General features: G+C 31.1%; 2 protein-coding genes and 1 long non-coding RNA gene across 5 annotated transcripts; all 3 read left to right on the top strand.

The window, feature by feature from the left end:
• The first annotated feature begins 18,338 nt into the window (after positions 1 to 18,338).
• Positions 18,339 to 33,620, top strand: LOC124847734 (transcription factor bHLH48-like). Its single transcript, XM_047325288.2, has 7 exons — positions 18,339 to 19,442; positions 19,556 to 19,684; positions 19,819 to 19,884; positions 25,884 to 25,952; positions 26,332 to 26,403; positions 32,208 to 32,415; positions 33,203 to 33,620. Exons 1-7 carry the CDS (start codon positions 18,918 to 18,920, stop codon positions 33,238 to 33,240), a joined length of 1,107 nt encoding a protein of 368 aa, XP_047181244.1. The 5' UTR covers positions 18,339 to 18,917; the 3' UTR covers positions 33,241 to 33,620.
• A 6,004-nt stretch (positions 33,621 to 39,624) lies between these two features.
• On the top strand, positions 39,625 to 44,706 carry LOC124823876 (Pectin lyase-like superfamily protein). 3 transcript variants are annotated; one of them, XR_015786975.1, is made up of 4 exons: positions 39,625 to 40,433; positions 41,634 to 41,965; positions 42,422 to 43,437; positions 43,820 to 44,706. XR_015786975.1 is itself a non-coding variant. In XM_047296182.2 (3 exons), exons 1-3 carry the CDS (start codon positions 39,871 to 39,873, stop codon positions 42,922 to 42,924), a joined length of 1,398 nt encoding a protein of 465 aa, XP_047152138.1. In that variant the 5' UTR covers positions 39,625 to 39,870; the 3' UTR covers positions 42,925 to 44,706. The 3 variants fall into 3 exon arrangements, 1 of the variants encoding a protein (XP_047152138.1); XR_015786974.1 differs by having other exon boundaries at positions 42,422 to 43,758; XM_047296182.2 differs by having other exon boundaries at positions 42,422 to 44,706.
• Positions 44,707 to 46,709: 2,003 nt separating this feature from the next.
• LOC148197959 (uncharacterized) lies at positions 46,710 to 47,917 on the top strand. The gene is made up of 2 exons (XR_015786497.1): positions 46,710 to 47,536; positions 47,621 to 47,917. It is a non-coding gene; the product is annotated as an uncharacterized LOC148197959 (long non-coding RNA).
• Positions 47,918 to 66,744: the final 18,827 nt, after the last annotated feature.

The following is a 66,744-nucleotide window of genomic DNA, read 5'->3' as shown; positions in this document are numbered from 1 at the left end:
ATATTTATATTTTTTATTTTTTACAAATAAAATATTTGTCACGTGTCAAGCTGACATTGTGTTACGTGGTAATGATCGTGTGACGTGGTACCGAGAGTGTCAAGTGTCACTGTCAGGCCACGTGTCATTTCATTTGTCTCAATTTGGTTCCTATATTTTTATTTTGTCTCAAGTTAGTTTTTGTATTTTTATTTTGTCTCAATTTGGTCTTAAGGTTTTTCAAAATTAAACAACTTTGTTCTTCTTCAAATTCAAACAAAATTTAATTTGTATATAAATCTTTATAAAAATTTTAAAATTTAATTTCTATATAAATCTTTACAATTTTTTTTATACAATTTGATATTTTTTTATTAGAAAAATAAAAAATATGAACAACATATGACACATTTTTATTCATGTAGACTGTTAAAAGCAACTTAATTGTATTAAAGTTTCCAAAACAAAAATTAAATTGAGACAAATAAAAATAAAGAAACTCATTTGAAAACTTTCTACAAAATTAAACAACAAATGAAATCATTTAATCATGATAATACAAATGACCAAACTATACAAGTTAACATTTTAATAATAAATATTTTTTGAAGGTGATCCACACAAATAATATTTCAATAATAAATGAAGAAGTCCTGGAATAAATTGGTTTATGTGGGTATTCTTTTTGTTAATTTTATTATATATTAAGAAATTTATATTTATAAAACTAACTAAAAAATAATAATTTTGTTAAAAAAATTGTAATAATATTTGGTTGTCGAAAATGGCCTTTGTTAAGATGGTCCTCCCGGAGTAAAGTGTAACGGTTCACATCAATAAATTAGCGAAGAAAGAAACGACAACCTGAACCTGACATTGGAGAACAACAGTTGCTGAGAAAGCTCCGCGTTGAGGATATAATTGTCGTGTCACATCAACTTGTTAAAAAAACACATCAAAAGAAGTGATAGAATAATGGTTTAATAATATTATGGAACCAAATAATTACTTACCTTATTTACATTTTGAAAACATTGTGAGTTTCACTCCTCATATCTTTGGTCCACATCTTACATGCTATTAGGTTTGCTCATAAAGTTTCAAATTCAATAATTGTTTGACATCTAAAAAGAAAGAATAATAATACCCTTCGCTTGGTCAATTGTGAATTCATGACTATGACCTCCTTTTTATTGCCAGAACACACTGCCAAATCTCAATAAATTATAATATATATATATATATATATATATATATATATATATATATATATATTATATATTCGTGTGTGGTGAGTTTGGCTTTCAACATTAGAAAAGTGCCTTTTAAGGAGATGCTAATTTAATAAAATGAAAGTTTGATTAAGTTTTAAGTTTATTTTTAACATAATTTTTATTATTCATCTTGGTAAGAAACTTAACTTTTCTTCCTCCATATTATTTGGGATTTCTTCTCATAGAGATACTTAAAAACTAACATGAGAAAAAATAACATTTAACCTAACTTTAATTTGCATATATATTAAAAAAATAACATTGATAAGTTCAATAAGCAAAAACTTGTTAATAATTTAAATTTATTAATACTAAAAAAATTATCAGTAAATTATTCATCCACATGATAAAATCCATTCGTAATTATTAATGACTACAATTTTTTTAATAATTACTAATAATTTTTGGCTGTCGTTAAAATTCATTAATAAAAACATGTAATTGGATTTTTTTTATATCTTCTTTCTTCTCTCTTGCTCTTTATTGGATTATCGTTCTCGCTCTTCTTGTTTCTTTTTTTTTTTCTCTTCTTCCATCTTCTTTTTAAATTCTAACAACCACCATCACGTTACTCACGCGCCTCCACATCGCTGTCAAGTAGTCGCTACATCCAATATCGCGTTACTTTCTAGTCATAACTCACCATATAACCTCCATAGAATTTTTCATTTTTTTTTTCTGTTCTAAGTTGTGTATGACCTAATTTCAACTTCTATACATATTATTTTTAGTTTATATTCAATGATTCAGTTTTATTATTACATGGTATTAAAATAACGGTAATTTATTTTATATACTAATTTTGATATTATATTATTAAATGATTATATAAATTGTTTTCAAGAACATAATTCAACTAAGTAAAATATTTAATATCTATATTATAATTATATATAAAGAAGATATATCTTTTTGTTCTTTTCCTTATTTTTTCTTTTCAATTTTATCATTTTAATTACTATTTTTAAATTTAAACAATTATTCGTAAAAGAACTATTTTTTAGTTTTATAGTTTTAGTAACTACTTTTTTTACTTCAATAATTACTTACATTTTTAATCATTTTAGTAACTAATCTTTTAAATTTAAATGATTATTTATAATAAAAAATTATTTACGCAACATTACTTATTATATTTTTTATTTCAATAACTAAAATTTATTTTATTTATAACTATATACACATGTTGTTTTTTATTTTTTTTAATTATTATTTTTAAAATATAAATAATTTATAAATATTTAAAAAATACACTAATTTTAATAATTAAAATAATCACATACAATTTATAATTGCTTTTAATTTATTATGAACAATAATTTTTTTAAATAGTAATGTTTTTATTTATAATAAGAACTTAGAAAATATAGTATTATAGTAGATAAGTGTACTAAAATAATGAGACGAACAAGTTACTTTAAAATAATCTTATAATATAAATAGAGCTTTCTAAAGCTCGGTTCATTATCTAAAACACTTCTATCTCTATAGATCTTCTCTCATTTGGAGTGTCGGTTTGACAATCAGGAGGTGCCTATACGATACTGGCGTCAATAGCTGCCTATTTCACCGATAAATTTTTAGATTTGGTCAAGTAAGTGAAAAACCCTCTTTCTTGGCCTTTAGGGTTCTTAACTTTTGTAGATGATTATGCTCTTGCATGAACTGGGTGTTCATCTTCTTGAATTTCTAAATTTTTAGTTATTCTAAGGTTGGGTTCCAACTGTTAATCGGTGAATTGTAGGTTTTCTGAGAGTTCCTTGTACCACAAGTAATCCGCTGAGCGTTTAGAGGGTGTGAGCTATTGAGTCAAGGTAAGGGAAGCTGGATTTTTGTTTTAATTAGTAGTATGACATGTGTGTGTGATAAATTCTGTGTTATGGTGCTGTTTGAGTTGAATCTTAGGTTTTGAGTAGATTAAATTATCTATAGTTTGAATGCCAAATCATGAAACTGTGAAATGATGATTGTGAACTGAATTGAATGGTGTGTGCAGCTGTAATTGAACATATTAAAGGTGAGTAATCTGTTATAGTAGTGATTAGATAGAAAGTAAAGTGAATTGTGCTTGTTTAGAGTCATTTTAGAGGAAGTGAGGTAGTGGAAACAAGAAATAGAGGTCAAGGGCTCAATTGGTCTGTTGGGACAGTTTAGGTAAGTTACTTGTGACTTGTTTGAGTCATCAAAATGGTCAAAAACATGTTCAAAGTGATAGATTGTGATTTGGGTCCTTAAGTTGATGAATTTGATGTTTTAGATTAGGAAACTATCCAAAAACACTTTAGATGAAAGTTAGGAAGGTTTAGAATCACTTAGTCAAGTTTAATTAGGTATGTAAAATCATTTAGGAGTGTTAGAAGTTGAGAAAAACAGATAGAATTGGTAATTGGGGTTTGAGTTGCATAATTATGCAGATTTTCGTTTTGCAGATTATGCAGACTCGCTGAGCGAATGGATTTGCACAGCGAGTCACCCTGGCGAGATGCTTTTTGTCAAGGCATTCACACAACTAACTGGTGCGCTGTGCTAATGGTTTGAGAGGTTTTCTCTCTGTTTGATGATTCACATGGCGAATCTGGGCGTTGTGCTACTGGTTGTGGTCTGGGAGCACTGTCAAGTTTATTCGAATGGCGAAAAGGGGACGCACAACGAGTGTTTGTTGAGTTTGGTCTATGTGGGCATCGCATAGCGACCTATGCGAGGGGTTGACGTCTGGTACCTCTGCGAGTTAATTCGCACAACGAAATAGGTCGCTGTGCGAGAAACTTCTGGTTTCGCATTGCGAATAGGGTGCGCTGAGCGAAAGGTCTGAGTTAGTCTACTCTTTATTTCTTTGTCTTGAGTTGAATTAAGTCAAGTGTTGCTTGTATTGTGAAAGTGTGTTTGAGGGTGTATGATAATATATAATTGGGTATTATTATGAGTGAATTTACAAGTGAAAGTATGTATGTGATTTCAAAGTATGGTTGATGGACGTAATTCCATGATCCTCACGGAGAGGTTAAATGGTGGTGCCCTGTGTAAGTTTAGAATGATTGCAAGAAGCTCAGTCTTGAGGGTTATCCTGAAACTCCAATGGTCTTTCATTCTCAAGTAGAGAGGATTGAACCATGTCGTGAGGAGTAGCAGGAGGTCTTAGTCTTGGGGGCTTTCAGTATGCCTCAAGGCCCGGAACAGACTAACCTCGTGAGTGTGGTAGGGTGAAACCCATTGGCAATGGCTTTGCAAAGCAGTAGAGGCCACCACGAGTGCATGATCTGCTATAGCTCGACAATCATTCTAAGTCCGGACGGTCAAAGTCAGTGTAGTGTCTCGCATCAAGTATTTCATGTTAGAAATGACTATGTATAATTATATGAAATATAGTTGATAAATATAATCGTTTTCTTTTATTTAAACTAGCTTACTCTTGCTTTTCTGTTGTCTGTTTTTGTATGTTTTCTCTTTTGCAATAATCACCTGATTGGTGTGAGCTTAGGGAGACATTTGTTTCAGTTACTTCAACGATAGGTGATCAAGGGGATTCAGTATAGAAGTCGGACGAATCTACAAGTGTAGATATTGTCTTTCGTAAGTTTGTTTCTTATAATAGTTAATTTATCATATATGTAATATTCATTTTAGTAGTATTTTATTATTAAAAATAGGATGTTACAAAATAATTTAAATACATTTTACCCATATATACTAAATAATAAATACATTAGTTTATTAAATTATGTATTTAAATCCTTTTAACTATTGTCTTAATTTAAAAGATTATTTATTTTCTTCGTGGAATTGATATTTATACCAACTAATTTAAGTTTATAAAAAAGTAACTACAATTCACCTATTTGTAAACAGTCACAGTATTTTATATTAAATAAACTACGGTTAATTTCTTTTTTTCATTTGATATGATCCAAGTAATGCTGTGAATTATGAATGGGCCTTTACTACTGTATGAAGTCTTCAATTAAAAATATTAAATATCACTGGGCCTATGGGTCACGTGACACGTGGACTGCACTCTTAATATTTTACGTTCATGGGAACATTTGTTGATTTTACTGGAAAAGTGTACTATAGTGTTCACTGAAGTTTTTTTATTATAGGAAAACTATAATAAGCTTACTTGGGGTTTAGAATGATATTACAATTAAATTATTAAAAAAATAGTATACTATCTCACTCTGTGTTTCCTATTAAAGGTGTCACAAAGATTGGGAAAGGAAAAATCAACCTTAGTTGGTGAAAATCAATTATGAATTTTTAAGGTGTAACTTTCTCTTGTAATCAAATATGCATTAGGAAAGAATAAAAATTGAAAGTATAATTTTAAATAACTTATTATAATTTCATATGGTTAAAATAGCAATATTTAAAATTTATTAATTATTATTTTTATTTATCATGTTAATTAAATTTTTCACAATTTTTTATTTTTATTTTTATTTTTTAATTTTCTCTTGCCTCAAACAGTTTCATATAATATATATGATTGAATTTTTGAGATGTAGATTGCGTTTAAGAAATTCTAACCTTCAATTTTTAATTTTATGAATAATGATAAATTATAATATTTTAATTGACTTTTATTTGGATACATATATGTATTTATTAAAAGTGAAGGTTAAGGAGTGAAATTTAAATTTAATTTAATCATATAAAGTTAATTTTTAAAACATTAATTTATATATTCTAAACTTTTTTTATTTATTATTTAAAGTCGGTCTTTGAACATATTCTTTCATCATATGCCATATACATCTTTAATCTAAAGATTAGATATTAATGAATCATTTAATAATAACCCGATAATGGAAGAAAAGATAATAAGTTCAATCAATAACAAATCTCCTTAGAATAAACTCTAACTCATAACTTTGATATTATAATAAGATGTGGACTATAAATTTGCTTTATCTTTAATTAATGTAGGCTCTTCAATTCATCCTCTTATGTTGAGACATATAAATCTCGAATGTGAAATTAAACATTAATGAATAATCTAATAACGAGTGACACTATGAATTTAACAAATAACAAATTTTGTTAAGATAAATTCTAATTCATGACTCTAATACTACGTTAGTAAGTAAATTTTATATCTAATTCAATTATATAAAACAAACTTATAAGACAAGATTTATATATTCAAAGTTAACATTATCACTAATTAACTTTAATACTTTCATAATTGGATGAAATTGTGTGTAATTCGGTTATGAAAAGAAAATGTTGAAGAAAGGCTAAAAGGAAGTTGCAGTGTTTGGTACAAGTAACGTCATTTGCCCCCGGGTTTCTTGCCGAGCCATCTTCCAGAAATCATCTTACCGAGCAGAAGCTATCTGGATTATCGCACGGAAAAAGAAAAGAAAAGCAAATGAATAAAATGAATAAAATGAATAGCATGAATGTGCATTATTGCATTGCATCTACTACTACTACTACATTCTGTGAAAGGCTGAAAATTAAGAAGGGGAAATTGTCAGCATGTGTATAAAAAGGAGCGAAAGAAACTTAAAAAATGGATTGACAGAGGGTGAATTTGAAGTTATGCATGAAACAGAAATATGTTGAGAATGAGAAATATTGGAGGTGTGAGTATAGCAGTGGCGTTATTACTGAAAAGTGGAAACTGGGAATAGTCTGAATGCCCTTACGTCGCTTTACACAGTTGGAAAGTTCATAAATTGAGGTACCCTTCTGCTTGTCATTTCACTGTTGATTCCAACCACAGCACCAAGTACAAACGCCACTGTCAAGCTGCCAACTTTTGTCTCTCTCTTTGTTTTCTTCTTCTCTCCCACCCATGGGGCCAATAATCCTTACAATTACCATTCATTCATTCATTCATTCATTCATGGGAATGGGAACATTTTTTAAGAACCACAGTCAGAGGAATCTCCTTCACAAAACACACACATCCCTCATTCACATACTTCTAGGTCCACACTTTAGCTTCTGCCTTTTTTTTAACCTACCATACTTTTCAAAATTAACATCATCATTATAAAAAATCTTAAATTTTTAAACTCAACAATATTATGATTAACATGTTAGATGGTTGGCTTAGACCCTTGATTAACCCTAAAGACAAAAGAGGTTGATGGGTTTCTTCTTCTTCTTCTTCTTCTTGTGGTTCTACTCTCTCCATGGAACAAACCCAACTGGTGTTGTCAGCACATGTCTGGTTGCTGTCTGTCTTGCATCAATCTTCTACACACACAATACAGCTACCTAACCAAACCAGCTCATGTTTTTGTTATCCACCAAACCTCGTTTACATTTCATGCTCACATTAAGGAACCCAGCTTTTTCCGTGTCTCATAGTCATCCTTACCGTCACCGTATGATTTCTTTTTATTTATTTAAATTAAAAAAGAAACCCTCTTGCTTCCTACAAAAAATGTTGATGTTCTACCTAAATACATTTATGTCATATGTAAGATGTAACGTGTTGTTTTCTTGCCCTGAAATAAGAATATATAATCTAATTGTTTCATTTGCTTAAATTATTTGATTGGATTACAGAATAAAATAAAGATATTTTGTAAAATGAAATTAAGTCCACATAGAGAAACAGAAGTTGGATTAAGTTTAATTCTACGTCAATTATCTCTTTTTATCAGCAACGTATATTATCACATATATATTATATATTATATATTTATACGAATTGTAAGTTTAAATATAATATTTAAATATCATTAAAGTCAGGTTTTATAAGAGTACTGATAACATAAATTGCTTTCTACTGTAATATTAATTATTATATATTGATTTATTACCTTTATTAGAATTTTTTGAGTTACATATAATAGTATCATATCGTTTTTGAGTTACAGTTAAAAATAATTTAAATATATTTTCTTCTTCCAATCTTCTTTCATGTTTTTTAAAAATAAAATCACGACAAAGACTTCAAACTTCAAAATAAATAATATTTCAAATATAATGATTGATAATGGCAATGTTACTTGAAAATAAACCATTTGACTTTTGCTTCCCGTTTGAAAAAAAATATATTGTAAATTGTGTTATTATCATTTTTATATTTAATTTATGTGAATTGTGTTACGTAGAACGTGATGAAATAACGAGGCTCTAATATGTAAATTAAAATTCTGAGTTTTTAAATTATCGTGAATGAGGGAATTTTATTGAATTGAAATAAAGTTAAATTAATTGTGAATAATTCTATAAGTATGTCATAGAAAAGTGTAAGTACTTCGACCTATGTGAGAAGTATACAGGAAAAGAAGTTTACAGATACAACAAAAAGGGTGTAAGGCACATCACAAAATTTATTTCATCGTTAAATGTCGTTTCCCCTATTAATACAAAATTAAGAAAAGTGGTTTTCATTTAGTTGTAGATCTAGATGTCACCTAATGGTGTTAGTTTCATTCAAGAAGAACATTTATACACAATAAACTACTGAATTAAATCTTCAAATTTGTGGATAATTATATATTTCAAAACACGACAACGTTAACATAACTATTTCTATTTTGAAAAAAATATATGATAAAAGTTTAAAAGAAAATAAGTGGGACAAAACCTAAAACTTAAAAGATCTACTTGTGATTTTAATTGTGTAAATCATATGTGTGTATATGTACATCTACTGAATTAAATCTTGTATAAAAGGATTGATATATGTGAAGATGAATGATAAATTCTGTGATGATAATGTTTGTTATGAGATATTAATGAACTTAAATGTGTCACGAGTTATAAGATTATGTTATATGTGTGTTGTGATTTGTTTTGAGGTGCATGTATAAAAATGTAAATTCTCATAATCTATGTATTATTAGAAGTTTAAGTAATAATTTAGCAAAGTGAAATCCAAATTAAAATTTTAATCATTTGAGAAATCTATGCTGTGAGTCACTGCCAATGACTAATATTACAAAAACAAGTAATGTTGGGATAATAAATAATATTTTGTGCGAGTATGTGTTTTATTCATGTATATGTACTTTTGTGAAAAGTACAATTATATGAAAGTCTCAATACTATTTTAACTTAATTTTTAAAATAAAAATTCAAAACAAAACTAAAATAAATTAAATTTCAAAACCATAAAATGCATTATTTTGGTATACTTATTATTTATTCAGCTTAGTATTGTCTTACCTCTAGCTAATAAAGTCCACTTAACATTAATAAGCTTAACTTAATCGTTGTTAATAGAATTCGCTAATATGTTAGACATTAACAAAGTAAGTTAGGACGACTTTAACATGAAGCAAGCGGTTTATTTAAAAAATTTAAAAAACTTCAAGTAATTTTTATTTTTTTAATAAATAAATATTTGTATTAGTATAAATTAAGTCGAATTTAACTAAATTAAATATTAAAAATAAGTACAATTCATGTTGATTGAATTGATACTAAGTTAAATAAATATAAAAAAATAAATAAGATTAGTATTAATTTATCTAATATTAAATCAAATAGAAATTAAATATAAATAAAATTATTGTCCATTTAGTCGATATTTTTTAAATAAATATTAAAAATAAATAAAATAAGTTTATGGATTCATGGACATTTAAATTATTTTTAATTTAAAGGTGTAAATTTAAAAGTATATATATATATATATATATATATATATATATATATATATATATATATATATATATATATATATATATCATCACACTAACTTTTTTTGTTTATATTTATAAATCTTGTCACACTCATTTCTTTTATCCATATTTTTCTCTTTTATTAACATTCATTTCTTTCACCAACTCATATATTTTATTCACACACGTCTACTTTGTGTACATTCTTCTTTTCATTTCCTTATCACATTATTCGTCTTATTTTTTTATTCATACTCACCTCTTTTATTTATATTTATATTTTTCATCTATTACAATTTTCTTATTTATTTTTTGTTTATATTTGTTGATCATTAAACATAATACAATAATTTTTTGTTAAGTAATTGTTATTAGTATTGGTCAAACTAATGTAAAAATTAAATGAATATTAAAATAAATTTGATTTAATATCAATTTTAAAAAAAAGCATTAGAATAGATTTGGCCAATGTTAAACTATTTTATTTAAAAAAATAATTTAAAAATTAGTAATGAATTAGTATTGGGTGATGAGTTAGTGTTAGTTGATGTTAATAAATTAGCATTTATAATTTTAAAGTAACACTGTATACCATGCAGATATAATGTTAAAACCAGTTTATCGTCAATTTTACTTTTTAAAGTGAGGATAATTATAATTCAAGAACATTTGGCTATATTGAATATATAATGTTTTTGTTTTAAATCCATCCATCCATTATTAATGGTTTAAAGTAAATAATTGTTTAATAAATACACTACATAACAAAGTTATTGTAAAATCAATATAAATTATAAAAAAATAGTTTAGTTTAATTTTCATTAAATAGTTAATTTAAATAAAATAAAATCACATGCAGATAAAATTTCTTTAAAGGTTATTTTGAATTTTTATTGGGTTAAAAGTATTGAATATAATATGGTATAGTTTCTGAGCAACTTCTAGAGAACTGGAAACTGTGCATTTGTGTGTTGGCTACATTTGAATCAAGAGTTGAGGTAGTATTTAATGGTCATGGACAATAAATATATATATACAGGTACATGTAAGGATCATGGTTAAGTCGTAATCAGAGCTCTAAAAGAATTAGTTACTATTGAAACTGAGCAGTAAGAGTGAATGAGTAAGTCTACTTTTTTTCATCAATAATGAATAACATTTAATAAAAGTGGTCACCTTTTTCAATATATTTGAAGGTTTAGGACCACCATTCTATATCAATATCATTTAGCTATTTGCACTTTTGCTTCTGCACCCACACAACACTGATTCATTGCCAATTACTTCAACCAGATCATACATATGTGAGACTACCAACAAAGTTTAACTCTGCCCAGTCAAAATCTCTCCATATATTTTTGTCATTAATATCAAAACCTATCACCACTGTCACCCTATTGCCATGAACAGATTTTACTGCTTCTTAGATCTTCCAAACACTCTCAACAACTTACACTTTCATCCTTCAATATTAATGTTTTCTTACTCTTTCTATATTATAATCTTCTTGGTTGCTGCAATTAATACCATTACAGAATTCTTATACTATAATTTCTAAATAACAATTTATAAACTCTACTGCCATTCATTTATTTTCACTTTTCTTCACCTAACTTTTATTTAATTTCTGAAAAATATCTTTCTTCCACTGCATTCATTGTCAATCAAATTAAATAGTTAATAATTTTAACTATTCATGCTCACAATTAAGGCAATTTTATTGAAGTTCTATAACTAATAATAATTAATCAGTAGGATTGTATTGCTTTTTTTAATATATTTGTGAATTTTGTTTGTATTTGTAACTTACCCTCATTGAATATTAATGCAAACATTTTAAGCTTTTAAGGATGAGGTTGTTTGTTCTCTTAAAATCGGAAATTTATGTTATAGAGCATGATTTATTTTATATATAATTCTTTATTTTTTTACGAGCAGATTTCATATATAAATTGATATCATTAAGATTTGAATATTGTAGAACTTATTAGAAACACACATATCAAAAAATAAAGTTATGAACTGTTTAATTAAAAAATATAACATTCTATAAATATAAACTAAAAAAGTGGTTGGACACCCACAACCAACATTTCTAATGTCAAACACAATATTCACTAAAGAAAATGGTGAACCAGTTCTTTAACATATTTTCTAACACGTTCGTTATTAATTTCATCTCTCTAGATAATACTAAGAAACAAAATAATCTTATTAATTGTGGTGAACATTAGTAAGAAAATATATAATTGACACTAGTAAGAGAAAATAGTAATACCTTTTGTTCCTCAATTTTATTGTAAGAAAACCCTTTGTATTTTTTTCTTAAATGAATAATATTTTTTCCACAAATATATATATATATATATAACAATCTTATCTATGAAACAAATATATCACCATTTCATCTCTTCAATTCGGCCTAACTTCCTTGCTCATATGCGACCATATATACCTTAATGACCAGCTGCAACTGTATAATAAAAGCTTCTTTTATATGGTTTTATATTTCCCATATTAAATGGTCTAAACAACCCTGTTTTAAAATTTGAGGGGACCATTTCCTTTCTTTTCATTCATAATTATCAAATTAGTTTTTAAAATTTTTAATTTGAGTTATTTTAATTTAACAACGAAAACTAATATATATATATATATATATATATATATATATATATATCGTTTTTATTTCTAAAGATCACAAATAATAATAGTTTAATTAGTTCTTATATTTATAAATTTTTGCAATCCAACAAATATTGTTTATTACAATAGTAAATACTACAATGTTGTTATGTATCGTTGAACACTTTAACATATGGTTAAGTAATACATCGATGTGAAGATTGATGTTTTTCCGTTATAAATACTTTTCATTAAAAAAACACTTACTTGCTTGTTTTTTTTGTTATTATTTCAGAGTGTGGGGTTGGAGATAACCGTCCAACACTTTTTTACACTTTGTTTTTAGTTACTTAACATCATCTTGAGTATCTTGAATCAAATTATCTTATGTTTTCGATGCATGAACTTCAAATAATGCGGATGAGTACCTATCAAAGACACTTCGACGTTTAAGTCAGTACTTTAGTCGATGGATTATCACAGTAATGTTTTATATTCACAATAAATATAATCACCTAACTCATTAATTCAGACTTGTATTTATAAATTTTGAGATGAATTTATAATTAACAGTATTGTAATCACGACCCAATACCTGATAAATAAGACTTACTTATAAGTTTGATTAGTGGTTGTACTTAAGATTCTTTAAGATTTGTGATTGTTTGGTCGTAGCATTTTCTTGAACGACGGGTTGTAATATGACCGTTCAGATATACAATAATTTTCTTCTTCAAGCAATGATGATGAATCAAACTAATTATAAGTAACTTGTAATATAGTTTAGATCACCTCCATTATTGTGTAAACATTAATCCTATATAGACTTCAAGCTTAGTAAAATTACAGAGGATAAAATAATAAATAAAAATAAAATAGAAAGTAGAGAGACTTTGGTTATCACGTGTCACATGATATTTAAGGAATACCTAATACATTAACTTATGAATAAAACATCATTACCAAAATGAAAGGAAAATATGTTGTGGCCACCATTGGATGTGGGAGCTAAAGGAGTACATAGTACAATTTGAACAACCAAACCTTGAGTGCTAATTATAAGTTCTGGTTTGGTTTCCTTTCATGTGTGAGTGACTCTTTAGTAGCATTACTTGAGAATGGGAGAATTAATGGTACATTGTCCATTGTCGATTGTCCTTTCCGAAAGCCTCAGAATTAACAGGTCCAGTGTTGTCTCTTACAATATCAAATATCACTTTTATAATTGTTGAAATGAATCATGCTGGCTAAAGTGTCCTATAAAGTTGAACCTATTTTCACTTTGATGATGCCACTGTTAGGTTTATGTGAGGTCAGGGTCCTCCCTCAGGATAAACCAACCTCCAATGCAAGTTTGTTAAATGAAAATAACTTGTTCCAGTGATGTGCCCAAGTAGCATAGGGATACCAATGTGTCCCATCCAAATAAACTAAAACATCTTTGCCAACCCTAGCTAATTAAACAATACTCTTACATTCTTTTCCAAATTCTCAAAACAAATATTTGCAATACTCATTCAATATTTCCATATCCTATTTTATATTTGGTGAAACTTTTTATCTTATAACAGTTTATATTATTAGGGTGTTAGACTGTAAAGACGTACAAAAACAAGCAATCATTTCAGTTTATAAATGATTATTTTTGTGGTCCTGATTTAAATATAGTATGAGAGTATAACATCATTATAACTGACCAAGGACAAGAAAACAAAAACAAATAAAATTTAAAAAATAAATAAAAAATAGAACAAATATTTTACAGAAATATAAAATATGTTTAATTTTAAAGATTTTTAACTTTTATCATGAAAGGCAGAATCCTTTCAAAACTACTTTTGCAAGTTTTTTCTATCCTTATCTTAATTAAGAAACAAAAGTAATAATCCTATTCTAAGGCCTTTTTGTAGAAGTTATCAACAACTTATTCTAACTTATCTAATATTGTAATAACTTATGTGAGTGTTTTAAATATTTTGTAAGAATATCATATTATTCAGAATATATTTTGAGTTAAAAAATGAAACGGTATTTTAAGTAGTTTTTTAATAAGTGATCTTAGGCCTTATCTTAGAGGTGTGTCAAAGTTTATATAGAAATGTATTTTCTTTTTATTACGTGTTATAAAACAAAATCATTTTTGACTTTTTGTTTTTTCATCTCTCAAAAGTATGATATACACTTTTTCTCCTTTCATTATATTTTTCTTTTACTCCCTAACATTTCTATGGGCTACACTTCCTTCCTACTTTGTTCATGTTAGCCATCATAACTTTATAGGTCAATTAGGATTCTCAAGGACCACCCGATATCATTTACCCTTTTTTTATTTGTTAAGAGGTAGAGAAAAAAAGAAGAAGAAATGTTGAATTATATTTTTTCTAATCTTTGTAATACAATTAAACGATCATTTAGGTTAAGTAGATAATATTGGATATTATAATTAGTATAAAAATATCGTATAACGTCGTTGTTTTTTTGTCTTTCACGTCGAATTCGAGATCGATGTCATATCGGAAGATGTTAAATTGACGTCGAATTTAAAAAATTTGACGTTAATCAAATTGACATCGAATTTTTTTGATATTCAACGTTAATTGTAATGCTTTCTTACAACTCAACGAGACCTGAAAAATAGAAAACAAAAAATTTCGTGTAATATAGTATCAACAACAAACAACAATAACAAACAACAAACAAGTTCAATCAAACAACAACAACAAACAAGTTCAACCAAATAACAACAACAAACAAGTTCAACAAAAAACAACAACAAACAAGTTCAACAAATAAGTTCTTCAAAACGAAAACGAAAACTAACCTTCAAAAGTTGGGTTCGTCGAAATAAAGTGTTTCCACTAGTGAGAAAGAAAGCAGAATGCGCCTGTGAAGGACAAAAACATGAAAATAATCGGTCAAAACAAACAAAAATTATACATAAAGTAGTTAATTAACATGCATTTGTATCAAATGAAAGAAAGATTACATGTGATGGACATAAAACTTCGTTCGAGAAAACTTTGAGAAGTGAAGAGGGTCTCGCGCGCTAAGATAAAGTGAATGAATTTTCAATCTCCCGCTCAAATTAAAAAGGGGAAACTTTTGGCTGACAAATAATACGTCGAAGCTCCTACAAAATTCGACGTATTATATGTGGTTTAGAAGAAAAAGAAAAAAAGAATTAAAAAGGGGTTACTTTTTGGCTTCTGACTGACAAATAATACGTCGAAGCTCTTACAGAATTCGACGTATTATTTGTTGTTTAGAAGAAAAAAGAAAAAAAAATTTATGACTGACAAATTTCACGTCGAACCCCTGCAGGATTCTGAAGTACTATTGGTGGTTTAAAAGAAGAAAAGAAAGAGAAAGTTTAAATAATTACCATAGAACTTCAAATTGGATGGGGCTTCGATGTTATACAATTGCATTTATTTACAAAAATATTAATAATCATTTTTAACGTTGGCTATTTAGTGGTTAGACGTTAAACATGTGACGTTATACGCTATTTTTGCATGCACTAGTGTATGTCACAATTTCAATTAAAGGCTACTACTGTTCATGTAGCTATTATTTATACGACTTCTTATAATTTTATTTTAGGGAATGACAAGAGCAATGAAATGAAGAGTTGGTTTAAAAGGATAATGTTCATTTAAGTTAATTGAATTTGATAAATTGGTACAACAAGCAATAAGTAAGTTTCAATTAAAGTTATTACATCACCCATTATCTAGGATTCATGGGAATAAATAATATAATAATTTTTGAATTCAAACATGCTATTTTAATATAAAATCAATATATAAAATATGTATTGCAACATTTATTTTATGACAAGTCACTGGATAAAATTGATCATAATGAATAGAAGAAATATTTATTAGATATCACATGTTAGGAGTTGTTATGGTTTGATTTTAGGATTATATATAGTCTTTAGTTCTTTTATTGAAAAAAAATTATTTTAACACATTTTTACACACATTATTCTTCACTCTCTCATTAAAAAAACTTGTAAAACGAGTGTGTTAAAAGTGCTATTTTCATTTTTTTTATTAGTAGTATATGATTGATATTTAGTTTTATTTTATTCTTTAGATTTTGGTGTTGATGAACTATAAGTAGAATTTTATTAATATTTAGTATTTAAGGTCTTGACTAAATATTGAACTTGGTTTTATCTAATAAATATATATCTAGTACCTTGTTTGATTTATTGTTTTTGTCATTACAAGTGAAAACACCTAAAATAAAATCTACTGAAAAAATCTTATACTACATTATTTGTTGTTAAGCCAGTATAAAACACCTGAAACAAAATCAACTTGGAAAAACAACTCATACAACATTAATAATAGGCAAATCTGATATATTATGAATACTTTTTTGTATATGTTATGATGTGAAAAATATATCAAATCATATTTTAATCTATTGTTATATGCATATATAAAAATACAAAGCTGTACCTTTTACAACATTAACATCTACATCAATTTTACAACAATATAAAATATTAAAAATAACGAATGTAAAAAATAAATTTTCTAATACTCATTATCTTTATATATGCAATGAAATTTTCAAGTAAAATTGCGTGACAAAACTATGATAAAAACCAGTAATCCCACATGATCTTTGTTCAATAGCCAAAATATTTTTTAATAATTAAAACTATAAGTTTTAATAATTTTGTTAATAACATTAATACCATAAAATTTCCAAATAATACATGATGAATAAATTCAAAGTTGGATGACAAAAATTCTAATATTATCATAATGTTTAATACATTTAATTAATCACCACAAATTAAAAGAACATAACCCTTAAAAAATACATAATAATAAAGAAGTGTATATCAAGTAATATTCATAAGAAAACCTTTAACCTAAAGCCTAACTATTATGTTCTTCTTCAGTAAATGTGTTAAGAATTATTTTCCTCTAATTAGGTTTGTTTCTTAGATTACTAATAAATGTCATTAACTATGGTTTTAAACATACTAAGATTACACTCTTAACAATATATTAATTAGTTGAATAATAGAAGAACTCATATTCATACTCTTAACCCTAACCTTTATAACAAGCTAATAATGTTTTTTTTATGCTTATCATTTATCATAACTAGAGACCTGAAATTTCAAGAATATTATGTACTTTAAATCTTCTTAGTTGATTTTTGTCATCTTTTTCTCAATTGGTGCTTCAAATGCATTTCCTTGTATACAATCATTTTGTATTTTGTCATTTCTTATATGACCACACTTTCATCTTAAGATTCCTATTTTTTCTGCACTCACATAAGATAGATTTTTTTTCTTTCATATGTTTTAAGTTAAGTTTTTTTCTTTCTAATGTACATACATCTGGGTTGGTTGGTTCTTCACATTCTTTGAAATTATACACACACATTTACTAAAGGTGCTCTCACAGAGATGAAGATGAAAGAATTAAACCTATATATCACGTTATACTAAAACATATTAAAAATATTATATTTGTGTAGTGGATTCTTATAAAAAAATAAAAAAATAAAAATTCTAATGTCTGCGCTATTACTTTTTGTTTGTTTGAATGTCTAAAAACACAGCCTAAGATTAAAATAAAATATGATTAAATCCATAAATTAAAAACAAAAGAAAACTTTTGATTAGCGCGAAGTGTGTCGTGATGTGAAGCACGTTATGGAGGAAGTAATAAATAATTGAATGAACAGATTAGGCAAGATGAGAATTTCCAGAAAGAGATAATGAATTAGAAGTGCTTTCAATGACCTAAATATAGCCAAATCGCTTTATAATGACACTTGCATTTCTAATCAAGACCTTATCATCTCATAACAAGGCTACTCCAACAAATTGATTATGATAGGGAATGCTTCAACGGGATTCTTGTCACCCACAGGCACATCGAATCTCCGTAATAGTAGAAAAAAGAAAACAAATTATGAGTAAAAAAAGAATGAAACTGAATCAACGGTGGAAATAGAAGGAAGCCTTTCGAACTGAAAACAATATTTATGAAATAAATAAATAAATAATATTCCCAGAGCATGGGCCCCTCAAAAGGGTCGTGGTCCCCAACTTTCCCTTTAACCTTACCTCAACGAAACTGTATGGCTAGAACCGTACGCGTACTCAATAGTAGTAGAGTAACCGTAGCGTAGCAATGTTGCTTTCGCAGACTTCAAATGGCTGAGAAGCAATCCAAGAGACAGAATCACAGAACCGGAGAGAAAAAGATAGAGAGAGAGAAATTGACTGATCCCCATTGAAGGACTGCTTCTTCAACTACTATCTCATTCACGCACATTCTTCATTCCTCATTTCCTCCGATTTCCACTGTCTGCTTTATCACTGGTACAGTTCAGAACTCGCATAATTAACACAATTCAAAGGGAATCCACTTCAATTGGATCTTCTACTCTGCGTTTTGTTCCCTCAATGGAGCAAGCTCCGGTAGGATTACGCGGATCCGTGCACGAAGGCGCTACACTTGAGTCAATTCAATTCAACGAAGAAATTCAGGGAATCATGGCGCCGGCACCGGCGCCGGAAAATGCCAGCTCATTCACTGCTCTACTTGAGCTTCCGCCAACCCAGGCGGTGGAGCTCCTTCACTCGCCCAACTCTGATGGAGCTCGGAAGCCACCTAATTGCCACGTCAGCACTAATCACAAACCCTATTTGCTCAACTCTTTCGGTGGCAATTTGACCTTTCCTTCCAACGCCGCTTTAATTGAACGCGCAGCCAAGTTTTCCGTGTTTGCTGGTGAAAACTCAACGTCGCCGGGGGAGGCATGTCTGCTTCGGGCCGGGTCTGGTTCGAATTTGGATAGGGTGAAGAACGAGCCGCAAGAGACTGATTCGAACCCGTGCTCCACGCAAGGGTGTGTTTCTGATCCTGTTGTTGAGAACAAGAACGAGAAGACGACCGCGAAGAGAAAGGAGCGAGAGAAGAAAGTAACGGTAACTTTGATGTTAACCTTCCTAATTGCAATAAATTGGATAATTAGGGTTCCTGTTTACAGTATAATTGAACGGTCAAAACATAAAATAGTACATGATTTTGTGGAATTCAGGTTAGAGGATCCTTGAAGAAGAGTAAGAGCGTCGCTGATGAGACCTCCGTTGACAGTGAGAAGCTTCCCTATGTCCACGTTCGAGTTCGTCGAGGTCAAGCCACAGATAGCCATAGCTTGGCAGAAAGGGTAAAGACTTGACTAATCACTAATTAATTTGTTTAATTTTGATCACTTTAGTGTATTTTATAATTTTACCGACTTTTAATTTTCAATTATTTTGTTGTGATATAACATAACTGAGTTTCTTTCTGTTGTTGTAGGCTAGGAGAGAGAAGATCAATGCTCGCATGAAGCTTTTACAAGAGCTGGTCCCAGGCTGCGACAAGGTTGGTTTCTTTTTCTTTGCTTTCTTTTTCTTTCTTGTCTTAATCTTAAAACCTTAAACCCTTTAGTTTTTCGGATTAATTAATTAATCGGGCTTTGTTCATCTTTCTTTGGGATTATGCCTTCCTTTTCCCTCTAAATTGTCTCCCAAAAGTGCAATTATATTAGGAGCTTTAACAACGTTTTTTTTTGTCATTGTCATCTTTTCAATCCCTTACGAAAAGTGATTGATTTTATACCAAGAGAAGTGCTTGCTGGCACATCGATTGTCAAAAGTGGTATTTATGTAATTTCAACCTTTCTTTTGCTTTTGCCTTTTATGGGTTTCTTTCCGGTGAGTGCTTACAATTTTTCTCAAAGCTTGGTTTAGTAGTTCCATACTTTGAACTTTTTGGCTTTTACCATTGACAATATATGACATTATAATTATCTTGTAAGGTAGGTGTTGTCTATAACACTGATGGGATAAGATAACATTATCTTATCATGGTGTTCCTATCTCGGAAAGTGGAATTAGGTTCAATGTAATAATTCTTCTCCCTTCTTCATTCTACAAATAGTTGTACGTAAATATATATTATTATAATAATTAAAACATAAAAAGTAGTCTTTTATCATTCATATGTTTTTTAAAGAAAATATTCATTTATATAATTTTTGTAATTGTTTAAAGTTTAACTATATAAATAAAATAAAAGTTTCTACAACTTTGTCAATATCAATTTATATCATATTACGTATATCATAGTTTTTTTTTATTTAACATGATATCATGTGTATTTATATACAAATATATATAATTGTTATGACATTTATATTTAAATTATATTATCTATTAGAATATTAAAATTAAATAGAAACTGTTTAAATATCATATAATTTTTTTTATAATATAAGCATTAGTTATATAAATTAGTATTTATTTCAAAATGCATTTTTATAATTTGTTAACAATTTAAATTAAAAATCAATTTTAAGACAACTATATATAATTTAATAGAAAATTTATATTTAAACAATATATATTATATTTTTAATTATTTAACTTGTTATCTTCTCTACACCAAACAATGATATATTATTATAAACCATTCTATTTTAATTATATTATAGTTTTATTTTATCATATTATAATATTTTATTCTATTATATTAGATGGTTCAAACTAGTTGTTACTATCTTCTATGATAAGACACTAGCCTGAGGGTAAGTAGAAGAAACCTTTTAAATTGGTTACTTTCAGAAATAACTAATTAGATTTTTTTTTTTATAAATTTGGGTCTTTTTTAAAAGAATTGGAAGGAACCTCCTTGTAAGTCAGCTTGCTTATTCTGGCCCATGTTTTGAGTCTTGACAGAGAAAAACGTTAAAGCTGAGATAAGACAAGCTCTATGATACATTATGGTGCCATTCAACCAAATAAAGCGTAGCCCTGCTTACCTTGACTTGAACCCAGAAAAAAATGATGGATAATTCATAGATAAAGAAGTCTTAGATGTTGTTAAGTAAAAACCTCTCCTCGTTTTCACCCAATTTTATGCTAATAAACTGAATAACTTACTAAAATATTAATTTTTGTTAATATTAAAAAATTGTTACATAAATTATTTGTTTACTTTTAGTTACACTTCCAATTATTTAAATAAGTAAAATAATTCACTTTTTTTTTTTAATTTTAACAATTCAATTAATAATTTTAATTTTTTTTTTAAGTTAGGTTCTCTTTTGTGGATTTATCTTTCTTTTTCTTGTACCGTTATTTTTTTCTTTTATATATTTTCCCTGTTTCACTGAACAGCCTAAGTGGACAACTCTTAATGCACAACTTCATGTGTAATCATGTATAAGCCACGTGAAGTTGGGCCGTCTTTACAAGACCACGCTTGATTGGATAACGGGACACGTATTGTCTCTCAGTTAAAGGCGTAGCCTTTTTTTTTCATACAATTAATGCACTACCTTTTGAGGTTAGATGTCTTAAAAAAATATGATATGCATGGAAAGAAAAACAAAACCTTAACCATTTAGCAAGCAGTACATAAGAAAAGACTTGACTCCCAGATGATGGCTTCTTACAAAACACCACTTGTGTTTTTCACAAAGTGCTGTCACGTGGTGTAGTGAAGGTCCCAAAACTGGCAATCATTAGAGTGTTATATACTTAAAAATAATAATTTAAAAAATTATTTTCAATCTTTGTTAGAAATTTATGAAAAAATAGTCTAATAAGTACGTTAATTTGATCATAGAATTAGTAAAGTAAACTAAACCTATAGGAGCTTTCAGGGAGTGGTGAGTCAGCATCCAAGAATTGGACATGGATCTCAGTCTATGTCAAAGTGAGCTATATAGGAAAAAGGAAGAAAAATAAATAAATGAATGCATTGATTTACTTCAGCATGGGCCACTACCAGTTGAATAAAGGAAAATGAAAGAGAAAAGGAAGGAATAAAAATGGTAGAATTCTTCTTGGGATAACTAGTAGAGTTTAAATAGGAAATAGAGCATGGTTTTCATACCCAAGCTCAAGGTAACAACTGTAGCTAATTTCTTAGTCAGTGCATTTTCGATGTAGATCTCTTAACAATGTCTTAAAATTTAATTAAGATGTAGGTTTTAGGTCTTAACTAAATATTATTAGAATATGCTGATAGTCTTAAAATTAAGAACTGTCTTATATAAGACCTCTAATCTTAATAAGAAAACAATTTTTCTAATATTAACAACCATATCTCTATAACACTAATTTCACGGGGAAAATAATTTTCCTAACATTTAAGGGTAACATTGTGAGCTCTTATTGAACATCAACATTTACTTTTCTTACTTTTTCTTTATTGCATGTTAGTTGACATTTAATCATATTCTCAAGTAGGATTTTGAAAAATAAAAGTAAGTTGTGTCTTCTAAACTATTGACAATTACAACATGCGTTCGTACGGATGCACGTGGGTTGGACTAACTAGGCTAAATAATCCAACCCAAAGTTTTCTAATTTGATCTAATTGAACAAGGTTGAATTTTGTTAGTTCAACAAGTTACACTGGGCTGGATTCTTTTAAATCCAATCTACTTGCGTAAGTTATCAGGTTACTACTGGTTGAACTCTATCCTTTTTTTGGTAAGATAGTGTGTTTTTTGTAAGAAGTTGAACTCTATCTAACTCACCGCAAACTAATTTTAATCTTTTTTAATTTTGAAGTTTATTTCAACTTTTAAAATATAATTTAAAAAAACTTAGAATCATATTATCTGATACTTCACTCTTTTTATGTTTTACAATTTATATTTGATAAAAATTACCTTTTGAATAGGTGCAATCTATCTTATGGAAAATTGTCAAAATGATCAACCCAATCTCAATTGATTCCCCCACCCCCAAATCTGACAATCAACGTATGTATAGCCTGCTTTCTGGCTTGTAGGCTGCAATTGAGTTTTATCCACAAATAAGACGTTTGTTAAAATCATGATCGAGTATGTTTTTTAACATGATTTTAGGTCGTGGATGATAGTTTGAGTCGAAGTGGAAAAAGCTAATTTTCGAATGTACTCAATTATTGTTTTCCAATCCAATAAAAAACACACCACTAGCAGTTTAAATTTCCATTTTCGTGATGAAGTTTGTTTTACGTTAGAGGTTATGGGATAGAAATTATGTCCGTTGCTTGCATTGGCAAAATAAGATCCTACTAGAAACTCAAAAATAGTTTCAGAACTACGTCTGTAAATACTGAAATATTCTGAAGTTATGCCAAGCAATTCGGTATAGGCTGAGAATATTCCGGTGTACTCTGGTGTCTGTGATTCCTTTGAGTCAATGCGATGATGTGCATGATTCTCTACGACAAAGTATCAAATGTTGAAACTACTCAATCACAAATTACAGCTGAGGATCGTCAAGGGCTGACTAAATATCTTCATAATGACTTGTTATTTATTGCACCTTACGGAATCACAGATGTTGAACAAAGTTATCCCAATTCATAATAAATTTTACCAAAGTACAACTGTGATCTTAAGAATCCCGCCTGTCATCGAAGCTCCACCTAGCATAGATGGGCAGGCAGAAGAGCTCGGGGACACTTTTATTAAACAGGCGAGTTAAGTTTGACTTAAAAGTTAAAAACAAAAGAACTTAGCAAAAGGCAGAAAACAAAATCAGTTCTTCTAAACAATTGACATGTACATATAATGCAGTGGTAATTTTGTTAGTGACAAGGTCGTTGTTGTTTATAGTTAGGACGATATATGCATACATAAACAAGTCATGGGATATACACGACAATGTGGTAGTCCCCTTTCGCTCCTTTCTTAAGCCATCTGTCTTATTTAAGAGACAGAATGGTGGCCTTGTGGGGGCGGAAGAGACAGGGAAGAGGGGGCAGGGGTAGTTCTACTTGAACTTCTAACTAGTATGCATAGCTCTCCTGGGTCCCTTTGACAAGTGAAGTATTTAATATGTAGTCCATTTTTTGACGGTGATGGTATGGTATCTTTACGAGTTTGGAATCCATCGTTTGTGAAAGGAAGAGAATGGGCGAGAAAAGAATGCGTACTTTTGGAGTCCAGCTGCCAACAAGCAGACCATTCACCTAACTGCATGGGGTCATTTGTACGATCATATTAATGTCTGCTTGAGCAAATTTCTTATATCAAAATCATACACTTCTAATATACAGTTAATGAAATCATATTTACATATTTATGTGTGAATTGCTGTCTTCGTGATATTGACAGGTTAAAAGTATGCAACAACAAAAAAAAAACAAGATTTATCAAACTAAAATATGTAATATATTTCAAAATTCAAACAAACAATTTTATTTTTTCATGGCATTAGAATAATCGTGGTTTTAGAAGAACTAATGAAAATAAACCCTTTTCTCCGTTTTTATGTTGTACAAATAAACGCGGTAATATTTCATTCATAATGAAATATTCTAAGGGTTATTCCCATCTATTCATAAAAAGGCCAGCCTGGTCGTATAAAATCCCCGTGTGTAGTTTTGAAACCGGTTCAGAACCGTCGTACGAGGCTTTAGCAGACAGCGTACGCGCATCCCACTATCTGAGGAAAGAATAGTTGGGCCCGTGGATCACGGTTATTAAAGCTTTAATCTATAATTTTCTTTCTTTATTTTTCTCTTTGCTTTGTGAGTTAGCTTCATTTAGTTTTAGTTTTAACTAGTTTCGATCACGGGCCTAGTTCTCTTCGCTCATCGATTCAAAATTGCACTTGCATTTTAGCACCATTTTTGCTATAATTTTCAAATCTAAAATTTAGGGGTTGGTTTTAATTTGAGTAGTCAACAAAATGAGGAAAAAAAACGTATCATGTATCTAGATGGTATTGAAGTACTATATGAATCATTCTAGTCTGTAACATTTCGGAATGTGGGGGAAGAATAATACGGTACAAATTATAACTGAAAACACATTCTCACATTCTGGCCCAATTCTAAGTACCATTTTTCATCACACTTGCATACATGCTTACGGCTTGTTTGATCCATAAGTGAGCCATTTTTTTTGTTTTATATGGAAGCCTAAATCTCAAAATCTGATATACAGGTCACACAATGCTAATTATCTTTAACAGAGAACTTTTCCAAGCTTCCTTTTGTCTTTTCAGACCATCAGTAATGTGAAAAAACAATATGGAAGCCTAAATCTCAAAATCTGATATACAGGTCACACAATGCTAATTATCTTTAACAGAGAACTTTTCCAAGCTTCCTTTTGTCTTTTCAGACCATCAGTAATGTGAAAAAACAATATGTATCAGTATGATCTGTTGTTTTATGAACTGCTGTTGTTCTATACAGGGTGTGATTTTTTTGTACTTTCTGGTGGTGAGAAATAAGACATTTCTTTTGCTTATTTTGATCTACATAATTACAGAGTCACTACAATTTTGTAATGCATTTGGATTGTGTTAATATTCTCAAAATAGCTAATGTGGTGGAATATAGCTGACATTAGTTGATTTCCTGTGCAGATATCAGGAACGGCAATGGTTCTAGATGAAATCATCAATCATGTGCAATCTCTACAGCGTCAAGTGGAGGTCAGACTCTCAAATTGCGTGACTGTTAATTATTATCTATTTTGTTCCCAATCAATTACCAACCGTGTTTAGAGATTTTTTAAACTAATTAAGCATTGGTTTCCTGTAACTGTAACCAAGAATTAAGCATTAACAGTGATACTCCTATTGTTTTGGAGTATATGGCTTGTAATCTATTTAAAAATTTCCTTATGGGTCGTCTACCTACTATTATTCCCTCATATTGTGAACTTGAGGCATGACACTACTAGATTTGTTCATCTGTTTGTTCATTGAACATGCTCAAAAGTTATTATATTCTTGTACTTCGAATAATATTTTGTGTAGTTTAACTTTCATGAATATGATTTGTTCTCACTGATTTATGCTCTGGTTGCAGATTTTATCAATGAAACTGGCAGCAGTTAACCCAAGAATTGATTTCAGCCTTGACAGCTTACTGGCTACTGACGTGAGTTATAAATTAATCCAGCCTACTCAATTTTATCTTTAATAAGAAAAATCTTTTTATTTTTGATGGGGGAGTAATCTGAAGACGTAACTTATTTAGTTTATTTGATGGATAATGCATGACCTCTCATTCTGAAACATTTTATTTTGCCTTCACGGTAGCCATTGACGCCATAAGCTTTATGCACCGTGTAGGTGGAACGTGCTTGACAAAAATTCGAAATGTTGTTATCATCCTGTTCAATTGTCTTTGCTTAATTAATAGTTGTATGAAAATTGGCATGATACTCAGTGGGTCTCTGAAAGAGATGCTTGTGGACAGTTATTTAATCTGTTGGACATCATGCCAGAGCATCTAGGAAAAAGTATGAACATTGTGTTAGGGTAAACTTAAACGAGAGAGTCATTTAGCAGATTTTATGGATAATTAATTTGCTTAGGAATTTTGTTTGTTTTAGAGTGCAAGGGTCACAGTTTAATGTATTGCTTAATAGGCAATAGTTGTGTCTTGATAGGAGAATTTAAGGCTTGGAGATGAAAAGGCAAATTAGAGTCTATAAATTATAATGTTTTGTTTACCGGAAATGTATTAGAAAAGTGAATAAGTTTATTCACATAAAGCTTGTTTTGCTAGTTAGCTTGAGTGAGAAAAAAAAAAGAGTGAGAGATGACTAGTATTACAAATAGTGTGTCCCTACCCAAGTTGACAAAGGCGTTCAACTATGACAATTGAAGTCTAAAACTATAAGCTCTCCTTGGCTCCCAAGAAAATTGGGAGGAAGTTAAAAAGGGTCACTAAAACCAAAAAACACCACACCTAGATGACTACCTTGCAAAAATTGTGTATGAAGGACAAGGAAGCTTTGTAAATCCTGGTCAACTATGACAATTGGAACCTCAAGATAAAAACTCTCCTTGGCTCCCATGAAAATTGGGAGGAGGTTGAAAATGGTCACTAAAACTAGAAAACACCACAAACTGGCCTAATGCCCAGATGAATGCGTTGAAAAAATCACATAGAAAGTACAAGGAAGCTTTGTAAATCATGTACCAAGCTATGGACGAATTCGACTTTGAGAAGATTGCAAGTGAAAAAACTTCAAAAGAAGCATGAGACATTCTAGAAAAGACATATAAGGGAGATGACTATGTGAAGCAGGTGAGACTTCAAACACTCAAAGGAGAGCTAAAGAGCATGAGAATGAAGGAGACAAAGGCAGTGGCTCAGTACATTACTCGGGTTGAAACCATGGCGAACCAACTTGGTAGAAACGGAGAGGCATTTTCCACTAGCTGAGTGGTGGAGAAGATTCTAAGGTTGTTGACCTACAACTTCGAAAATGTGGTTTGTGCGATTGAGGAGTCCAAGGACCTGTCGACGCTTAACGTTGAAGAACTTGCTGAGTCTCTTGAGATGCATGAGCAGAGGAAGAGGAAGAAGAAGGTGGAGTCACTTGAACATGCACTCCAATCAAGAGTAACAGTTAAAGAGGAGAAGGCATGTTACACTCAGAACACTCGAAGCAATGGAAGGAGCTGGGGAGGTAGAAGAGATGGTCACAGTGACAGAGGTAAATGAGGACAGGAGGAAGAGAGAAATCAATCTGCCCAACAAAATTGACACAGATGATGAGGTTGTTCGAGAGGAGGTCAATCAAGTACGTTAAACATTGGGTGCTTCAAATGTGGAGAGCACGACCACAATGCAAATGATTGTAAATCAGACAAATGTTACAGTTGTGGCAAGGTCGGTCACTTTGCAAAAGAGTGCCGATCTTAAAATAATGTTGATCTCAAAATAGGAGGGATGAACTGACCAACTTTCTTAAGAGGAAGTCGAAGATAATGAGGTTGGTGTGTTGATGATGTCAAAAAAGCTTGGGGACTAATCTCAAATTGATCAGTATCTCTGAAAAAACAATTGAGTTGTTAAACTCGGCTATACAACTGAGCCATTCAATCAACTTAGTGTGATATGTTGACCTAGGAGTGAGCAACCATATGTGTGAAGTGAGCAATATTTTCAAAGACCTTACTAAAGTTGATGTTGGGCATGTGTCTTTTGGAGACGATTCAAAGGTTGTAGTAAAAAGCATAGGAACAATTTGGTACTCATAGAAGGATGGCCGAGTTGGGGAGATTTGAGACGTGTACTATGCACCCGATCTCAAAAGCAATATTCTTAGCATGAGACAACTGATGGAGAATGGTCACTCAGTTTTAATGAAAGATCGAGTATTACCGTTGAAGGATAAACTCGGAAGTTTGATTGTCCAAGTACAAATGATGAAAAACCGAATGTACAAACTAGATTTCAAGATTGTTTGAGAGTGATGCTTCAAATTTAATGTGGAGAATTAGGCAATGAAGTGACACTTCTGATTTAGTCACTTATATTTTGATGGGCTGACAAATATGGTAAAGAAATCAATGGTAAATGGACTGCTAAGCTTGGAGTTCAGAAGTAAATTTATTGAAGAATGTGTACTTGGCAAATACTCGAGGACATTGTTTTCGAGAATTGTCGAGACATTGTTTCCGAGCAAGAGAGCAGCTCAGTCTAATACATATTGATGTGTGTGGACCAATTACCCTTGAATCATTTAGTGATAAGAGATATTTTATTTTGTCAGTTGACAATTTTTCTAGAAAATTGAGGGTATACTTCTTGATGAAAAAGTTTGAGGTGTTTAAGAACTTTAAAATGATGGTTAAGAAAGAGACGGGTAAACACATTATGTTTGTTTGATCTAATAGGGGAGGATAGTTCACGTCGACTAAGTTCATGAAGTATTGTCACGAGGAGCTTGACATAGGGAGATTTTTGACAACCCCATACTCAACACAACATAATGGTATAGTTGAGACGAAAAATTGAACTATTCTTTTCTTCTCCTATTCTCATATATCCGAGTGATTGTTCAATTTATGCCAAAGGAGTTTTGGGCAGAAGTTGTGTAGTGTGCAATTTATGTGCAAAACAAGTGTGCAATTTATGTGCAAAATAGGTGTGCTCATACAAAGCTGATTGAAAAGACACTGCAAGAAGTTTAGAGAGGATAGAAGCCGTGTGTCTGATCTCAAGGTGTTCAACAGTATAGCATATGACCAACTACCAGCTCAGCAAAAAGCAAAACTCAAAAAGATAGGAGCAAGAAGTATGCGTTTATTGGATATGATAAGAAGACAAAAGCCTAAAAACTATTTGACCCAATAAATCAAAAAGTGGTAGTAAGTTGCGATGTCCAAGTTAATGAAGCTAGTGAGTGGAGATAAAACAACTCAGACAAATAGGTAAGTGAAAGTATTAGTGTGACACTTGCTATACCAATAGTTATAACAAATCCAAAGATTGATGATGAAGATGAACCACAATGGCCTAGAATGCGGACCTTGCAAAATCTGTATGAGTCTACTGAAGAGGTACATATTCTTTATCCTTTGGTAGATTCAGAGAACATAACTTTTGAGGAGGCTATTCTAGAAGAGAAATGACGAGTTGCAATGGATGAGAAACTAGGTGCAAAGAGCACAACAGATGAGAGTTGTGTGATCTCCTAAAAGGAGCTCAACCCATAGGCGTGAACTGGGTATTCAAGAAGAAGATGAATGCTCACGGAGAGATAAGGCGATACAAAGGCCAACTTGTTACAAAGGGCTATAAACAGAAGCAAGGAGTTGATTATGCCGAGGTGTTTGCACCAATCACAAGAATGGATACTGTTCGATTGTTGATTTCGATAGCAACTTAACATAGATGGTTGTTCTTTTAGATGGATGTGAAGTCGACATTTTTTAATGGACTCTTGAAGGAAAAAGTGCATATTGAACAACCACTCGGGTATATGAGAATAGGAAAAGAAAAAGAATGTTGAGATTGAAAAAGACACTATATGGACTAAAACAAGCTCCGCGAGCATGGAATGACCTCATTGACACTTTAAGAAGAATAGATATGAACAATGTCCGTAGGAACATGCCATATACATAAAGAAACACAAAGCTAATGTGATGTTCATGGCTCTTTATGTTGATGATCTTATTTTCATGGGAAATAATGCAGAGATGATTAAGGAGTTCGAAAGTGTCATGGAGAAAGAATTTGAAATGACCGACATAGGACATATGAAGTACTTCCTCATATTGGAAGTCCAACAACTTAAGACATGTATTTTTGTGTCTCAAGAGAGATATGCAGAAGAAATCTTTAGCAAGTTCAAGATGACAAGTTGTAATTCAGTTTTAACCCCAATGGAACTAGGTACAAAGCTCTCAAAGTTCGATGAAGGAGACCAAGTAAATGTCAACAAGTATCGAAGTTTGGTTGAAAGTCTTCGTTACTTGACAAGTACAAGGCCAAACTTATTACTAAGGTTTTGTTCACTTGAATGGATTTAGGGGAGAGTGATTGAATAGATTTGAGAGGATTTGAAGGTAAATTTTTTGTTGTTTATTTGAGTCGATTTGGAGGTAAGTGAGAGTGGATTTGGAAGTAAAGTTTGTGAGAATTAGTGTAGGATTTGATTGATGTGACAGATTAAAAAAATTTACTTCCAAATCTACTCTCACTTACCTCCAAATCCACTCAAATAAACAACAAAAAATTTACCTTCAAATCCTCTCAAATCCATTGAATCACTCTCCCCCAAATCCATTCAAGTGAACAAAGTGTAAGTGTTGGAATAGTAAGTCGATATATGGAGGAGACGAGCTACACATACATTGGAAAACACTGAAAAAAGAATACTAAGGTATATGTAGGGAAAAGTATCACTCGGTTTATAGGTCGAACAACTATCGACTAGTAATACTTAGACAGTGATTGGTCTGGAGATGTAGATGATCAAAAAAGCACATCCTGGTATGTATTCTTCATGAACAACACGATGTTTACTTGGCTCTCAAAGAAACAACCCATAGTGACATCAGTTACATTTAAAGCGGAGTATGTTGCAGCATCATTGAGTGTTTTAGATGAAGTATGACTTAGAAATCTTATAAAGAAAATGGAAAAAAAAAACAAAAAAGGTGAGACTGTAATTCAAATAGATAACAAGTCAGCTATTGAGTTGACAAAAACTCGGTTAACCATGAGAGGAGCAAACACATTAATATGAAATTTATCCAAGAACAGTTGAAGAAGGCCATGTGGAGATGGTACACCTGGGAAGTCGAGATCAAATTGCATATTTGTTTACAAAGTCATTGTCTACAGTGTTGTTCAATGATTAAAAAAAAATTATTAAAAGAAAGAATGAAAAAGTATTTAAGTTTACTAGATAGTTTTATCAGGATAAACATCATTTAACAGATTTTATGGGTAGGTAATTGCTCAGTAACTTTGTTTGTTTTAGATTGCAAGAATCAATAATTTAATGTATTGGTTAATAGATAATAATTGTGTCTTCATAAGAGAATTTTAAGACTTAGAGATAAAAAAGAAAATTATAATCTATAAATTGTAATGTTTTGTTTACATTAAATATATCATAAAAGTGATTAAGTTTATTTACACGAAGCTTGTTTTTCTGTCACATTGCACTTAGCAGCAATGTGCATGTCAGACAAATGATCACACTTGATTAATCCATCCTAGTCATTAATTACAAATCCTTTGGCATATTTTTTTGTTAAAGCTTTTGCATCTTAATCCTCAAATCAGGGTCAGGGTTTGCTAGCTCGATTCATAGAAATGAAAATGGCTGTTTGAATGTCTTCAGCTGAAGGAAGAGTTGGACATGTGTGGTTTGGTGCAGTATAATGCTGAGAACTGATAAAAATTAAAATATCTTTTGTAACTTACAGGGGGCATCTCTAATGGATAGTAACATACCTAGCATGATGACACCTCTCATGTGGCCAGAAATCCCAGTCAATGGCAACCGGCAGCATTACCAACAACAGTGGCAATTCGATGCATTCCACCAACCGTTATGGGAGAGGGAAGAAGTCAACCACAATTTCATCACTCCGGAAAACTCACTTTTGAGTTATGACTCGTCGGCGAATTCAGGTAGACCAGAATTTTAGCCTCTATTGTTTATTCTCAAAAGCCATGATTAAAAATTATGATTTTGTGCATCACGGTTCGTGCTGTTATTGTCCATGGACTTCCTAAATAGGAATGAATGGTTTAGCCTCTATTGTTTAAAAGCCATGATGATATGTTGTAATAGATAACTTGAACCTATTATATGAAAGTTAATGTTTGAAAGGATTTATCCCTGCACGTATTTTTTGTTAGTATGAATACATGCAAGGTAACTTCGGTCATGCTATCATATGGTTTTATTTAAAAACCGATTTCAATTATTGTTTTATGGAAAATAAATTGTTTTTGGAATTACACATTGCAGTTTGTTAAATCACCAAATGATACTATTTATGAAGTTTATATTCCAAATTATATGGTTGAGATAATGATGCCATGAAATTTGTATGTTTCGATTGGTTGAAAATTTCAATTATAAGGTGTATCGATTTACCTTATAATTTATTATATTAAGAATTTATTTGCATACTTGTTGAGTGTGTATATCCAAAGATAAAGTGCACGCGGAGGTGGTGTGATCTATTGCCCATTGAAGGATATATTTGTTTGGCATTTTTGTTGATATGAAAATGTATTTATTTATTACCCAAAAGTGAAGTTGGGTGCATGATTAAAGTTTATATAATTTGAATTCATTAGGTTTACTCATAGCATTAACTCATAAGTGTTGTTTTTATTTTTTATTTTTTTCTAATTTCACGACCATAAAATTGTGTGTGTATTTAAGCTCAAATTGAAACTGTTACAGCATCTCTGCACTCAAATCAATTGAAGATGGAGCTCTGAAAGCGTACAGAAGTCGTACCAGTGGCTATTAGCTTATTAATTAGTGTATATATCAAATATAGTATTCGCAGTTAGCAGTGATTTGACCGGTCTGAACGTTTAGCAGGATTCCCATGTCTTCTATTTGTCAGAGGGGGTTGGAAACTGGATTTTCTTTACCCAGAAATGAAGATGAATTGGCATGTTCTTCTATTATATTATTACTATGTATACTAACTATAGGGGTTATTCAATCCATGAGGTGATTGATTCATGATTGTAAAATCATAGAACGGACTGTTATTGAACTATCAGTGGAGTGAGTTGCTTGGTTCATTAAATGCTACTTAGATGATGGCTATGAGGATTTAATTCAGAATTACATGCAATATTTTATTTTACAGCAGTGCAGCCAATTTATATTGTTGTCTTACATTCGGACTCCCTCAATTCTGTTGAGACATTGTTTTGTTCATTTGACAGGAGAGACATTAAAGTATTTAATTGCAAAATAGGCGGGGTTTATTATAAGGTTCAATTTCATATTGAAACAAAAGTACCTCCAAAAGCACTTGTTATAGCTATTTTTTTTGATAGGGTAAATATTAATCGAAGAGGAGTAATCCTCCTCTTATAAGAGTAAAATCTATACCTTTCTTTAGTTGGAGGAGTTCACTCTTTTAACGGAATGAATAGTCCTTAAGTTGTGAGAACCTATACTATTTATTTTTTGAATCCCATGATAACACCTTATGTTTTTATCAATTACTTTATGAAAATGCAACTTTGTTTGAATAGGATGTTTGTTACTTTGTCTCACCTATTATAGTTTTACTTTGTTATTAATTGCGTTTGTTTCTAATTGTCCTTGATCTATCATTACAAGCGAGGACTGTTCTCTAGGATGATTATTGTTCAAAGTGGATTTCACTAGGCAAAATAAATAGCTGGTTTTCTTTTATTTCACTTGGTATCAATCTGTATTTTTAATTGTAAACTAGTGTTTTTTCATACGGATTATATATTATTTCATCGTTGGATTATGTTACTTCAATATCCAAGAAATATCTGAGTTTGTCATGATCTTTGGTCTGAAAATGGTGACAAAGATATTGTTTCCTATGGTTAGAGGAATTTTGTTTTAATAGCACAAAGAGATTTCATTGCTCAATTGATGATGGTATATTCTCACTTTCATTATTTTCTCCTCCTCATCGTCTTCTTCTTATCTTCTATTTATATACCTTGAGGATATAGTCGTTATGACGATGTTTGTCTTGAGATTTGATAATATGAATGTTTGACGAAGCTTGTCTTGAGATTTATTCTTTCTTAGCTATTGGTGTAGATGTTTGTTACAGGATGGAGTCTTTTGTTAGAGCAGATGTGCCTTTTAGAGCTTTTATCAAAAACATATATGATTTCTCCTTTGGCATGACTTTTTATGAATTGATCAGTTATTCTTTTATCTTTTTTCTTCCAACGTTCATTTTGATTCTTATAAGATGAGGTAGATGAACGTTTGTAGCAGTTGTCCTACATAAGATAGAACATAAATTTGTACAACATGTATGTCCTATTTCTTGTTTGCTTTAATGTTTTCAAAAGCTTTCTATGTTTTTTAATGTTTTGTTTATGAATGAAGTTTATATCGTTTAGTTTGTAAGAGACTCCTTCTTGGTTGGTGTTTCACTTGTTGTTTTCATGATTTGTTTAGACACAGGTATTGTGTCACGATTCTCTAAGACAAGAACATTCCGTGAATGTATTTCTTGTTACTAACACCTATTACTGATTTGTTTAGGGTTTTGATGTATAATCCATTCATCAGATATCACTTTTGTTGTTTTCTTTTTGGATGTTGAGCATTTAATGTTATTTAATGCTTGCTCAGAACAATAAAGTGTTTTTTAATTTCTTACCGTTGAGATAACGTATAACAATTTAAGCTTTTCTTCCAAAGATACCAAGTGTTGAGTAAAGACTTCATCGTTGGACGAAGCAATAATTTAGCTCATGGTATCGTTTAGACTGAGTAAACGCTTCTTGAGATTTTGCCTCTTTATATAGATAGTGTTTAACATTATTTGTGTTTTCTTTGATGTTTTAAAGTTTTACTCTTTTAGAGTGCTTTTGTTAATGATATCGTCTTGACATGTTTCGTCTTCCTGAGAGTTAAACAGAATACCCTTTGGGTATGATAAACTTTACGTGTTTAGCTTCAACTCTCTTAGACGTTTTTGACTTAACAGTCATTTAGCATTGCGTTTGGGTGTTTTGACTTAGTTGTTTTTCTGTTTTCTAAAATCCTAAGTGTTTTCCTAGGTTGGCCTAATCCTATTTCTCTTATGTTGTATCTAGTTGTTTAGGTTTCTGTTTGTCTTATTGTTCTAATAGCCTCGTTTGACCTTTTTGTGATTTTCTGTGTGTTAGACTTCTTTAAGAAGATCGTCTACTTCTTTTCTTCTTGGGGTATTAGACTTATTGTGTGGATACTTGTTCTTTCTAACTTAGAGTTTTTGTTCTAGCATTTAAGATGTGTTGTTTTCTTTTCTTGTCACTAGTGCAGAAAGGGCTTTAGATGTCTGTTATTTTGGGCTTTTAACGTCAGATCCCGATCCGACATCTTTATGGGTCACGTTAATGGGACTTTAGACTCTATAATCATATATAGACGTTGGGATGGCGGGATCAGACGTCTATATGGCGGAAAAAAAGAACTTTTCATCTACCTGTCAGACATACAAACGTCTGTTAGGAGGGACACCGATGTCTATAATATTATAGACGTCAGGAACCCCCCTAACCGACGTCTATATGCCCAACTTATTTACGAAAATGCCAACGGTCAATAATTTACGTTGGTTATTTTGTGGTCCGACGTCTACGGGGTGACGTTAAAGGCCAATTCTGCACTAGTGTGTTCTCTTTCTAACTTAGAGTTTATGTTCTAGCGTTTAAGAAACTTTGTTTTCTATTCTTCTATTCTATAAGGCGTCATATTGTGTGGTTACCTGTTCTTTCTAACTTAGGATTTTCTATCTAGTGTTTAATGTTAGTTTTCTATTCTTCTATTCTATAAGACTTCTTCATTTCATGTTGTTTAGTTAAACTTCAAAACCATGATTTCTATAGACGAGCTTGTTTTGTCCTAGCATATTCATCAATGGAAGTAGTAGAAATGAGGCCCCAAATATCGACATGGATGAAATGAAAGAAAAAATGATTTAGTTTTTGCTAGTAGAGAATTGAAAACATTTTTTTAGCAAAGGCACAAGAATCACAAGCATCAATATATTTAAAAGAAATGTCATAATATTAAGATGCTAATGTCTGAAAAACTTTATTTGAAGGATGCTCAAGTTTCATGTGCCACAAATTACAAGAATGGAAAGAATTTGATTTTGAAGCACTGATGTTATTATTGCTAAAGAGATAAAAGAGCCCTTGCTAATTTTTAGCTACTTCAATCATCTTGTAAGTATTCATCTACATAATGAGACCATTGTTTTGATGAAAAATGATAAGACTATTGTTGGAAGACAATAGTTTAGAAATAGAAACTAGATGAACAGAGAAATTAGGAACAAATAAAGCATTGTACAAAACCATATTTTGTAATTTAATAGTTCCTCTGAATCTAACAGTAACGAAATTGTGATTTGGTAAACGTATAAAAAAGGGAGAAACGTGCTTTAATGAATTAAAAAAAATTTTGAAGAACATATATGATGAGTAGTCCTACTATCTATAATCCAAAAAGAAAATTTTGATATAGAACAAGGACCTAAAGATTGTTGAGTTCATTGATTTACGCTCGCTATGGGAGAGTAGAAATTTAAGATTGTTTCAACAAACCAAGAATTGCCTCATATTGTTCCTGAGAGATGCTGCATTGAACATTTGGATTATTAGACTGCAAGACAGAGGAGTCATTGGATGTGTGGGAAACATCATCATTCATGTTAGCATAAAGGTTAGATTTAACAAGATTTTGTTTGGTGATGAATTTATAACCTTGGGGAAGACCATATTTGATACAACAATTTTCATATGTGTGGTTCGTTCTTTTACAGTGATCACAATATTTGTTACAACCATCAAACTTGTTAGTATGTCCTTGTCCACGAGCAATAAAGGACCCTCCACGAGATACATTAGAATTTTGGTTCTGGTGTTCCTAAAAATTAAGATTAGCCATGGAATCTTATGAAGTTTGAGATGAGGAATTATGGAATTTGCGTTCTTGTTGAAGGACTAAAGAAAATGTTTTAGGAAGAACATGCATAGGTTCCATCTCAGAATGAACTTGGGAGAGTTCACCGTTTAAACCACGAAGAAACTTTATGACAAAATCATCATTTCGTCCTTCTTGAATCTTGGTCAGTAAACTACAACTACAAGGAGAAGGATAAGCACAGAGAAGAATGGTTCTATACAAAGAAAGCTCTTTCCAAATAATTTGTAAACGAGTATAGTAGTGAGAGACGGTTGATTCACCTTGTTTACAAGATTGAAGTTCCTCATGGAGATCTGCGATGCAAAACTTATCACTATGAGAAAAATACTGTAAAAGATCGTTTCAAATCTCGTAAGCGAAGTCCATCGATATAACGGATTGTTTGATAGAAAGAGACGTAGATCGCATCAGCCATGAAATCACCATTTTGTTGCATCTTTTCCATGCTTTATGAAAAACATCGTCAAGAGGAGAGCAAGGAATGGTATCGAGAACAAGTTTTTCTTTGTTTTTGGTTTCTAGGGCCAAAAGCAAATGGAGCACGATTGAATCTTAACCTGATCTAATCGCTCGTCACTATGTAACTTAGAAGGTGCATGTGTAATATATTGATTCTAAAGAATCTTAAATCAAGTTGTCTCTACTTTAATTAGATTGAAGATAAAAAATTATATAATTAAATTTTAATTGTTTTATAAATTTAGAAATTTTTAATTCAATTTTATTAAGATTTTTTATTTAATATTTAAAAATTTATATTTGTTATCTAAATATTTAGACTTAAATGCTTACTTGATCCCCATGTTAAGAGCTTATTTTCAGTTTAGTACCCGGTTTTAAAAATGAAGACATTGGATCCCTATGTTATAAAAATTGTATGACTTCAATCCTATCCATTTAACGGCGTTAAAATTTAATAACGATGAATTGACTATGGATGTGAGGTGTACAAAAAATGTCGTCGTGGCAATGAGTTGGACTAAATTAGTTGACGTGACAGCCAATAGATTATATTACGTGTTTTTAAATTGAGAAAATTAAATAATTAGGGTTTTTAATCGTGGGAATAAAAACATTAGGAAATTTAGGTTATAAATTGGGGATTTTCTTTCAAGCTTGACTTGCGAAATCTCCAGTTGTGTCTTCATGAAAAACTGCATCCTCTGCAACTCCAAATCCTTCGCGAACTTCATCCTCTGCTTCTCCATCTCCACCACATGCTGCAGCTTCGAGCTCTCCGCGTGTTCATACGCCTTGCCAAATTTCAAAATCGCCTGCGTCAATTCCCTTACCGCGCTTCCCCAACCCTTCGCCCCCCGTCTTCCTTCGCTTCCTTTCCCTGCGTTAGAACTCATCACCACGACCTCTTTCGCTCGAAACTCTCTGGGGAAAAACTGTCGCTCGAAGATGACGATGACGCGCCGCGCTCATCCGAATTTGATTCCAACGGTGGACCGCGGCGCCGGAACTGAATCTTCTGGTTCTTCAACGGAATCGACTGTGGTTGTTGTTGTTGCGCCGACCTTTGAGGACGGTGATACTGATTCACGTCGTCGCGAACGCCGACCAGAATCCCTAACAGCACTTTGTGCGACTGTAAAATACTGTTTCTGGCAGCGTTGGAAGATGATCCAGTGGGAAGGTTGAAAGTTTTTGTATATGAACTTCTAAGTAAGTATAATAAGAAAATTCTCCAAAAAGATTCGAGATGCCTTTCTCTTATCTAGCCCTAGACCTGTCTGAACCCTTAATTCGGAAGAGGCTTACTAGTTTTATACCCCATTATACACCACTTTTGACTTGACACCAAATGGCCTCCCTTTACCCTTCAAGTCACCACAAATGATGAGAAGTGTCATACAACTTATTTCTTTAAACTGGCCCTATTGGAATCGCACAGAGGGGGCAGATCACTTCTTTGTGGTTGCTAAAAAATAAACCATCCAAATTAAAGGATATTTTCATATTTGTCATTGTTAAAAAATTGTTTTTGCCACGCTGGATAAGTAATTTGCAACATCAATTAACATTCAACGTCGTTCCTACCAACTTAACGGATAGGACTGAAGTCATACAATTTTCATAACATGAGAATCCAATGTCTTCATTTTTAAAACCAAATACTAATCAGAAATTGACCTCTTAACACGGGGATGAAGTAAGCATTTAAGCCAAATATTTATTCTTTTGAGTTTGTCATAATGTAAAAAAATAAAAAATAAAATTAAATAACTAATAAAGCAGCACATATTATATCATAGTCCTTTTGTCACTAACTAAGTCTGTCTATTTCTATATATATAATATTACAATATATAATTTAATATCCACTATTTTATATATACAAGAATATGATGAATTTCGCTGGTATATAGTAGAGAACACCTAGTGCCACAACTGGGAATCTTAAAATGAAGAACCCACTTATCTTCCTCATATTCCTACTTCTCACCCAATCCCTTCTCGCCACGTCATCACCGTTAAACCTGATCCCAATCAACCTCTCCGTCGCCGACTTCGGCGCCACCGGCGACGGTAGCTGCTACGATACCGAACCGATCCAGTCGGCCATCAACTCCTGTCCGGAGGGCGGTCCCTGCCACGTCATCTTCCCGGCGCCGGGAAAGTACCTTACGGCCACCGTGTTCCTGAAATCCGGCGTGGTGCTGGTTGTGGAGCCTGGTGCTACCATCCTGGGCGGCGCCAGGCTTGAGGACTACCCGAAGGAGTTCTGGCGGTGGTACGTGGTGGTGGCGGAGAACGCGACGAACGTGGGAATCCGCGGCGGCGGAGTGGTGGACGGTCAGGCTAGGAAGTTCGTAGTGAGGGAAGATCCGAGGAAGAACGTGATGGTTAGTTGGAACCAAACTGGGGCTTGCTTGGGAGACGAATGCAGACCTAGACTCATTGGATTTATTGGTTGCAACAATGTTGAAGTTTCTAACATCACTCTCAACCATCCTGCTTATTGGTGGTGAGTATTACTATCTCTTTTGTTCAATGCTCACTTTTTATCATTTTAAAATATACTTATTGGTTGAAATTTTTATCTTCAATTTTGAAGGAATTATTCTTTTTTTATTTTTGTTGAACTCTAAACCCAATATTTCATTTAAGCTGTAATAACAAAATGTTATAGTTAATAAAAATATAAAAAAAAAATATATATATATATAGATAAAATTAAGGATTCAATTAAAATTACTGTATTTATGCTTTCAATTTTTCTTTGTATGTTTGAACCTTGTTAAGCATGAGATTAGAGTATTATGTAAAAGAAAAGACCATTAAGGATAACTCACTATGGTGTATATAATAAGGAAAATGACACTTGAACAACCATTTTTGACAACATTTAGACACGCGCACACGTGTCTAAATTTGAGTGGTCCATTTTCATTTAATTTTTCCAACTGGACCACTCAAATTTAGACACGTGTGCGCGTGTCTAAATGTTGTCAAAAATGGTTGTTCAAGTATCATTTTCCATATAATAAGGGTCGGAAGGATCAAGACAAGGATCGGACATTTGGACGATGCGAGAATTGTTACTGATGGAAGACATATTTACATAGGGATAAGCTCATATCTAAAATCATTTTAATAATTAAGCTCAACTCAACTCTACAAAATTAATAAAATTAATTAGTAGAATGAGATTTGTCTTTTGTAGAATGAAATTTGTCCTCGCATGTATACTGTCAATTATCCTTTCTTTCATTATGTAAAGAAAGAATTAAAGTACTGGGTCCCATTTTCTACACAGGTTTGTTTTTATTTGACCATAAAAAATGCAATTAGATTAGTCATATTATGCTAAACTTTTAAATGCGGAAGGAATGAAAAAGGTAGAATGGGCTATATGATATTTCTTTTTCCAACGGTTGAACTGAAATCATAATTTTATCAGAGCGGAAGGTTGATCTAATGTGACACCTCTGGGTGAAAAAAGGGCTTTATTCTCTACTATTTTTTCCATGAATTATTTGAAAAAATAGTTTTCCATGATTATTCTTCTCTCTGTTGTCCTCATTTAAAATTTTCCAAGTAATGCTTGTTTTAGTTTTCTAACTCCTGCTTCAATGTGTAACATTTCACTCTGTAAAATTTACTCTGTTACATAAATAAAGTACATTCCACAGGTCTACCTAACAGACTATATACTAACTTGCAGCTTACACTTGGTCCGGAGTAATAACATATCCATTAAAGATATTGCAATTAATGGGGACTTTAACATACCAAACAATGACGGGATTGACATTGAGGACTCAAACAACACAGTAATCACTCGATGCCACATCGATACCGGGGATGATGCAATCTGTCCAAAGACATACACATGTCCTGTTTACAACCTTACAGTCACCGATAGTTGGATTCGATCCAAATCTTCTGCAATTAAACTTGGCAGTGCTAGTTGGTTTGATTTCAAGCATTTTGTGTTTGATAATATCACTATTGTTGATTCTCATAGAGGGATTGGATTCCAGATCCGTGATGGAGGTAACATGTTTCTTCTCACTTATCTCCCCATGAATGATTACATCACAAACTATTTCTTGTTTATGTGATTTTTTTTTTGTTACCTAAGAATATTGAATCTAAAGCATGTATCTAAAATATTAACCTGGTTCATTATGAAACAAAAATTTGTAACTGAATATAAATATATCTCTTCAACCATATTCTTCATTTGTAATTGAACATTTTAGGAATGATAATGACACGTTCTTTTGATATACTTTTTTTCACATATTTTCTGTTGTTGATTGTAATTTGTGTCCCAAGTCCTATTTATTGTTCCCTACTCTTTTCAACAGTTTTATGTCTTGTGTTTTGGCTTAGTAGGCCTCACTTTTATTGAGCCTTATTAGTCAGTAAGCCTTTTATTCTTGCTTGCATCAATAAAACTCTAGCCTTAAAACATATGTTTGAAATGCTTTCAACTTCCTCGTACAGGAAATGCAAGTGACATTGTATTCTCAAACATTAATATCAGCACAAGATATTATGACCCGTTATGGTGGGGTAGAGCAGAGCCTATCTATGTAACGAGTTGTCCCCGAGACTCAACCTCAAAGGAGGCTTCAATATCTGATGTACATTTCGTTAACATCACTGCAAATTCTGAAAATGGAATCTTCCTCTCTGGTTCAAAGAGAGGATTGCTTAGAAACTTGAGATTCATCAACATGGACATTACATACAGAAGGTTCACCAATTATTCTGGTGGGTTATTGGACTATAGGCCAGGATGCCAAGAGTTAGTTAAACACAGGACTGCGGGCATAATGATGGAGCACATTGAAGGGCTTGAGATTAAAAATGTTGAAATGAGATGGTCAAACAATCAACTAGAGCAGTGGAATAATCCTTTGGAGTTCAGACCGTCTACTGTAAATAATATATCTTTCCTTAATTTTAGTTCTGGTTTGTATACAGATAACAAATTAAATTATTAACTTGGGTTCTGCGAAGAGACAACGTGCAAAGCACATAGGTTGTTTAACCTTCATGGGAATGGGGGAGAAGTTCAAAAGGAAGGAGTATTTACTTTGTGCATTAGAAGATATTGAAGTGAGAGAAATCATTTGTTAATCCTTGATGTAGTGCTTCATTTTCTGCATCTGTAATATGAATATGCCATTAATCTGTAAAATTGATAGAGTTCAATTGAAATTTGGATTTGATTTCATCGAGAATTAAAGTTACATATTCTTTTGTCAATATTTGTAGTAAAAAAGAAACACTTCTCCCGAAAGGTAGGACATTTTTTATTTCACTATCAGATACTTTGGATCAAATATTAAACTTTCAATTGTCTATTTTTAGGTATTCTTCTGACCTATATGTAGCCTTATTGTCATCCTAAGGAGAAAAAACTCATAGAAAGACAACAAATTGAAGGCTTCACTACAACGGGTCCTCTACATTATTGGCTGGAACATAACGAGAAACACTCCAAAAAATGTGAGGTAGATCTTTGGACTTTGTAAAACCTTATGTTGAATATGGAGGATCTCATAAGAAAATTGAGGAAGCAAGTTAGCACACAACCTTTCAATGTGTTTAAGAGGAGTAAGGCTGTGTTCCTTTGAAGGGATTTCACTGTTTACGGAGATTGGCGAGGATGGATTTGTAAAAGTAGGTTTGTTCTCTTCGCATGATTTGCGCCGATTTGCAACGACGGAAGAGCGAGGATTTGTGAATAAACACTGTTGAATTCATCTCGCCAAAACTGCAACGATTTGTGCTGATTTAGGGGACAAAGACTTATATGCGCCCGATAACTTGAAGTACGAACATTGTTCTTCCATACCTCTTTCGAAATATATTAACGAGGTTATTTTGTTACAGGTAGAAGCTGTGTCATTTACTTGAAGAGGAAGAGAGTTGGAGGAGCAAGAAGGTTGTTGTTGATGATGAGGAAGCCGATGAAGATGAGAAATGAAGGAAGGAGCAGTGGTTGAAGAAGTGATGGAAGAAGCCAGGTATTCGGTTCGAAGAAGAGGGTATCCGGTTAAAAGTGTTGTTGAGTCGCACGTAATTGGTTACAACGTTGGCGTAACCGGTTACACATTGTAGAAGACGGAGCCGTATTCGGTTACACATGCCGTAACCGGTTCAAGCTTCAATGGTGAGATCCAATGGAGGCGTATTCGGTTAGACAATGTGGTATCCGGTTCGAGCTCGTCCAAGTTATCGGATCACCAAACACTCTCAACCAGAAAATTCCCAAAACAATCTGAACCATGTCGTGGCAAACTTACGTCGACGACCACCTTCTCTGCGAGATTGAAGGAAACCACCTAAGTCACGCCGCTATCATCGGCCACGACGGCAGCGTTTGGGCTCAGAGCTCCGGCTTTCCTCAGGTTTTTGTTTCCATCTTCGCTTATTCTTTTCCCAATTGAATCGCCTCCTTTCGCTGTTTATTCTTAATTCTTTACTCAAGTCTCTAGATTCTTCGATCTCTGCTCAATGCCTTCGCTTATAAATCAAGCCAAGATTCCATAACGATCGTCTTGCAATACAGTTCAAATTTAAGGGCATGTTTGTCAATATGCTAAACCTGATCCGCAATGGAAACCAATCCGAATTGACTTGGATTGCACTTAGTAGTTTTGAGCTGTTGAATACAACAACTGTGTTTTAATCTGATGTTGTCAGTTTGATGCGTGCTTGCTTGATTGATTATCTTATTATATGTGTCTCATGTTCTTATGAACTCCACTGTTAACGGATCTGGTTTTGTTTTTGTTGATCTGTTTTAATTGGTGATTTAATAACATGTGGGTTTTTGTTTATTTAGTTAAAACCTGAGGAAGTATTTGGGATCATGAATGACTTTAATGAGCGTGGAACACTTGCTCCCACTGGAATTTTACTACATTAGAATTTTTATAATTTTTAAACATTAATTTTACTACATTAATTTTCTCTTTATAAACATTTTTACAAATAAATATAATATTAATAAATAACATTTTATATTACTTTTATAACTAGGGACATTTTGGTAATCTTTAATTTTTACCAATTAGACTAATTTTTAAAATCTATCACATAAATCAAATCTTACGGTAATTCTCACAAACTTTACTTTCAAATCCACTCTCAATTACCCACAAATCCACTAAAAAAAACAACTAAAAAATTATCCTCAAATCCACTCCAATCCATTCAAATCATCTCTCCTAAATTATCTCTTCCAAATACATCCAAAAGAACACACCCTTAAAGAGAGAAGGTAAGGAGTCCCCGACGAAGGATTCCTTTTAAGAAGAAAAGTCACTTCGACAAAAAACACAAAAAGTTGCAAGAAAGGTTGAAAGCTCAATTATCTTAAATCATACCAAAGGTTAGTTTGTTTTCAAGGATATAATAAGATGTCAATTCTGGTGTTAAAATATTTCGTGCCCAGATATTTGAGAGGATCGAATGATGTTCAATGTGAATTGTTCATTGGGACATTAGCAGACACTTTGGACTAGTTCATTGGCCTCCTTGATGGATCAATCTCAACTTTTGAGGAATTTTTAAAATTATTCATAATCTAGTTTGGACAAACATGACAAAACCATCCAAGACTGGAGATTCGTTTGATATAAAGCAGGGATGAGACAAATATTTGAAGATATGTTTGTGATGTCTTTATGAAGGGCCTCCCTTATTGGTCAATTTGGCTAATCATCAATAGAAAAAGACAAAATGTCTGACAATGATACGATGAGTGACTTCTCACATCAAATTGAGGAAGTCAAAGGCAAGAAACTGTCACATCCACCGAACTAATATCTCCAAAGAAGAAAGTTGTGACAATTTGACAAGTAAAATAACTTTTATATCTGTAAAGAAAAAGAAAAACTGAAAGTAATAAAAAAATAATGTTAAATAAGTGTAAAAAAGTTTTGAAAATCAAAATACTATTGTCCTAAATTCAATGCAATTGTGAAAGCAAGAGCTTGGATACAAAGTTCGGAGGTCAATCATGGTTCATGTTATATTCGACTTTGTAACAGAATTAACATCCTTTTAGGAAAAATATAAATTAAAATTCTCTTCTTTGATTTGATGGTATGTCTGATAAAAATCAACTATTGTTTGGAGCATCAATATTTATTCATTATTGTTACGTAATTATTCATTTAATTAGTTAGAATTTCATTTTTTATGTATTTAATTATGGCTCTAATTAGTTTATAAATTATTGAGTCTATCTAACTTGCTTACTTGGCTCTTGTGTTAAAGGGTAAACCCTAACATAATGAAAAACATACTTATGTATATTGTATAATGAAAAGGACCATTTTGTCAAGGACATTTTTTTAAAGAAGAAACAAGAGTGTTTTATCCTACACTTTCAAGCATTTCATTCTACACCTCCAATTTCCTAAAATACCCCTAATTAATTAGATGATTATTTATTAATTTTATGATTAGTGACTATTTCTCTCTCTACCATTGATTACACCTCCCTTATCCCCTTGTCATCAAACATGCAGCCTGTACCCCCTTTCATTTAGATTAAGAAACTCTACACCCCAGCACAATTACACATATGATCATGTCTATATCTGATTTATATTTAATGTTTTACATAAAATTTTTATTATACTACTTATATAATTATTTTATTAGTTTATAATTTTATTTAAAATTATAAATCAATTTTTATAAATTTATAATTTAATTAGATAATATGTTAAATAATTTTTATGAATCACTTTGATATAAATAATTTTTATGAATGTTTGAGATTTAATATAAATATTTTAGAAAAATTAAAGTACCGAAGATTTGTATCAGATATAAAAATCTGAAGAAACCTTGATCGGATGTCAATATCCGATAGAATAACGATCGGATATGGAGATCCGATTCGTTATGTTTAGTGTGTTTTTCTTTTTATTTTTATTAATGTTTGTTATGAATGTTTTATTTCATGTTCTTTTATTAATATTATTTAACCAGTTAACATTTGGGTCCACTTACTTATATCAAAGTTACCAAAGTTGAGTAGATAAAATTTTTTCTAACTTAATGTTTTCATCTTATTAATTAATTGGTTTAATACCTCTTTTGGTCCCTAGAAAGGGGGCCAAAGTTCAATGTGGTCCCACCTTTTTTTAGAAGTTCAATGTGATCCCATCTTTTGTAAAAAGTGTGCAATCAAGTCCTTTTTGCAAACGGCGTGAAGTTTTTAACGGAGCAGCTGACAGGGTGGACTGAGTATCATTACGTGGCTTTGTGTGGGTAAGACGTGGCAAAGAGAGGGTGATACGTGGCTGTGAGAGGGTAAATTTGGTAATATTAGTGAGGTTAGGAAATCAGAAGTTAGGGTTTCAGGAGTTTTAGAGAAATTGCTAATTTGGGATACGAATGGCTTCTTCTGAAGGGTGTTCATCGTGTTCGAGAAGTTGGGGCAAAGGATCTTCTGGGTGGTCCCATGGTTGTGGTGTGAGAGGAGGTGGGATAATCCCTACTTGTTACTGTGGTGATGTTGTTGTAACCAAAGTGGCGAGAACTACGAAGAATGCTGGGAGAAATTTCTGGGGTTGTCCACGTTACAAGGTTTGAATTATACCCGTTTGAGTTAAAGTTTTTTTGAATTGATGATGCATTTGTTGATAGAATCCATAACTTGGTGAATAACAGGGTGGATCTGCAATTGGCAACTCGTGTAACTTTTTCAAGTGGTGTGTTGAAGAGAAAGTTGATGAAAAAGATTGCACAATGGTGAGGAGGATAAGTCAGCTGGAAAAATCAGTGCAGGACTTGCAGAAAATGATGAAGATCTTAGTTGTAGCTTTGTGTGTGTGTATTGTGGTGTGCCTTGTTCAGGTTCTGTCTAGGTTCATTTAGTTAGATTGTAAGGTGTAAGATGAATTATGCAATTCAATGTATTACGTATTGACTATTTTAATGAGTAAATTTTAGTGATTAATGTTGAAATCAGTCCCCCTGATGTTTTAACAATGTTGAAATCAGTCCCCTGATGTTTTAAAAATGTTGAAATGAGTCCCCCATTTGCTTTAAAACTGTTCACCAAGGTCACCAAATAATGCATATGATGCTGAATATTGGCACATAAAACAAATACATAAAACAAATACATAAAACAAGTACATAAAACAAATACATAAAAGCAGTTTCATTCATTACGACACATAAAAGAAATACAGAAAATCAGTTCAGTAAGTACGTTAAGTATGTATTACACCACCATGTAAGAAATAGTACATATTACACCACCACAAAATTTAAATATCTAATAACAATTCTTCTGACTTTGCATCTAAGTACGTTTTCTTCTGACTTTGCATTTTGTTGGCCGGGATGATTGGGGACTTGATGGCTGTGATGGTTCAGGGGTTGGTGAACTTGGAGGTGGCTGTGATGGTTGTGTTGTTTCTGCTGGCTGGGGCTTTAAAGGGCAGTTACTCTTGTTGTGCCCCATGTTACGACAAAGACTACATTTTTTCTTATGGCCACCAACACGCATTTGAGTCTGATCTTTAGTTAGCTCCCATGCTTCCAACCTCCTTTTTTTCTTTGGCCTCCCAGGCATCTTCCTGATCAGTGGTGGTAGTACATCATTGAAATTTGTCTTTTCCCATAGTAGGTGGCCATTGAGTGGAAAAATGATGGACGCATAGACCTCTTCATAGGTGGATCTTGTGAACACATTGGGGACAAAAGTCTGTGGATCAACGTTGGAGAAGTTCATTGCTGCAATTGCATGACAGCATGGAATGGCACTAATCATCCACTTTCTGCAGCTACACTCCTTTGTGTCCAGGTCCAGTGTGAACTTGTTCCCAACTGAAGAAGTATGCCTAACCTCAAAAATCTTTCGTGCAGACCAGCTGAAACAAATGAAGCACATCAACAATTGTATCACCATTATGCGAGTCAACTTTAATCTGCACTGTTGAACCTGGGTTACACCTCAACAACTCATGTCCATAGTCGTATATCCTTTTATACTGTTCTTTGAAATCTCCTTCAAGCTGTCTTGTGGCAATTAACTTTGCCCTTCGTGCCTTGGATATTGACACATTTGTATTCCATTTTCTTAATGCTTTAGTACGAATATCATTCACCTTTAAGTTAGGATTGTCAACTAAAGACCTATCTATTTCTTCACTCAACCACTGAGCATTCATTAGTTTGATGTTAAGTTGCCTACTACAACCGTGAGTATCAATTATCTTCCTTAATTGCCAAATTTTGCGTGATGGCAAGTACCCACAGTAAGCTACCCATGGGCACTTCCCTTGGCCACCCATGCAGCGCACCCTCACCCTACGCTTATCATTCTTCACAAATTTTAGATCCCTCCCAGCATGAACAGCATACCTTCTAATAGCATCCTTAAACTCTTCCTTCCCACTGAAAATGGTGCCCACTTCCCACTTGTAATCTGCCATGGACTTCTGTTTTGTATATTTTGAGAAACCACCCATACATAGTCTATCCTCGTTGTAATCCTCCTCACTTGAACTGTTTTCAGGAGTTACAAGCATATCAGACTCCCAATCATCATCTGACAAACCCCTGCATTGTTGTTGGGTTTCTTCATCATTGTCTGCATCCACATACTCATCACCACTGAGATCATCCATTCCAGGTTCATCATCACTGTCCCCTCCATCCTCAATGTTTTCTTCCAATTCTTGTTCACTATGAACCTCCCCTCCATCCTCAATGTCTGCTTCCAATTCTTGTGCAGTATGAACCTCCCCTCCATCCTCAATGTCAACTTCCACTTCTTGTTCAGTAGGAACCTCCCCTCCATCCTCAATGTCAACTTCCACCTCTTGTTCAGTACGAACCTCCCCTCCCTCCTCAATGTCCACTTCCAATTCTTCTTCACTTTCAACCTCCCTTCCATCCTCCCTTCCATCCTCAATGTGCACTTCCACTAATCCCTCATTCTCAACCTCAACATCTTCTGCATCCTCCTTGTCTTCCTCCCAGACATTTTCATTCTCACCATCCTCCTTGTCACCCTCAAGATGTGCTTCTCCTCCAACGTCACTACCCTCACCACTGTCTGCTGGACCTTCACATAGGTACAAAATCTCATTGTCATCATTTTCTACAATAGCTGGTTCGTCCACCCCATGCACAACATACAGGTTCACTTTCCCCAAATAATTAGCCACCTTCATCATGTTCATGGCTCCTTTATCATCATCAAGCTTATGTAAAACATGTTGGATATTGTAATATAATTCTTTTACTTCCATGTAACCCAGATCTTTAAGTGAACCTAATACTCCAAAATAACACCATTTATCGGGATCTACGTCCCAATAAACTATCTCCCCACCCATATACTTAAAGGGGACTTCTTTGATCAAGGTCCCACCGTGATGGACCACAACCTGAAACATGTCATCACCCATCCCTACCCCAACCCTGCAAATGCAAACGGGGACCACTAATTTAAGTTAAACTAATATCTATGGGACCACTATGAACCATCAAAACAAGACAACTTTTCACCCCTACTTAATCCCCCTATAAAGCGACAACAGTGATAACATATACAACAAATACATATCATAAACCCTAACCTGATTTGCGGTTTCCAATTTGAGCTTCAGATTTGTGGTCTCCAATTCGCGCTTGAGATCCTCAATGTGCACTTCGTCCACGATGATCAATCCCAAATTAGCAATTTCTCTAAAACTCCTGAACCCTAATTTCTGATTTCCTAACCTCACTAATATTACCAAATTTACCCTCTCACAGCCACGTATCACCCTCTCTTTGCCACGTCTTACCCACACAAAGCCACGTAATGATACTCAGTCCACCCTGTCAGCTGCTCCGTTAAAAACTTCACGTCGTTTGCAAAAAGGACTTGATTGCACACTTTTTACAAAAGATGGGATCACATTGAACTTCTAAAAAAAGGTGGGACCACATTGAACTTTGGCCCCCTTTCTAGGGACCAAAAGAGGTATTAAACCTAATTAATTTAATACTTCCAAATATTTGTTTATGTATTGATATATATTAATTTTTTAAAGAGAAAATAAATATAAAAGAACAAAATCAGTGTATAACAATAACAATAATTACGAATTAATATAATAAATTTAAAATGCTTAACTATTATAACGAATTTTCTTTATCAGAAAAACATTTTGCAGTTGTTAATATATAAAAAGTTTGATTATAAAAGTTGAGTAAATATTCAGTTTACAACAGCAATTGACATATATTTGTTTTTAGCGTAAAAGAAAAAATTACACTTTTAGTGTAAATTTTTTTTATTTGATTAATTTCGTTTGAAATCCATTTATGATAAAGACAATTGAATATGTGTCTGGATGCAGGCTGAATCGGTTATGGACATCTGATTAAGCCCTTTGGCTCTCTATATCCGATCCACACTCTTCTACCAGAAGAACACAACTATCAAACAAATGCTATCAAATGCAACAACACCACCAATCTTTGGGACGACGCGATCTGCTGCAGGGAGAACTGGGTGGATGCCTGTAGGGAGAAAACCAACACGAAGCTCTTGTTTGTGTGTGCCTGCAACATGCAATCAAAGCCTGAAACAAAACAATCAAACCAGATCCAAACGCAAACACTTAGTGAGATATTAAAAACCCACCTTCGCAAAGGGGAGATGGAAGTGTGATAATGACCAAGGACGAAGGCTACCCGTGTGCAAGGTGGTTTGCGAGAATGGAGGGAGGAAGAGGAAAGCTAGAGCGTGCAAAGAGTGGATTCTGTGAGTGAGAATGGAGAGAGGAAAGTGAGAGTGTATTCTGTGAGTCAGAATAGAGAGAGAAAGAAATGAGGTGCGAGAGTGTGTTCTGTGAGAATGGAGAGAGAGAAATGAAATGCAAGAAAATATCTCTGCATGTTAACATATTGGAATCTTTGACCACTTTTTGATTTCTTTTAAATATTTAAAGTTTTTTAATTAAGGGTAAGTTAGACATTTTCGAAACATTTGGAGGTGTAGGATGAAGGGGATGGAGGTGCAGGATGAAACCCTCAAGAAACAAAACAGCACAGTCCATTGGCAACTGGTATGGGCAAAGCCCAATAACTATCCAACTAGGTCAACGCAAGCCCAATACTGGTCCTCTTCAGTATACTCCAACGAAAGCCCGATTTCAAATTTTAACAACTTTAACTTTTTGAAAAATAATGTTAAAAAAGGACCCGTTTTAAAAGTTTAATTCTGCTTAAACAAAAATACTTTATATAAAAATGATTTTATAGCATTGTATGATCACATTTAAATTGTACTCAAGAGAAGAGCTTAAAATGTAACATTAATAATAAAAATGTAGTAACATGCATTATTTCTTGAAGAATATATATATATATATATATATATATATATATATATATATATATATATATATATATATATATATATATATATACTAACTGTGTAAAAAAGATTACACTATTATTCAACTACAAACCATCAATTGTGATATATTGTTGACTTTGATAATAATTATTCAAAAAACAACATCAAAAGTTATTTAAAAATATGTATTAACGACATAATATCTTTATACCATTACTTAATCATAAATGACAACATACAGTAAATTTATTGGCGACGTTGATAACCATCTTAAAAGCAAGAGTAAAACTAATTTTTGTTTGGCTAAAATTTGTATACCATTATATAACTATAAATGATAATATACAGTAAATTTATTGACGGTGATAGTTATCTCAAAAACAAGAATAAAATTAATTTTTAAATTGGTTGATAATGTAAAAGGAAATTATACGTATTAAACTCTCGTTTTTAACAATTCTCGTAAATGAAATTACATGTTGATTCTATTGAATAACTTCATCGGTTCTGCATTAATAAAACCGTGGAAACACTTTTCCGAAAAAGTTTATAGATAAAAACGAAGCTGAAGAATAGTGAAAAATGAACTTTCTCTTTCTTAAGTTAAAATAAATTTATTTACAAAATTAAAAAATAAAAAATTCATATAAATTAAATTACGCATATATCAATTTTAACTATAAAGAAATCATATTTTCCTGTTCTGCACTTTTTTAGGAACGCTTCTTAAAAAACCTCAAGATTAATACAATATTTGATTAAAAGTAGAAGATTTTTAGTGAAAAGTAGAAGACAAGTTCACATGACCTACTGATGTAGCTCTAGATGCTTTGATTAAAGGTAGAATTTATATTTAATATTGAGTGTAGTCAACACATTACTTATCCTAACCTAGTTAACCTATTTAAGACTCAGTTTCTTTTTTTTTTCTAATATCTAACGTAAGATTGAGCAACACTTAGGTTGAGTTGGATTCAGCTCAACATGTTAATTTAACATATTTTGAATTTAACGTAAGAAAAACTAATTATGGAATTATGGTTCCACTTTTACGTATCAATTTAAAGCTTTTTAGTTTGACATGTGTAAGTATGGAATTTTAATTAAACTTTTCAGTGATCATAATTATATGTAATTTTAGTTTCTAAAAGCATAATAAATGAATATGACATTGATAAATCCTAAGTGAAAAATGCATTAAATATAGCATTATAATATCTCATGAAAATTGGCATACGGTGTATAATAAGTAGATGATGTTTGTATAAAAAAGAAAAGTAGATGAGATCTAAACGTGCATTGCCACATGTGTGTCCCAACAACAACAGTAACAACATGATTTGTTTCGTCAATTTTGTATTGATGTGTGTTTCTGAAGTCGCATATATGCTGTCGGTGGAGCCTCCTTCCTTTCTTTCTCTGCCTCACAGCGTGCTCCCACCCACCATGCATGGATCTGCTTTAACCTTTTTTTAGTTCGATTTCTTATTTACGCACTTTTAATATTAATAATTTTATTTCAATTTTATTTTTAATATAAATTATTGTTTCTCCCTCTTTCTCTCTCTTCATTGTAGTCATAACAAGTTTCATTTTCTTAAAATGCATCAAAAGTATAATTTGTTAAAATACTCCTTCCGAAAATTAAGTAGGTAAGTAGGTACGCAGTGTCTCACACAGTAACTTATTAACTTTCACTTTTAGATTTTAGAATAAATGCTCTACCAAGTTACACCTGTAATATTCTAAAAATATGTATGTATTCAAGATGTTGCTCTTCAAAAAATTATAAAATGATAACTCTAAATTTCTATTTCTTACTTCTCGTTTGTTCACTTTATACGTTTTCTACTATATACATATATGGAGAAAAATATAATATCTAAAGTAAGATGTATTTTGTAGATTTGCATAGAAACATGCAAATCAAATCTGTAAGTATGATGTTTCATAAATATGCAAAAAAACATACATAGGAACTATAATTGAGGTAATTAACATTCTATTTATAGAGTTATAGGTCATAACTTTTATTCAAGAAAAGAGACATTATAATAGGAAAACCTAATTGCAACTAACTCTATGACCTAATTAATTATCAATAACAAGACTCGGCTATAGCATAGCAATATAGTGTATGGCACATTATTGATGAAACACATGCTATGATAACATAACATAGAGAGAACTGAAATATGACACTATATACAATATTGTTTATCGATATGTTAGCCTTTTGTAGAAAAGAAACATTTTTTTAATAACAACTATTTCAGTGTAAATTTATAGGGTATGCTTTTCTATATATCATCAAAATAAACATTATTTTAATACTATCATTAGTTTTTTAAAAAAAAACATGAAATATATCATTAAGATTAACATGATTTTATTATTACTGTTAGGTTCTTTCCAAGAAAAATAAAAAATATGATACTAACAACCCGTTAATAAAATATCAATATAGTACTTTTATTTTAAAATCTTAAAAGAATATTTATGTATCTTTCTATTTGTATATTATGCATTTTAACTTGATCCTAACCATTCCGAATGAACATGCAACACTTTCAAATGTTTGTTTGAAACTTTTACTCTGATAAAGAATAAATGAAGTATATTTTTAGTTCAATGAGTAGACTTGGACCGAAGGCTATAAGATTTATATTCTACTTTATTATCTAACATCTCTCTCTCTCTTTCTTTTTGTATAGGATCGTATGTTTAACGGGACTAATTCTCATTTTATATATAAAAAGGCATATTAACTTAAATCATGAATAATTAATAATCAGTTTTAATATATTAATTGATAATATATATTTTCATGTATATTGTTGTTCCCTTTAATGATATTTTTTTTGGATTACTTGATAACTTTCTCTCTATTATATTGGATAATCGCCATATTAAATAAATATAATAATAATAATAATAATAATAATAATAATGGAAATTTAAGATGATATCACATCACAAAAAGAATATTATTTTCAAATAAGATGATGTTAGAGATTATTATGAACTAACATTTCAATTATGTTAATGTTTCAAAAAATACATTGGTGGTCACATAAAAATTTATTAAAAAAAATAAAATAAAATAATATAAAGTAGGGAAGATTACACTAAATTCACGATAAAATTTATATTTTATGAAATATAGACAAATTATACTTATTATAAAAAATATTAAATAAATACATACTAGATATATTGTTATTTATGAATAAAAATTAAATTAATTAAATTATCAATACAATATTTTTTTATTAAAAAAACGTGAAATTTTTTAAACTGCATATATGTATATAAATTTAAGAACCAAATTTATTTATCTCAGACTTCGTTGATCTAAAAAAACATGATAGACTAAATAAAAATCACTTTCTAATAAAACATCTAAAAAGTTATTTTTCTAAACATGTTTCAAAACTTAAATGACCATCACAACCTCAACATAAATAAAAGTCTGTAATCCTAAAAAAATTTAAAAAATTATACTATATTCACCTCAATTTTTTCTAAAAGTATAAGCCAGTGAAATTAAATTAGAACAACTCCTAACTACAATATTAATGGCCAAATAAAATTCTCCATAACTCTAAAAAATTTGTCATTTACTAATGAATTCGTTACTATCACTTTTTCTATAAAAATATAAGTTGTTAATAGAAATACCATAAGTTTATAAGGTGAGATGTTATACTTCCAAAAATATTAGGTATACTTTAGAACATCACTAGTGTAGATCTTTATCATTTCAATTTTCATTAAATAAGATATGTATATATTGATGAAGAGAAGATTAATGCTTTGGTGTTTACTTTTCATCAATTACTCTTTCCTTTTTAAATAAAAAAAAAAATTTACCAATTACTCTTTCCTTTTATCAATATAAAATGATGCTTTATTACATCAGTATGTGATTTTAATCCTATTAAAAATATAAAAAGTCAATGTTTCGTCATTAACCAATTGACATACCTAAAACCATATTGTAATATATGAAGTATTGTGAAAAGGTTGTTGTATTTTAAAAACTCTCTTTTTCGTAAATTGTTGTCATAATATATTTGTTTATTTATGTACATGTTAGGACTAGTTCATATATCAGTTGAGGCATCTAATTACTTTTTTTAATATAATTTTATTGCTGATAAAGAAAGTATGACTGAAATTCAAAACATTAAATAATATATTTAAAACATTGAAAGACCTAATTGAAACACAAAGAAATACCAATATATAGAAGGAAATAAATACAATCAAACCATTATAATTGTCATGTTTTATTATTAGAGACTATTTTAGATGATAACACATGCCTCCATTTTCTTTTCTTTTTTTCTTGTCCCTCTTCCTGTTCCTTTCTTTTTCCCCTTTCTCCCTTCGTTGCTCACTTCTTCAAACATACTTTTGCGTACATTAATATTATCATCCACATTAATAAAACTTTGAACTCAACAATGTTGACATTATTAAAATAATTTCGTTCTTTTATATTCTATTTTTATTTTGAAAGTAATATGAATAAAAGATGCTCCCACTTTTTTAAATTTCTTAATCTAATTTTATCAAACAAACTTTTGTACATTAACATTAGGTAACATTATATTTATATATTTTTTTTATTGTAATCTCTAATGAAAATATGTTAGCATTTTTTAAATTAAAAAATTTGTTGAAATGTGATACAATGAGTTTAACAATAAGAAGTGATTTTTAGAATAATAATTAGAAGTGATTTTTAGAATAATAATTAGAAGTGATTTTTAGAATAATAATTGTTTTTGGGTATAAGGTCGATGTCAACATCCAAAACTTATGTGACACTCTAAAGTGTTCAATTGTGTTTTTTACTCTAGATTTATTGTAGTCATTTGTTTAATACCACTCGAATGACCCTTGCAAAAGATGTTCTGATCTCAAAGTTAATTTCATATTTGAAAGTTCAGATATTAAATGCATTGTAAATGCAATTTTCACTATAAATGCAATCATCTATCTACTTACCTTAAACATGTATTTGAAGTAAGTCTTTTATTAGCTGTGACCTAATTATAATCACGCTAGTGGTAATCACACTTTATTTGAAATTGTTCACTATTAGAGTTAATCTTCCTCTCGACTAACCGTTTAGTCATGTTAGTTGATTGTTTGACCACAAGATGATTTGTGAAAGTGTTTGATGTTGGTCATCTGATCTGTTGTTGACTGAACAGTGATATGATATAATTACTAAAATTTAAAATTAAAATATTAACTAAAACAAAAAATTTCATGAAATAAAAAAGGATTTAATTTTTACTTTTATCTTCTTCTTTTTCATTAGATCCTCCTTATAATGTTATTTTCATTAAAGGGTCCCGCTTTTGATCTCATTTTCACCTGACAGCATTTGATTATTGCAACACGCCCACCGGAGTTTGGTGTTGACGTGTGGGTAGTGTGGTCCATTCAACCAAACCTATCCCTTTTCACGTGCCCTTCCAAATTAACCAAGTGAACTCCGTTTTCCTTTTTCGTTCACACTTAATATTATTTTCTCAGGATTTACAGAGTATATAAATACACTTCAAGTTTTTTATAAAATTAATTAAATTTATTTTTAAAATAAAATATATGGATGTGATCGAGACCGAGTTGAATGTAGATATTAGCCAAAATCTACTGTGTAAAGTAAGTAGGGTTGGATGTTAGCTAAAAACTTCCGTAGATTATTTAATTTTTATATATTTGATATGAATATAGTTATTTATAAATATGATTAAATATGTTTTTAGGTATTTTAATTTTGATATGAAATTGAAATTGATTGAGATTCATAATTTTGATTGATACCGTCAAAATGGGTTGAAACCCGTGAGCCAATCCAGCTCACTACGGGTTTGAGCCGGATTGGGTTGGAAAAAAATACAAAATTTTTTATGCAAGCCAATTTTGACCCGGCTCACTAAGACCCGACTCACTAAGACCCGGCTCACTAAGACCCGGCTCACACGGATTGAACCCGTGATGGGTCGGGTTGGCTCACCTATTTTTTTTAATTAAACTAAATTAATTATTTAAATCCTATTTCTTTTTGTTGAAATCAAATTAATTAATTAATTATTCAAAATGCACAACCTTTACTTAGCAATAAAGTTTTTCGCGCTGCTGTCTTTCCAAAAGTTTCCATCTGCAAATAAAACCCTAAAATTATAAATTGGATAATATTATAGATGGAGATAAAGAAGAAGATGCTTCAAGAGAGCATAATACTGTGGATTTATCCATTTAGGACACCAATTTAATAGATGGATAATATTATAGATTGGATAATTCAAGAATATATCATTTGTTTTATCTTGTTTAGACTCTACAAGCATGACAGTTTTATCTTATGTTATATATTTTTGTTAACGGCTATATATAGTTTCTTGGTCAAACGGTTATCTATATCTCATTAAACTAAATTTGGCAAAATTTTATGCTTCATAGCTTAGAATATATATAACAATATATTTCTTTTGTTTCATTTTCTTTTATATCAATTAGTCCAATTATTACTGTTTCAATTTGATCGATCAAAGTAACATATTATAATTATCTAAGAAGAAGAGGGTGAAAAAAAGTTAACTAAGTGAACCAATGAGCCAACCCGTTTAACCCACCAACCCGTGGTGGGTTGGGTCGGGTTCGAATTTTTTTGGCTAGCTAATAAATGAGCCGGGTTGGGTTGGCTCATTAAGTGACCAACCTGTGGTGAGTCGAGTCGAGTTATCCGTTTTGACAGCTCTAATTTTGATACAATATTATCTTTAAACTTTAAAAATAAATTAATATAGTCATTTTGACTTAATCATATTAAATTCTTTTGACGTATCAAACATATTTTATATCAGTATTGGAGTTTTTTACACTATTTAACATATTATCACTTTATTATCAATTAAAAACAAATTTAATACGTCAACAAAATTTAATGTAATTGAATTAAAAGTATCATATTTATTATATTTATAAAATTTGAGAACAAAAAATTTATCATAATTTTACATATAAATATATTTTAGTTTCGTATTAAATTTAACAACTAAAATCATATTAAACTCTAAAAAATAATACAATAAGTGATTTTATGACGCGGAGATTTTTATAACCAAATTTTCTTAACTCGACTAATATTGAAATTACATGAAAAAATGTTAGGTAATGAAATGATGAAACATTGTAAATAAAAAATGTATCTCAGATAAAAAGTTTTATCTGTATATGAAACTATGTAACTTTGTGTGGGTGAGATATCATATCATATTTGTAGAATATTTAAATGTAATTTAATGTTTGAGACTTTCAAAAATAAAAATAAATGTCTATAATTAGTGTGGCAAAACATATCAGTCCCATCGACTTTGACCCATCATTAATATGTCAAAAAAATTGGTCAGGCCAAACTCTAATTATCAATTTTAATATTTGTATCTAAATAATCTTTTATTATAATTATTATATTATAAGTATAAATCATTTTAAAATGGGTTAAACATGTCTTTCGTCCCTATCACACGATTTTGGATTTAATCCCTACTTGAAACTTTGATGGCTTTTAATCCTTATAGTTTTGAAACTATTACTATTAATCCTTAAAATTGGATGGCGTAAAATTGTCTTTCACGTGGCAAACGGCAAACCCACGTTTCATGCCACGTTTAGTGCTCCAAACAAATCCCTGCCACGTCACAAACACCAACACCCCGCACGTGCCAGAACTCCCCTCTCTCACGTGCCCTGCTATGTTAGCTCGCCTCCTTCTTCTCCTGTATCGCCTCCTTTCTTTAACGCCACTCTCTATTTCTGGCCCAACCTGTTCCTCCTCTCTTATTGCTCTCTCAAACCATTCGTACCATCCGACTTTTATTATTCTTTCAATGTTTTTTGTGCTCACTAGCTTCCTTGCTTGCTAAACTATAATGTTTCATAAAGCCTATCTGAACTGCATCACTCCCTATACTTTCATTCACTCTATAGTTCCCATTTCAATTTCCAACCTTCTTTTCTCTTTTCCTGTTCAAACCACTACCATGCTAGAGCCTGGTGGTGCTGAACGTCATTCCGAGGCCAGTTCCGAGACTCTCAATTCTTCCATGCTTGGAAGCTCCATGAGCAGCGAGAGCATTTGCAGTACCAGTTTCAGCCGTCTTTCCTTCGATCTCCTCCCGCCCTCGCCGGAGAGTCTCTCCCTTAAGCCTCATCACTCCTCCGACTTCGCCTACTCAGCCATTCGCTTTGCCGCCTTCTGCCGCAAGGTCGCCCTCACCTTCCGCGACTTCCACCTCCTCCGTCGCATCGGCTCCGGCGACATCGGTACCGTCTACCTCTGTCGCCTCCGAAACCGGCAATTCAACTGCCCCGTAGAGGACGAGGAGGATGAAGAGTGTTGTTTGTACGCGATGAAGGTGGTGGACAAAGACGCAGTGACATTGAAGAAGAAGTCGCAGAGAGCAACTTTTCTCTTTTGCCTGGTGGAAATAGCTTAAAGTACCAAACTTTATGCGCCCTGAGGGGTGGACTGGTGAGAGAAATTTTGGGGTTTGCTTCAATTTCGCTTTGCAGTTGAAGATTCATGGTGGGTGCTTGGTGCTTCAGTTTTTTGAATCTTCTGTTCAAGCTCGGGCTTGCCTTGAATCCTCAAGAAGCACTAAACGTGGCAAGGGAGGTGGCATGAAACGTGGATTTGCCGTTTGCCACGTCAAAGAAAATTTAACTCCATCCAATTTTAGGGATTAATAGTAATAGTTTCAAAACTATAAGGACTAAAAGCCATCAAAGTTTCAAGTAGGAACTAAACCCAAAATCGTATGATACTTAAGGGACGAAAAACATATTTAACCCTTTTAAAATCTATCTTTCTTTGTCTTATGGAACTCTACCTACTACCCTTGTCTCTGTAGCAGGAGCCTTTCTACTTCTTAATTATTTGTTCATAAACTAATACCTATGTCCCTTATACTTATCCTTCCCTTAAAACATTATATCTTTCCGATATAGGAAAGTTACTATAGTGAGTTTATCTTTAGGGCAAACATACTAATTGGGAACAATTTGCTTAAACATGCTACTATTTTAAACTTTTTTAATTATTTAAACTCAATTTATTAGACTCGTTAATTTGGTTAATAAGGAGTGGGCTAGGATGACTTGATCCATCAATATTTTAAATTAAAAATTTTAAAATAATTAATTTTTTTATTATACTATTTTGAGAAAATAATTTTATAATTTAAATTATGAGCTCTTAAAAATTAAATTGAAATTATTAAGTATAACAAAGAATTTAATATATAAAAATAATAACTTTTAATCCTCTTCGTGATGGTTTACCACCCTAACATTTCAACATGCCACCTTTTACTTTCTAAATCATTTAAGTTTAATTTTATCAGAATTCACTCTTCTAAAAGTACCTACCTACTAATAAGAGACTTTTGAAGTTCAAAAATTTATAAAAATTCGGAGTTCGTATTATTAAACAACATATGATTTAAAGAAGGTTAAATAATTGGACCAGTCTTATTCTTTTACCAAAATCACATTTCGGTCCTCATATTTTAATTTAACTTTTAATTTTTAAAAATTGATAAAATCATGTTATTTTTGTTGTGTACTAGTTTGTATCCGTGATATCTTTTATTTTTTTTAATATTTTTTAATTTTTATTATTTTTAATATGAAAATAAAAATTTATCATGATGGCAAACTAATTAATATATATATATATATATATATATATGTATATATATATATATATATATATATATATATATATATGTATATATATATATATATATATATATATAAACAATGTGACAGTGACCAAATATCATTAGTCTCAATATAATTTATATATTTTTATTTTGTTTTAATTCAGTTTTTATTTTTCAAAAATTAAATAGTTTTATCTTCTAACAAAATTTAATTTTTATATAAATTTAATACAAATATTTTTATTAAAATTGATATTTTATTAAATATCTTTAACAGAACTAAATTTATGTATATTTATATTTTATATTAAATGTTATTTAAAATTATTTAAAATTTATTAATAAAAAGTAATGTCAATTGAAAAACTTTCAAAATTAATTTCAACTAATAAATATATTAAACTTAAATATTAATTACATTTCATAAAAAATTATCAATTTCTTAAATTATATTAAATAATTGTATATTTTTAAAATATGTAAAATTTACTGTACAAATGTTTAAGTTGGTTTTAAAATAATAATTTGACAAATTTAAATATGAAATTTTAAATTTTATACTATTTTGTAACAATTTAAAAAAACGAAATTGTTATATTTTAACATTTCACACATGGTTAAAAAAAAGACGAAATTGTCAATTTCAAAATAAAATTGAAAAAGATAAAATAAAAATAGAAGACTACGATAATGATATCACATGACATCAGTTTGACATTTAACAAACTTTTATTTCTTAAAAAATTTAAAAGACCATAAATTGATAAATTGACACATGATATTTTTTTAATCATATCAGTGTAGTATTAACAAAAATACCTACTTGCATCAATTTTTTAAAATTAAAAATTAAATTTTAAGACAAATAAAATTATAGGAATTGATTTGCGATTTTACAAGAGGACCAATAAAATTATTTCACCTATAAATAATAGAATTAGAAGTATCAATAGTTTAAAGAGTACACTTATTAGATCAAAACTAGATATTTACATATGTTATAAACATGAAATAAAAACAATAACAAAAACATATGCTTTTTATCTATAGTATAGTGTGTAATCTATAAAAAAAATTAACAAAAACAATAAAATTTATAATTTACATATGTTTTTTTATCTATATTATAGTGTGTAATCTATAATAAAAAAATAACAAAAACAATAAAATTTATAATTTTTTGCGTATACAGTTTTCTACAATTTTATTCTTAGCATTGGGATAAGTATGTTTAAATGTAATAACTATTAAGATAACTGTTTTTCTTAATTTATCAAGAGCTTTTTTACTCTCGTAAACGTTAATATAAAGAGTATTTTAAATATCTCCACTAGTTTATGGTTATAGATGTAATAAATTAATATTTTGTGATCTTTTAATATATTTAGCAATCAGTAACTAAAAGAGATTATTTATAACTAGTTAATTAGTATTTTAACCATACAGGAACAAATCCCTTTTACCAAACTCAAGTTATAGACATAGAGCCATCGCGTCTTTAATTATGAACAACCTTGATGTATTATTTATATAACATTTAGTTATTTTAATTAAAGCTTTTTTATATCGTTGATTTTATATATTTTGGTTTCTATATTTAGATATTTAATTTATTCTAGTTTTATATTTGTTTTTATTTTATTGAGTTTAATTATTTGTAAAATAAAGTGAATGTGGATCTTTTCTTAGCATTAACTATATTTGGGAAAAGTTACGTATCAGTCTAATACAAAGTTTGATTAGTATTTAATTTTTATATTTTTCTTTTAACTTAATTGTATCTATTTTTATTATGTATTAGAAAAAAACGAAAATCTTAAATATAAAAGTAATGCTATTGGATTTGAAGGAGAAAAATTGTAACATCCCAAAATATAGAATAAATTATATTATAGATCTATCACATATAATAATATAGAAGACCAGTTATCCAAAATAACTATAAAATTAAAAACTTTAAGAAATAGCTACTACACAAAACATATGAACAAACCGATCGGTTATACAACACCCTCTATAAATCGAACGGTCCTAACTAGACCGCAAGGTTATCGTCTTCCAAGGCCTGCTCCAACGAACAATCATCACCTTCTGCTCACATTCACAGGATGAGCATTGCAATAGAGAAGACGATCAAACAGAAAACATAAGACAAGACAGGAAAAGTAGGGTAAGCTAGAGTAATTTAATTAATCCAATAAAACATATAATTCAGACAACATAAGAGTAAACAAAACCAACATGTCAATCATGCAACAACCAAACATACATTTCCAACAATGACCGAATGTATAATACATGCAATGACCGACCACTTTTACTCTGACTGTCCGGACTGTATGAATTGTGTAGCTACGACGTTTTTGCACCCGGATGGTGTAGTAGCTGGGATGCCCTCAACAACTGCCACAGGGGTTAGTCCGTTATACCTCGCCCAAGTTACACTTATGGACTAGGACCTCCTGTCATTCTCACACATGAGTTACTCCTCTCTACGTGAGAATGAGTAATCATAGAATATCAGGATAAACGCCAGCTTAGCAATAACCACATTCATACCTTACAATTCCATAACCATTTATGAGATATTCCTCCTTGGAACACTTGTTCATATCCATATAATACAAATCACATCATATTGTAATGCCATCATACTTCTTCATTTATACAATTCAAACCGAATAGTAAAACAACATCACCCTTGAGAACGATCGAACAGAAAGATCCACAAATCTTTATGAACAAGACCGGACGGAAAATCACTACCCATATGATCATGACCGAGCGGTCATTTAAAGAGCAAGACTCAAGCATGAGCTGAACACGATTTTAGGTTCGAACACTAAAACAACCAAATACTAAAGTTAAACCCGAGCACTTAAATCTTAAACCGAACCCTTATGAGTTAGAACAAATACTATTGTCTTAGACCGATCACTATTGGCTTAGGCCGAACATTATCAGCTTAGGTCGAACACTATCAGCTTAGGCCGAACACTTAGAATTTAAACCGAACACCAATATCGATCGAGTGCAAGTACAAGACCGAGCACTATTGAGATTGAGTGCTAGTACAAGACCGAGCACTACTGAGACCGAGTGCTACTACAAGATCGAGCACTACTGAGACCGAGTGCTAGTACAAGACCGAGCACTACTGAGCTTATATAAAGTGAATAAATAGACTCGACCGCTCAACTACGAAACACTTATTTATAACTGAGGATAAATATAGTATCTAAGATTTAAATTATATTGAGTACCTTAACTAGGCTGATGACTAAGTAGAAATAGAAAACTATACTTAGATCGAACGCTTATTTTCAAATATACTAATAGAAAACCGATCAGTCATTAACTGAAATTCTCCATAGAATGAGAATTCAATTAAGACCGAATACACCAAGAGAAACCGAACGGTCACGAACGACTCTCGGCGACAATTAATGAATTTTGCACAAACACTGCAGAATCATGATCAAGTTCTATTCTTAACCAGTTCACACCATTTATCAATCATCAACACATACAGACGAACATACAATAACATCGATAGTTCATATCAACCAAATGACTAAACAAAACATCATACAAACATACAACCATTCAAAACAAATATCATAATTAAATTACAAGCTTCCCTTACCTCTTAACTTAACCGAACGCTCACAGTTGCAGTAAATAGTTCACCACCAAAAATCTTATAAACCTATGATTCACCGATTGATGAAACTAGATTAAACAAAAGACTATAAATGTGATCAGAATTTAATAGAAGGAGGTAATAAACTCATGCAACCAGAAACTTGGCTTGCATGTGCCAGAAAACAGACGTTCTAAGAAGAGTATAACTTACTAGCTCAAAACAGCAACTTGATCCGTGCAAAGTGAAGCCCTTGACACCAGGAGGACTCAGGCGTTGCCTAATCGATGATCGGAAGAAAGAAAAGGTAAGAATTTGTAGAGAGAAGAGGAAGAAGTTTAGAGAGAAGGAGGAGAAAACTAAAACTCAGAAACTTTTGGAGAAGAAGGTGCATGCAGGTAAGTGGCACGAAAATCTGAAAACTTGATTTATATACTACCGTCAAAAACCGATCGCCCACTTGACTGCCCACACCTGTTTTCCTCTTTCTGAATTTCAAATCCCTTGACACCTGGCTTCCACTCATACTGAATTTACGGATCTTGACAAAAATTCTCTCAGTGGAATGGTGTCAATATATTTTAATTAAAAAGTCATATTATTTATACTTAAACAATATATATATATAAAGACTCAATTAAATAAAAAAATATTGAAACAAAAATAAATCATATATAAAAGAATCAAATTAGTGACACATTATCACTTTTCAATATGTAAACATCAATTTAATATAAGTGACCGTATTAATTCTATTTAACAAATATTGTAACTCAATGAAATAAAAAAAATAGGAATGAAAATGAATAGAAGACTTAAATATAGAAATGATATTATAATTAAGTTTTTTATGTATTTATTAGATAAAAATAGTTGCTTATAAAAGTAATAAAAAGTATTAGCTTTAATTTTATATTATTTTTAATTTTAGCTCTTTTTAAATTTTCATTTTTTTTTGTCTTTCTGAGTTTACTTAAAATTATTTATTAGCATTTGAAAAAAAAACATGTGCATGTATAATTACTTTTCAAGA

Source organism: Vigna umbellata, chromosome 5 (genome assembly GCF_029865625.1).
Source record: "Vigna umbellata cultivar VRB3 chromosome 5, Vumbellata_1.0, whole genome shotgun sequence".
In the NCBI taxonomy this organism is placed as follows: Eukaryota; Viridiplantae; Streptophyta; class Magnoliopsida; order Fabales; family Fabaceae; genus Vigna; species Vigna umbellata.
This window is presented reverse-complemented; position numbering and strand designations above follow the sequence as displayed.

Excerpts from the sequence above, each read along its gene's own strand:
- LOC124847734 (XM_047325288.2), top strand. The coding sequence starts at position 18,918 with ATGGAGCAAGCTCCGGTAGGATTACGCGGATCCGTGCACGAAGGCGCT. Across the intron at positions 26,404-32,207 it reads ACAGCTTACTGGCTACTGAC|GGGGCATCTCTAATGGATAG; the intron begins GTGAGTTATAAA and ends TGTAACTTACAG. Across the intron at positions 32,416-33,202 it reads TGACTCGTCGGCGAATTCAG|CATCTCTGCACTCAAATCAA; the intron begins GTAGACCAGAAT and ends AAACTGTTACAG.
- LOC124823876 (XM_047296182.2), top strand. The coding sequence starts at position 39,871 with ATGAAGAACCCACTTATCTTCCTCATATTCCTACTTCTCACCCAATCC. Across the intron at positions 40,434-41,633 it reads AACCATCCTGCTTATTGGTG|CTTACACTTGGTCCGGAGTA; the intron begins GTGAGTATTACT and ends ACTAACTTGCAG. Across the intron at positions 41,966-42,421 it reads ATTCCAGATCCGTGATGGAG|GAAATGCAAGTGACATTGTA; the intron begins GTAACATGTTTC and ends TTCCTCGTACAG.